Below are 66,531 nucleotides of genomic sequence, written 5' to 3'. Positions count from 1 at the left end.
GAAGCAGCAATATTTGCAATGTGCTGAACCATGATTTAAACCCTATCAGTATTTTAAAACTATGTATGATTCTTCATAAAACCATGATAAACAATTTTTGCTAAAGAGGGTAATTTTACTTTTTGATATGCCATTGATGACTTCAAAGGGTTCCTGATTTCATCAGAATTTATAATTGCACTATTTAGAGAGAATCGGGCAGTGGACATTGTTCTTTATTATCCCTGAATGGTTGCAACTACTTTGATTTTAACAACATTTTATTCCAAGATAGGTAACGGGCTGATCTAATGGAGAACAGTGAAAAGCAAGAATAGCTCAAACAAGCTTTATTTAATTACAAAACAGGCCAAGCCCACTTCCTCTCCAGAGCTTTTATTACTTCTCCAAAAATGGCAAGTTTATTTTCTGCCTTAGACACAGAAAACACTATATATGATTACCCACCAAGCAGATTCCTGAAGCCTTAGTTACATCTCCTAGATGTGAAGGGCTCAACAGCTTTAGCAAGCATACTGAGATGCGTACATGTGCCATCTACACTACAGTCACATTCATTCCTCTTTGGGAGGTCTTTCCTTGTCCCTCTGGCGACTGCCAGTACTGATTATTTTTGGCAATGCAAAGAAAGATTTCAGTGATAAGTAACAAAGTAGATTGAAACATCCTTCCCAAAACCACTACCGGGGGAAGCCTTCATCTGGAGGAAACGCAGCAACCAAAGGAGTTCATGTCTACCTTGTGTGACAGCCAGAGGAGGTGCCAGCAGTGATGTGTTTTCAGTCTTATAAGCACAGGGCTTTTCTGATATCTAAAAAATATATCCCCTTTCTGGTCCTTTTTGCTTTTTATCTTGTAAAAACTATATCCAAGGGTGTATTTTATGCTATACCACAATCTAGTGGCAGGAGAAGAATAAGATGCTCCTGTCATTAACAGTTGCTATAATTTCCTCTGGAGAAGAAAATCTTTAAAACAAGAACCATATGACTGAAGGATTTTGGGGATCCCAAACTTTTAGAACCCTTACTGTAGCTTGATGTAGTGTGCCAAATTTCAAATCTTCAGAATTGGAGAGATCCTTCCTGAAATTGCCAGATCAGTTGTGTTTGAAATCTCTCAAAATCTACACAGCTCTTGCTTATGAACTTGTCTGCACAGAAGCAGAACCAGTTTCATAAACTCTTGGTCAATTAACAAGGTGTGCTGCACTGGTGATAGTAGTGAAAGGGAAATGGTAACAACTCTACTCAGAATGGAGTGAGGAGCATCAGGTCAGGCTATGGAAAGGACAGCACAAAATTTAATGAGATAGAGAAGCAAAAGGAAATAGATGAATGTAGTAGAAAATTATTTGAGAAAAATGAAAAGTCACGGATGCTGCTGCCTATGTCCATCAGGCCAGGACAGTCTGGAAAAGATGACAGCCTGATGGTTAAAGGGCAGAGTAATTAATAGCTGAATTCCATTCTATTCTTTCTTAAAAGTCTTTTCCAGCCTAAACAATTCTGTGATTCTATAATAAATGCAAACTTTGGTTTTTCAGACGTTAGTGTTTGAGAGCTTTGGAAAGAACTTTGACTGTATGAAGCATTAGTCTAAGTTGGTTTGAAAACATCATAGAAGAAGTAGGAGAGGGAAGAACTAAATGCTCTCCCCAGTTTGCAGATGAAAGCACTATGTCAATGCTGCTCCCACCACCACCAGAAAAAAAAAAAAAAAGAAGGCTCCTAAGTGAAGATGTATTTTACACCTCATAAAGCCAAGGGGACCAGCATGGTGGCTTGCATGTGAACACCAGTATAGCTCTGCTAGTGCCCACCTCTGGTTAAGTACTGGTATTCCCAGTAACAAGTGATAGAGCTGTGTCTCTGTACGGCATTAGTCATTTGCATGCTCATTTCAGGAGGGATAAGATCAGCCTGCATGCTTCTCAGCAGTATAGGTATCACAGCACTGACACAAACTCATTTTGAAAGAGCACAAGCATTAAGATAGCACTCAACCTGTTGTGCTTTCTCAGTCAAGATGACTTGTCTTCACAGGGTGGCTTCTAATGCATCAAAGCAAAAGGCAAGTGTCAAATAGCGGTGTTTGGCATGCTGAAACATTCCTTTCATCCCTGAGCTTCAGGGCTTCAGATCACCGATCTGCAAACTCCTGCTCAAAGGAGCAGAAGCCCAGCCTATGAAAGCAATCTTTTTCCTGAGACCACCATTAGTCAATGGCCATATAAAGCCATAGAAGTTTTCCTGGTTAAGTAAGCAGACAGGAGAAGAATAATTCCAGAGAAACAAGTCTACTCTTTTTAGTTTAGTTTTGTTAAATTTGATCAAATGACATAAAATGTTGGTTAGACTCAGAGCAGCAGAATGTGAACTCTCTTAGCTCCAGCTCATAGCCCTATCACTCCATCTTTCCTGCATTTCTGTGCTTGCGTGTGTCATGAACCCTGTGCTGCAGAAATCTTTCTCTTTCACCACAGGCCTTTCCAGACAAGCAGTCTCTTGAGTCTCCCAGCACCCTTCAGCAGAGTCTATTTCACAGATTTCACTCATCTAGCCAGTAAAAATAGAAAAAACAATAAAATAGTTTGTTTCATCTTCGGTAGTTTAATCTAATCTGCAAATCTGTTCCTGATAGAGGCAGGAAGACAGACATACTAATCAAGTGCAGATATCTAAACCATCAGTTTGAAAGCAGAAACTGTCATGTTTGAGGACACACACATTTATGTACTGGTGACCATAACTGGAAAATAGGAGAAGATGTTCTTTTTTATGCCAGGAAAGGGAACAAACACACAGGTGAGGGTGTGTGGGGAATCCTTGTGTTCAACAAGATGAGAAGCGAGGATTAAGTTGCAACACAAACCTATAGTACTTGGATTGCTTCTTCCTTGATGCTCATGGAGCCAAGTTAACTGACAAAATCCATAATCCCACTATCAAATCTTATAATTTTAGTGCTGACGAACAGTTGGATTTGATCAACACGTCCTATTTCTAGTGCATTTTGGAGTGCAGCCCAGAACCTGCTGAGAGATCAGCTCTGGATACTACATGCATGTGCAACAGCCCAGTGTTAGGCAGTACTTGCCTCTGTCTAGAAGCGGGATTTTTGTATTCATATATGAAGGCCCAACATAATATGGCTTTTTGATTCTGGAAGTAATAATCATTACAGTCTAAATGTTTTTTGTATTATCTTTTGCTAAATGGTCTGACAAACACTGAAAATGTTGTAAGCCATAGGCAAGTGTAAATAAAGCATCAATTTAAGAAAGGGCATCAATGTGGACAGCTCAGAAAAGACTTTTTTTTGTCACATAGTCAAACCCAGACCATAGATGTATTGTGAGATTCACAGTACTAGAGAAGGACATTAAGAATGCTTTCACATAAATCAATAGCATACCTCACCCGGTTTCAGTGAGCAGAACTGATTGCCCCATTTTTATAATGAGATTACACTTTTCAGCAACTTGCACAGTGGTTCCCACAGCTCAATATACTGCAGAAGGAGGTACACCAGGAGCACATAGGCAACACAGCTTTTTGACTCCTGATACTAGTTTCTTCTTTATACACCATATATGGAACTCAAAAACTAGTGATTCCTCCCATCACCTTCCCTTACTTTCATGCTCCAAAATCAGCACTGCTGCTACCAACAAACGAAGGGGTTTTATCTACTAGAGGTAAGAATGAAGTTACTTAATCTGCATTCCGTGGGAGGGAGAAGATAGGATGTGTTCTTCTTAGGGTGGGAAACATCAGACCAACTCTGAACAAACAAACGCAGATAGCAATGTTTCTGGGGCTACATAGCCCAGTGACATGGAGGTCACCTGCCAATCCGAATTGTGTACATGAGCTGAGGAAAAGCCTAGGGTTTGTTTATAATATGCCTGTCTCAGGTCTTCTGACATCACTTATAGTCACAGTTTTCCCACTGGTGCAGCACAGTTCCTTACATTTGCAAACGGTGTATTAATAATCAGTTCAGCTCTCAAGGTCTAATACCCAGAGAGCTACAGGTGATTTTGCAGCTATAGGGCCAGTTACAGAGATGCTTTCCTCAGCCTTGGAATTCAGACTTCGGTAAGGACACAGCTGGCACATGTCTGGGTGAAGAGCACTGCCCTGTCTGTTCTGTGTCATGGCCACAACTGGCTTGACCATCTCACCTGGGACTCCCACCCACGTCTTCTGCCCAAGGTCTGAGAGCTCCATTTAACCTCCATTTAGGCCTGAGTGATGTGTTTTGTCCTCTGCCTCTGTCATTTCATGGGTGGCCCCTGGACACAGCTTTAAGTTGTATTTTGGATGAACTCCTTGGGTGGATGTTGCAGCTGTCTCCAGTTTTCTCGCTGTCCCTGACTCCTGGACAGATCATGGATTCGGTTCATCACCTCACCGTGTCCGGAGCGTCGGTGACGCCCGTTATTAGCACCAGTCTCGGTCCCCTTTCTTCAGTCTGCGGTGCTGTGCCCGGGGAAGTGGAGCCCCAGCCGCGGGGCCCGGCTGCCCTCGGAGCTGCAGCCCGCCATTGCCCCCTGCTGGAGGAGGCTTCTCAGCACCTGCCTCCTGCCCAGGACAGCACGTCCAGGTCCCGCCAGCGGCACTATAATCATAGAATTGTTTCAGTTGGAGAATTATTTCAGTTGGAGATGACCTCTAAGATCATCGAGTCCAACCATCGACCCAACACCACCATGGCCACTAAAACTCTGTCTTCAAGTGCCATGTCCACAAGTTTCTTGAACACCTCCAGGGACGGGGACTCCACCACCTCCGGGGGCAGCCTGTTCCAATCTCTGACCACTCTTGCAACAAAGAAATTTTTCCTCATCTCCAACCTAAACCTCCCCTGGTGCAATTTCAGGCCACTTCCTCTGGTTCTATCTCTAGGGAGAAGAGACCAAGCCCTGCCTCACTCCAACCTCCTTCCAGGGAGTTGTGCAGAGCAATGATGTCTCCCCTCAGCCTCCTCTTCTCCACACTGAACACCTCCAGTTCTCTCCGCTGCTCCTCACCAGATCTCTTCTCCAGACCCTTTGTACCCTTCTCTGGACCCTCTCCAGCACCTCAGTCTCTCTCTTATGCTGGGGTGCCCAAAACTGAACCCAAGTACTCAAGGTGTAGCCTCACCAGTGCTGAGTCCAGGGGCACCATCACTGCCCTGGTCATGCTGGCCACAGCATTGCTGATCCAAGCCAGGATGCCATCAGTGTTCTTGGCCACTTGACCATGCTGCTGGCTCACCTTCAGCTGCTGTCAACCAGCACCCCCAGGTCTTTTTCTGCTGGACAGCTTTCAGCCACTCTGCCCCAAGCCCGGAGCACTCATGGGGTTTTTGTGACCCAAGTGCAGGACTCAGAACTTGGCCTTGTTGAACCTCATGCAACTGACCTCAGGCCCACTGACCCAGTCTGGCCAGATCCCTCTGCGGAGCCTCCCTGCCTTTGAGGAGATCAGCACTTCTACCCAATTTCAGCTTTTGTTGGTTCACTCTAATCTACTAAATTGCTTCTATGTTTTCCTTCAGCTTGGTAATAAAGCAACTGTCACCAGATGCATAGAAAAACATCTACAGTTCCTAAATCACTGCTACAATTTACTCAGCATGGCAGGGGAGGGGCAGTTCACCTCTCTGAATAGTTCTGGAACTGTCTTACCTTAGATAACAAGTTCTTTTCTCCAGGAAAGGCATTCTTCCTTGTATCTGTACTTTCCTGCAAAAAACTCTGGCCAGCCAGGATGAGAACGTTCACTGGGGCTGCAACAGGTACTGCATGAGGTGTGACTGCCTTTACACATTAATAAGAAATGCAAAACGGTAGAGCTGGTTGGAAGCTGCATGCTTGATTCTGATGCAATTCAGTGACTAGATGGGCCTTTCCTGCATCATCCTGGTGAGTAATCCCTCACAGTTCAATAATCCGTCGATAAATTCAAAGTGTGTCATTCCTCCCAGCACGCGTTCGATCCCGGTGCTGGCTGACACAGGGTGACTCCTGTGAGGAATCGCACCACCATTCGACGTGCACACGGGTGGGCAGGGCTGTGCTCTCCACACACACACACACACTTGCAAGAATGCTCACTGCAATGGATAAAACCAGTCCCAAGCGGCAAAGAGAAGCCTTGTGTGAAACCTGCCTGTCAGAACCGCGAGCCTCACACTCAAGGGGCGCAGGGAATGTGCTTTTTCCCCAGAGAAGGCAGATTTTAGGAGCGGACATCTGTACTGAAATCGCATGTATGACGCACTTGGGTTCCCGGCTGTAAGGAGGGCTCGGTGCTCTCTACAGAGGCACCGGCAGCTACCGACAGCGGAGAGGCCGAGCACCCGGCGCCCCCTCCTGACGTCACCACCTCGTCGCTCCCGCGGCACTCTCGCGTCGTGGCACGAACCCGGATGTGAGCGCGAACCGGGGGTGGGGGAAGCCACGCCACGGGGCCGCGCCGGCTTCCGCCCCCAGCCTGCTCCCGCCCTCGGCCCGCTCTGCCTCCCGGCGGGAACTACATCAGGCAGCGTCACCTCCGCGGCTACGCATGCTCAACCTGGCTGAGGGCGCTGGGGCTGAGGAGGGCAGGCGTCCGGACTCACACGTGAGTAGCAGGCCACGCCACCAGTGAGCGATCAGGCCGCGCGGAAGTCCCGCCCGCGGCGGAGGGGGGCTGGGGGGTGGTATTGTTGTGGGTAACGTCACGGGCAGAGGATGCGGGTGTCCCATTGGCTCGGGCTCGACGGTCGTGCTCTCGGATCTTAAAGGGCGACAGGAGCGCGGGCCGCGCCGGCCGGGCGGGGCCCATGGCCAGCGCCAGCAGCCACTTGGTGAGTCCGGGGGCTCGGGGTCAGCGCTTTGGCGTTCCGAGACTGCTGGCGGCTGTAGCCTGCCGTGTGCTGGGGGAAGAAGTAGGCCTGGGCGCTGGGACCGGCCCGTGAGGGGGTGGCCACCGTGCCCTACGCTCTGCCGGGTGGCGGGGTCGTGGTAGGGCTTCGCAAGCGGCCCCGCAGCCTGCCACCTGCCCGGACAGTGAGGGCGGCCGGACGGGCTCTGCCCTCCGTGGGGGCGGTTTCAATGCTGCTGCTCCCGCTCCTCATTTCTCCTCCCGGGTCACCGCGGGCCTCGCGGGAGGGCCTCGGTCCCGCCCCAGGTGCCAGCGGGGCTTTGAGGTGCGAGGCGAGAGCGGCGATGGGCGCTCTGAGCTCGGCCCCGCGGCGGGAGGAAATGAGGCTGGTGCCGAGGCTGAAGCAGCCGCCCCGTGGCCTCTCGCGGAGCTTCGTTCTCGGTTCCGGGTACGGGGCGTTGGCGTGGCTGTGCCAGGCCCTATCCCACCGGGAGAGGCGGCGTTGTGGCCGTGGGGGAATTGCCTCTTGTTCTGTAATCCGTTTGTTTTGTAGGGCAAACAAACGCGTGACGAAGATCGTGAGGGTCGTACCAACACGCCTTTTCAAATAGTTGTTTACCTTAGTCTCAGTGTAAAACTCTTAACGTTTTTGGAGCGTTGATTGATGGAAGATGGAGTTGTAGCTGATACATAGAAGTGCCAATAGTAAATCTTAGTTTAAGTTGTAGATTATGCACTTTAATTAGTGTAGAAACTCAGTTTTGAAGAGAGTGCTTTTAATAAAAATAACTGCCATTTCATTGCTGTTGGTGTAACTAATGGGCAATGATCTATTCCTTGTGCTTGTATGCATGCCGCTGTGCTTTTGGGTTTCGTGTTCAAGTCTATTGGTTGCAAGCTGACAAAATCCACTCTGCATCACTTAAAACTTTTTTTCATGAGTTGGAGTTGGTTCGGGGGGGTCTTCTGTGTGGAAACTGACATAGCTGTGTGGATTCTTGAAGTCTTGCTTCGGTGTGCTCTCCTTCATTCTCAGTGCTTTTTTCATCGGCATGTTACCTGTAATCCTCTGTGTTGACTATGTGGAGTAGCCCCAGCGGGGAGGACGTGAAATATTGCATTGAGGGTCATGGAATAAAGCAATGCTTGATTATTAAAGGAATTAGTTTTGCTTTCCTGCCACTTGATAGAGTTCCATATTTCTCAGCATCAGAGATGGCTTCTGTTTACTTATATTCTCAAATGGGGAGCATGCTTCCCTTTGTGCTTCTTGTCCTTGCTGGTTGCCTCTCCAGGCTTTTCTCTCCAAAATATTTTCATTTCTATTCCTTTTCTATACATGTTTTAAGTCCCTGCTTGTAAAAGAAAAATACAGAAAGAGAATGAATGAAGAACAAGGTTGACAACCATCTTTTTAAAAACTAGAATAATTTTTCAGGGTACCTTATTTTTAATTCTTTCTGTTATGCTTAATATTTCTCTGGTCAGATGAGTGCATTGATTGGGAGTAGCAGTTAGAGGTCCCTTTTTGTAATTCAGATGAAGTAAAAAATGGGAAATCCAGTATTTCTGAGACTGAGCAAGTAAATGTTTGTGTGATGGAATTAATGAGTCCTGTGATTATTTTACTATAAACGCAAAAAAACTGGTGGGGCAGTAGAGCATTCCTCTGCCAAAACAGTTAATTTTTGTATTGATTTATGGAGGGACAATCCCTAAAACAGTCTACTAGCTTCTGAAGACATGATAGCATTGTACTTTTTAGAAGGAAATAATGTCAGTGCTACTTTAGTTGGCGCTGTCAGCGTGGTCTTAGTTATATGCTGGCAATGCCTTCGTTATAAGCGTATTTGGTCTCATGTTAAGGAGTGCAGGTCCTCTCAAAATAAAGCTTCTAGAATGATAGTTATTTACATCTTAATTTTCAGCACCCTCTTCACTGGAAGATGCAGCTGCTCTAGTGATTATTAGATTCTAGCAGTGTTTCTGACCTGCTATAGCCTGTGGTATAGTCACAGGTATGTCTGAACAAACCTGCTCAGGTTTGGGTTTTTTTCAGCTTGTGGAACCAATATAAACTATACTTTCCAAAGAATAGAGTGTGTTCTGCATCTGTGCTAGGAATTTGTCTAGACTAGGGTAAGAGTTCTGTTTGTAGTCATTTGTAGGTATAAAACTAGCAGACAGGCTCAAGAGATTTTTCTTACATACTTATCTACTTAGTATTCTCTTTTCCTGTGTTTTCAGCCTAGGGCTATGTCTGGTCACTATCACTTGTGCATAGGCTTTTAACCGGGGTAAGTTTTATGTAGGTCTCTTACTAAGGCAGGCTGCAGGTACAGATGTTGAGAAGGTACTCAAAACAAAAAAAACCAAAACAAAACAAAAAAAAAAAAAAAAACAGAGGAAGAAGCTTAAGAGGAGCAATTTTCTATGTGTTCATATTCCTAACATATGAAGTGCTGGTAGCTAGTGCAAAGGAGACAGACCAGAGAATACTCTGGAGATAAATGTTCAGCTAAACAGTGACTGCACTGTGGGTAGGATTTTTTCAAGCAAATTGTTCTTTGGGTTATTGGTCTGCTACTTACAGTGCTAGAAGTCATGTCTCTTTCATGCAGCTCTACAAGTAGATTGCTGTAGCTGGACATTGTAAGACACCCTGCCGACTCTGGCTCTAGTCACTTCCTTGAGGCAGATCAGTTGCAACGCAGCAGTGCAGGACAAGCTTGGAAAGAGAAGCTGGCTACTGAAGTACTTGCAGGAGTTTTGGTACAGAAAGCAGGGCTGCAGTCACTTTGTTAGGTTGAAAAAAGTAATAACTGGGCAAAGTAATAAAAATAGATTTAGTCTATGAAGATGTGAAATATATTAGTAATCTTTTTTTTAACAGTAAACTTGTATTTTATCTGATTATTTTTTTCTAGAACAGCCATATAGATTGCTGTGGAACTAGCACATTTATGTAATCAGAAAATACGCAACTGAGAAATTTGTTTTTAATATGAAACGATGAAAATTTAATTCAGAAAACAGTGACTGAAAATTTTTTCTCCAAGTTTCTTGTGTTGGAGCTTCCTGAAGAATTTGTACGAAGCCAAGTAATTAATGATTCTGTTACTTCACATGGGAAAACTTTTTTGCAGGTGGCCAAGTTAGATTATGTGTATGTAATAAAGAAGCAAAAAAGGGGAAGGAGCTGATTTTTCTCCCTCCCCACTTCCCTTTCTGACATCTTATTTGCAGGTAAGCTTGTGGAAAGTTCCTAACTGAAATGTACAGAATGCCTGAAAACAAGCACAAAGTTAGCTATTTGTTGTAGAATCTTGTTTTTCACACCTTTTGAATTCTACTCAACAATGCTGTGGAAAATGACTGGTTTGTTGTGTGACTAAATATTGAAGTTGAGACTTGCTTTCTACTTTGAAAGTCAAGCTGTAAATACTTCACCTGGCAAATATTCTATAGCTCTTTATAGTGAATAATTGCAAGGATTAACTTGCTTAGCACATTCTTCTGAAAAATATTAAAGTTGATGTTCAGCTCTTTACCAGTCCTGCAGGAGTTTAATTTATGGTTCTTTGATTGATTCTCCGTCCAACTCTGTCTATGTATCACCACCTCTGTGCAGCTGCTTCTCTGCTCTTCACCCAAAGAGGTGAAGAGGTGTCTCCTCAACTCCTAGAACTGCTAGCAAAGAGCCTAGCAGAGGAGGTCGTTTTTTGTTTGCTAGAATGACCCCCCCCCAAGCTGTGCTCCGCAGCATCTCCTAATATTGGTGTGCTTATGGGCTAGCTGATGGTGTAGGATGCGATCTCGACCATGGTGATTACAGATGGCTTTTGTTTTCTTCTTAGCTGGCTTGAATTCTCAATGGCTTGTTTACATATATAGCTATTTAGGCCATAGGCAGACTTCAGGTTCTTGGAGATTTTTGTGGTTTCCTGTTTCTGATCTGTTTTGAGGCTTGGGGTTGGGGGCGGGTGTGGGGGAGCGAATGTGGTGGAAGGAGGCCTTGAACAGTCTGCCTCTGAAGGTGCTTGGAACTTAAGTGCTTTGCTAAGCAGCAGAGGCTGCTGAGATGCAGGTCCTTACAAATCCCTTTATTAGCTTTAATTCACACCTGAATTTAGAATTGGAATCCTGGAAATCAGTGGCAGGAAATACCACCATATCTGTAAGGGTGTCAAATTTAGAAAAAGGCATTTGCATTAAAATATTTGAGTCAGCACTGCTCTGTATGTGAGAAACTAATTTCTGTAGAAACGAATTAGTCTTGTGGATAAAATCCCTGTATTTTCTAAATAAGAGTCAAAGCAATCTAACAATGTTGAGGTGCTTCCAAGTCCTCAAGCCTATTGGTTGTGTTGTTGCTGATCTAACAGGAATCTGATTTCCTCATGGCTCACTTACGGATCAACTGTGTTATGAATTTGCTGTAGGTGATCAGCTATGAAGGAGGCAGAGAGTCAGAGATGAGCTTTGTTTCTGGTGTGTTGAGATTATTTTACACAAACAACACAGTGTGTCTTCTAAAACACTACTTTATATATCACATGGACTTTATGAGGGTGTACATCCAGAAAGCTTGAGAAGAAAAGTCAATTAATTTTGATTCTTCTTCAAAATTCCTATTCTTTATTGTTTTGAAGATGGGACTTGTGTCTTCCAAAATTGACTTTGAACATGAGGCAAACAGCTGGTAACTAGAGGCTTGAGTTGTCTTTTAATTGCCTGTTTGTACCTTACAGTAAGCAAAGAAAAACTGTGAAGAAAAAAAATATCTTTTACTAATCTCAGGTCCCAGCCAGTGTTTTTGAAGAGTTATCTGCTCTGAGCTTTCCTCTCCCATTGACAGTTGCAGCCTTTAATCTTGATGTGTATTACCAGAACATTTTGAAATAAATATTTTAAATGGTAGTCATTTCTATCAACATACTTTAAGAGATTTTTTTTAAAGAGTTTTATGCAGTGTTTCAATGAATACTCACCTTCCAGCATTTGAGAGGTTTCAGGTGACACTGCCTATCAAGGTGAGCGCAGTTGTTCTGGTGGGTCAGAGCCTAGGCTTCTTCCATTAGTTAGCATGTCAGTCTGTTTAAACAACTGTCTTGTATACACCTGGGATTTTTGAAATTTGCATAGTTTATTCACAAATCCTCTGTTAAATATCTGATGTTTCATGTGACAGCTTCTGAGATGAAAAAATTTCACTCTAGAGGGCTATATGACTTCAGGTTCTTTTGCAGAACAAAGTCATGTTATTGTTTGGCTTCAAACTTTTGCTGACTAATGATCAAATTCTTGGAGCTGATGGACAGTTTTTTTGGGTTATTAGCTGGATCTTACATTCTCTGTAGTGATTTTTGCATACCGTGGAAGTGTGCTGATGCAGCCACTGTGCTATGGAAGATTAACGTTTGATGTTAACATTTTAAAATATCTGCAAATAACTAAGATTTGAAGTCTGGTTAGTCTACCGCAGTTTTAAGAAAATGGCTTACCATGATCTGCAGAGAACTGTTCTATAGAAAAAAGCCATCTTCTTGTCCCAGGAAAATACCTTCAGCATCTTGGAAACCTAGTACAGTTTTGACTAAGTACATTGTTTGGTTTTTTTTGAGAGGAGTGTTAGTTCTTAGAAATGTCTGTTGGTTTTATTTGGTAACGATTTTGTGTTAGACAATTGAATTGTGTGTCTTAAAGGTTGAACAAGATCTGTCATTTGAATATAAATGTCACTTCTTGTGATATGTTGAAGATTAACCAGCTTGCTTAATTAACTGCTTTAATACCCAAAGCTGGGAGAATTTTTGCAAAATGCCTTTTTCAGATTTTTAAACTACCTTTCTTAATGCTACATCTTGCACTCTGCTGCTCAGAAGTAAGTTAAGTATGACAGTGTTCTCGTCCTGGAGAAGGCCAGGTCTTTGCCAATAGAGTACTCAGTAACTTTTTTTTTTTTTAACACATTCCTTCTTTTCAGTGAATGAATGTTGACTGTGGTTCTTTAAAGCCTTTGGCAATGTTTTCCTTAGATTTCAGAATCTGAAAGTGTAATTCTAAAATTGGTTTTCTTATTTGTTACAGTCTAGGGGTATTCCTTCCTGACAGGGGAGATCTGTAATCTTGTATCCAGCTGAAAGTGTGAGCAATGTGACTGCCTGTGTTTGAGTGCCCAAGTTAAGTGAGTGAATGGTTTGCTACTTGTGTGGTCATTTCAGAAGTACTGTTCAGGCTTAATTTGAATTTTGTCCTGTCTGGTACATGCTTGATGCAGTCTGACAGCATCTAGTGACACTTCTTGAGGCATATGAATACTTTTCCCCTCCTTTTTTTGCAAAATATTTTATTTCCTTAATGGTAATAATAATGTTGGCAGATAGCTGTATTACTAAATTCTTTAAATTATCTGGCAAACTTCTAAGAATCTATAAATGGAAACTAGCATGCAATGGAGTTTGATAAATTATTCAGTGTATTGTTTCTCTATTCTTTATACACACACATGTAAAATTGGTTTATAGAAAGAGGATGCTGTAGGTCACTTAGCAGAAAGTCTGACAGTCTGTTTTTTAGGCATGAGTCCAGAGCATAAACAGCCATGAGCATATAAGGTATGAACATTTATAGGTACTGCAGTTCATGGAAGCACACCATCTCTTATTTTCCTGGGTTGCCTTCACTTATGGCAGTCATGCTGGGATAGCAGCAAGCAGTTTATGGAAGGAAAACTGACATTGGATATTGATGGGAATTGCATGATAATCCTTGTGCTTGTTTTGTGCGCTCTGCACTAGAAGAGAGCACAAATAGGTACTGGAGAACCTGAAAAAGGTGAACATTTTCATTGTTGGACATGATGGGAGAGGAGGCTAATGGGAAAGCTGTGCATAATATCTGTTAATTGCCCTCTCAATGCTCTTTTTCAGGTAGGTGATGTGTGTCAGATGCAGAGGCTGCATCTTTGACAACTCTCTACACCACCACTGTGCCATGAGAACATATTAACCATAACTGCCTAGCTGTTCACTTTTTCCTTTGCATTTTGCAGATAAATCCTCAGGAGATCCCAGGTTGTCAGTATATAAATTATAAGCAGTACAAAATAGATTTCAATGTCAGAATTTGTGGCTTGTATTTTGGTATGATAAAATAATTTAAAAAGCCTCTCAAAACAAGCCTATCTCACTTAAACTCAGTATTGATAAATAGTAGCAAGCCAGCTTCATCTCACCTTACCAGTGAAAGCAATTACCTTCCTGCTGTGAAATAAAGGCCTTTATTCCTCCTTGATTGCACAGATAAGTAGGTGGACTTCACATATTTTTTTCTGGAAGACAAGTGTATTCATTTAGAATTAATTGACTCGTAGATTCAAAAGTTTTGGAAGATCTTCCTGTTTCTGTGTGAAAGGATGATTTGGCAGAGCTGTGATTGGATGCTGTGACAGCTGAAGAGGATGTCTTACACTGTATCATGTAGTGCCTGCTTTGAAAGCCTCTCAAATTCCATTTGTAAGAGAAAAGATTAATTCACAGGTATCCTAGAGTGCTACTCTGTTGCTTTCTGAATCCTAACATATCTTAAGCAGCCTTTGCTGATGTAGGGCATACATGTTTGTATTATTTTATCTTCATCATAACCTGTGAACTTCTTACCACAACTTAGTCTAACACGGCATACGCACCACTCAGTAATTCTTAGGTAAGACTTGCATTGAATTGCAGGTGGTGCTGATTTTGGGAGTTCAGTGTCTGATACCACAAGGCTAGTGGTATCACAGAACAGGCAGATTCAGATGATCAGGGTTTTTTTCTAGGAGTGCATGTCATGATTTTCCTCCTGAAACTGGTTTACTTTGGTTTTCTTTTACAACTGGTTTGCACACTTGTAGTGGCCACAAGACCTTGTTTCTTCTAGTCAGTGCTTTCTAGTGCTGTACTTTTAGGCATGGACTAGGTTAAGTTCTTTGTTTCCCACTGTTATGTCTAAGTTTTTGGACAATATTTTAATTTGTAGTGATGTTTTGGTAGAAAGAGAAGTAAGGTCTTGCTGTTTCTCTGATTTGGCAAAAGCTGTAGCTTGCTTTAAATAAGAGAAACATCACTTTGCCAAAGCATATGTGCTTTTTCCTCAGTCTTTAAATTTATGCAGTTGTTCTTTTTTCTTGCAACCTTGAAGGTCAGTCCAGGTGTCAACTGGAAGAAAACTTTGTATGAGGATGACTGTTAATTACAAGTTGCTTAAGGATTTAGCCAGTTTCACTTAGAATGTGTCCTATATTAATTCTTGTCAGCAGTAGTCTGTATTTGAGATGTTACATAATGCTGGTCAAGTGTTTTATGGCTGTCTACCACCATTCTTTTCTTCAGAAGACCTGTACTACGCTTTACCATAAAAAGCATTCATGAGAGGATTGTGCTGATGTTCTGGCTTACACAATCTCATCAGTGTTGTTTGTAATCAAAACAAAGGCACCAGTGGAGGTGCAGAGCTCATGTTGCTTTGTGTAAATAATCCTTACTGTTAGCAAGGTCTGCTTCCAAAATAATTGATTTTACAGGTAAGTGGATGGAAGAGATTTTCTGATCATGTCAGTACTGTGTCTTAGTGCAGGTAGAGATTCAGTAATACAGCCAGCAGTTAGGCTCTGTGAGAAGAGAAGTGATGGGTTAGGATCCTATTCACACTGACTTTGTGACAGAAATGAGTCTTGCTAGTAGAGGTTCAGTGGTAGCAAAGATATCTTCAGTGATCATGCCAGGCTAGAAATAAAAGGTACTGGAAGCTTCAGGAGGCCCAGTCTTTACAAGTATTTTCTGCTGCTTTTAATGTTGATACAACTGAACCAGCAGAGCAGTGTGGCAGATTTTGCAGTGGGAAAAAGCCAGCTGATGACAGTTGTTGCTTTAGAACAGACTGATATTTGTTCACTGCATACTGTGTGCTTACATATATTAAGTTACAGTGGTAGTACCATTGTCAGAATGCTCAATTGCAGAGCATTCTAAAAGATCCAGGTCCTTTTAGGTAACTGGGAGTTTTCCCTATGACTGGCTCCTAGAAAGGGAAGTGAGGAAAGTATACAAAGAAAATGTAATGATATCTAGTGGGATTTTTGCATTGATTTGGGTTTTCTTAAAGTTTATTTCTCCTGTTTGCATGTGAGAGGGGAGATGATCAATTTTAAGTACTCTATTCACATGCCAGGTAAATAAGAAAGGCTGTCTCTAGTGATTTAGTGAAAAATAATCAATGAAGATTTTGATATGTCTGATCTGTAATTCCACTTGATCTTCATCGGGTTTGTTGCTTTCTTACTAACATCGTGTTGCACTAAGAAGGAAACAATTTCTATATAGAAGAAAGCAATAGCATCCTTAAGAGCTTGGGAACTAGGTAGTGCTAGGGACTAGCCTTTAAAAGCAGAGATAAAATTATTAGATCAGTGGTTACCCGTGTGGCTGATCCATGGTGATCCATGACATGCACGTGTAAGTGTTGTCACAGTGTGGAGTTCTGCTTTCACTGTCTTGCCAGCTGAGAATATTAATAATTGTTGGAAGGAGAGCATCTGAAGCTTCTGAGAACTGCAGGTGCAGTTCAGAATGTTTTAAAATTCTTCAGTGATCATATCTAGAAGTATAGTATTAAATCTGATTTTTGCTTAAAAAAGTGTCTGTACAAGGTTAGTCTGGATGAGCTAGCCTGTATTCTGTCTCTGGCAGATGTGAAGACATGTAGAAACATGCATAGTCTCTGCAGACATGTTTTTTGGGGTCTTTCAAAGCAAAACTGAGAAGATAAAAAAATACTGGACAGAGGAATATGTGGAATGTGGAAAGACAAGTGTAGAGGTGACCTTTCCTCGAAATGTTTGGGTGCAACATACCTAGCTTCATAGTTGTCATTTCTTAGGTAACTGATACTTTAAATTCATTGCATCTTCCTCTGTCCTTGTTCTTAATCTTGACTTGCCTTTGAGAAAGTCAGAGCACTAATCAACATTATACTTTGACTGGAAATAACCTCCTCCTCCTACAAAGTGCTTTACTCCTCTTTCTTCCCTTGGGACTTTTCTGTACTTGATATTCATTGTGACTTAGTTTCAGAAACTGTGTGAGGAAAGATACTGCATCCAACACCTTCCCCCTGTCCTTTCTCTCAGTGTTTTCTGGGTTGTTTTTGTGTTGGTGTCTTGTCTTGGTTGTTTTTTTCAAGGTGATCTTGCTAGCTGCAGAATCTAGTTGGATCACCTACAGTGCTGCTGCTTTATTTACCTGTAGACCCTCAGCTAGTATAGAATAGCCTGATGGGAACCAGTTTATCATTTAAATCCTAGTATTTAGTAGATTTCAATTAATGGGATATTTTTTCTGTTGGCATCACTTCAGTTCTTGAGCAGTCATGCATATGTCAAGCTTGCTGCACTCCTGATAAAAAGGAATACAATCTGGGTTTAATTCTAGTGCTGTGTATCTTTACCCAGGCTGCTGCTTGAGTAGCTGTCTGAAGGAAGGGTGGTTCAACTGGGCCATTGGAATATCATGGAAAAGAACTAGGCCAGGGGAGGTGTCATCTAAAATATCTGCAGAGAAGGTCTAGAAGGAACTGTGATATAGAGCACACCTGTTTTAATGTGTGTACTGTTTTCATAACATTACCATCAGCAGAACTTCCTTCAAAGAGCAGAATGCTGCAGAAGTGATTCTGAGGAGAGGCTGTTCTGCTGGGGGGGTGGTTAGTGAACTTGAAATTCAAAATCCTCCCGTTTGTCTCCAAGTCTTCCCACAGCCTCACCCCTCTTTGTCTTCACAAAAGCTGTACAAAATACAGGAAATAGCTGTCATTATAGGCAGATTCCTCCTCAGACTCTACTGTGTGCTGAGGTTCAGACAAAGATCTAATAAAAGCAGCCATTACCTGCTCTTGATCTGCTGCCCTACCAGTGGGAGTCACACTTGGAAATAGCCCTAAGAAGCAATAGAGATCTGGAGCAGAGAGTGGGAAGTCTTCTCTGATGCTTCTTGGAAGATACTGTTTAGAATAGTTGCTTGATAATAGTTTATTTTCAGTCTTGTGGAAATATTGATAGTTTGATATATTTGGCATATATATAAATGGATACATCAGTTACGGAGAGTGGAGAAAATAGGGTTTAGGTGTACTCTTTTTGAGCTTGTCACCTTCATCTCTATTTACACATCTCAAAGTACGCATTTGCATTATTAGAAATGTCCATCTTGTTCTGTAATTGCACTAAAAGTTTAAGTAGAGCATATTTCTGAATTGTATCTTAGTTTTTGAAAGAAATTTAGCAGTAGAGGCTGCTTTTTCATACTGCATAGAGCACAGAGTAATTGCTAGTTTGGGAGGTAGGTGCTTTAAACCCATATGCATTATTAAATGCATATCCCATTCCTTACTCAGGTGCTTTTTGATAGAAATGCAGAAAATTGAAATTCAAATTGAAATTAATGAGATAAACATTAGTTCTGACAAATTTTGAGTATCAACATGGGATGTGTTACAGACTAGGTCAGGGTTGTGTAATACATCTGTTTTGACGTTAGAAAATGTTCAAGTCAGTTTTGTTCTGCGAGATGTGTGTTAGAATACTAAGGTTTGAAAATAAATTTCAGACGTAGTGTTAATTTCCTTAAATACTCCTCTCTTTCCATACCATTTCAGTATTTTAAGGAACATTTTTTTTGTTTTGGAATACAGCATTCCTGCATTAGTGTTCAGACTTGAGTTACGGCTCTATATGTGTGCAGCATGACCCAGACAGAGTTGTTTAACAAATTAAGAGCTGCTATTTCCAAAATAAATACTGACATTCCCTGCTAAAGACATTTTAGTGATAACCCTTTCAGATAGGACTTTATAAATTGCTCATATGGAAATGAAGTGTAGATGTGTGTGGTAATTTGAAGGTATGGGCATAAGTTTCCCTTCCCTTTTCAGTATGATGCTGTTCCAATCCAGTCTAGTGTGGTGTTATGCTCCTGTTCGTCCCCATCAATGGTGAGGAACCAAGCAGATACCAGCACTCCATCTGTCATTTCCACCTGTGGCAGCAGACAGGGATCCAACATGGAGAGCACTGCAGCTGAATCAAGATCTAGTTCAAACTCCTTGCAGCAGCATACAGGACAGCAGCCTCCACAGCCTCGAAAGAAACGACCTGATGACTTCAAATTTGGGAAAATTCTGGGTGAAGGATCTTTTTCAACGGTAAATTTACCATTTATGGGAAGTGCCAAATATCTTAGATAAACTTCAGAATTTGAGAATGTGTTGTGCAAGTAATGTTGCTGAGAGATCTGGAGAGAGCAGATTGAAGAGCAGATGAGCAGGACACAGGGATTTTAACTGCAGGTGTTGCACTAGACACGCATGCTCATTTGTCAAGTCCCTTTTAAAACCATCCATTGTATCCCTGTTCCATTGTATCCCTGATGAATCAATGCTTGGATTTTAGGCGACTTTGAGCTTGTTTTGGACAATTAATATGTTAAATACCAAGTTAGTGTATGTCTTCAATGAATGGTTACAAGACATTTTTTCTCCTCTGGTGACAGGTGGTCCTGGCTCGAGAATTGGCAAGTTCTAGAGAATATGCCAGTAAGTATTCACTCCTTTGAAAGTCCAATGTGTCAGTGTATTCCTGTTGCAAAACAGCTGGTCGAGAGACGGAATTAGGGATTTTGTGATCATTTTATCTAACAAAAAAGGCAAGCAAATCACTTAGATGGGCTTAATTTGGTTGTACCTCCTGCATTTTCACTTTGTCCTTTGTTCATTAAGTTAAAATCCTAGAAAAACGTCATATCATAAAAGAAAACAAGGTGCCCTATGTGACACGAGAGAGAGATGTCATGTCCCGCCTGGATCACCCTTTCTTTGTGAAACTGTACTTCACCTTTCAGGATGATGAGAAACTCTGTATCCTTTGCTTTATGGACCTATTACAGCAGGTTTAAAAAAGTTTCTTTTGGTTTCTTTGAAACATTGTCTGACAGGAATGATGGAAATCACTGGAGAGAGGCACAATACCTCAATGTTTGCAATGCAGTTTTTGCAGTCATGCTTCTAATAGAAATTAAGCAAAGAGAATGGGAGTGCCCCTCCAGGAGAAGAGTGGGTGACTTGCAGGGCAGGGAAGATGAATAAAGCACCAACTTAGATTGTTCATGTGTAGATGCTGAAGGGTGACTTACAACAATCTAAGGTTAAAATAATTTTAAAATTAAAAATTGGGGAGTATATGAGAAATGTTTAGAAAAGTTTTATTTCTGATATATAAATCAGAAAACATGACAATTCCTTTAACACAGAGCTAGTCAGCTATGTTCACTACTATTTATTTGAAGTATTAGATCTGTTAAACTTTTTTCGTATGTTAAAGTGCTGATAGATTAACTGTTTCCCAAGATCTGTCTCTAGCAGTGATTTCAAAGTGTAGTTCCAGCTTGAAAGACCATTGGTTTGCAGTTGGCTTTTTTTTTTTTTTGTGTTATTGTGGAAAAAACGTTAATCATGTCCTAAACTTCTGCTTTGAATTGGCTGTGCCAATGGTAAAATGATAGGTCTGTCTCTTCCTGGGGTCAGTGAGTAGTTGTCTTTCACAGAGGCTGCTACCAGTCCTCCCAGGCACTCTGTGGTGTGTATCCATACATTCACACAAGCACCAACAGAGGCTCACTTCTGTAATGTAAACATTTGCTCCTTGATCACTGGGCTGACTTTGGGGCTTTCCAGGTGATGGGGCAGTTTTAACCTTGGATTAAATGCTAGCTATGACTGTAAATAGTTCTCTTTGAGGGCAATTATGTAAACAGTTTAAATGAATTATTCAGGTGAGTGTCTGGAAAAACTACAAATGTGTAACCCTTTATAGTCTATATATACTAAGAAATTTGATACTGTGTCCTGAGTTGTTAATGTATTTAAGAAATTGTTTTGTGTTGCTACTATGTAAAGTATCAAATTCACCAGCTTCACTTCTTCCTCATTGCTGGCATGTTTTTAGTAGTACTCTTCTCTTTGGAATGAGATGTGGGGGCTTTTGGTTTAGAATGATTTAGTGATAGCCCTTAACTATACTTACATTCAGATTTTGGGCTTAGCTACGCCAAAAATGGAGAACTGCTAAAGTATATACGCAAAATTGGCTCATTTGACGAGACCTGTACCAGGTTTTATACTGCTGAAATTGTATCAGCCCTGGAGTATTTGCATGGAAAAGGAATAATTCACAGGTAATACCAAGTTGAGACCAAGATGCATTTGATGATGCAAAAGGTGTTTTTAGAAATACTCTTTGTGAAGTCTGAAGTTGATGAGTGCATAACAGCTTTTCATTAGCATGTTGTTATCATAGGGAGCTAAATAAAGAAAACTTTAGGAGAGCCAGCCTAGGTTCTTAGACCAACTGTTCCAGCAGGAAAAAGGGACAAGGCTTTTTGGCCTGCAGTTAACATTACCAAAAGCTTGCCTTTTCCAAGCTTGATCAGTTGATCCAAAACCACAAGCTGACTTTTTAACTACTTTTTTTTTTTTTTCTTTCCCCTGTGGTATTATGTACCAAAAGAAGAATTCTGCTGGTGTGCAAATTAATGTGCAGCATGCCATGAAAACCAAGAAAATGAATATATGTCAGTTTTCCCAAAGCTAAAGAACAACTAGGTAAATGGTGAAATTTAGCTAAGTTTTGATTGGATCCTCACAGGTGTTCTTGATGTAGTTGTACTGTCTGGATAAGCACATTTTGTTGTTCATGTTTATTGTCTGTGATTTCCCAAGCAGTTGTTCATGGAACAGTCGATGCTAGTTGGGAAAAAGCTGGCTGATTTTAATTCTAATAGCATTATTACTTCTTTCAGTTATTTTAAAGGGCAAAGTAGTTTAAGAATACTTTTCTGTGAAATAATTTGGAATATAGAACCTAAGGGGGCTGCATGTGGAGCGTACTAAAAGTATGTAATTCTATACAGGAGGGGAAAGTACCAGTTCCACTTTGATTATAAAAATGACTGTCAGTGGTACTAAGCCTATACTGGGAAGAGCTGCTTAACAGTTGTCTTCATATGAAGGCCACTGTGAGCAGCTGCTTAAAGAAATAGAACTTGAGAACCACTTTAAGATGCCAGGCTCCTCTGGAGGAGAAGATACTGCACAATAGCTTAGTTCTGAGATTGTTCATTACTGTAGATCTTGTTTGAAAAAATGTTAATGTGCTTTTCAAAGTCTGTTAGCTGTCTGCATGTTGACCGCTACAAGCTAGAGGAAAGTTGACAGCAGGTTTGTAGAATGTCTGCATCATTTCTGGTAGCATTATATACAGCAGTCCCTAAACAGTCTTGCAACTTTAACTCATGTACTGTTTAAATAATACAAATCTGCCTTTTCCAGGGATCTTAAGCCAGAGAACATCTTGCTAAATGAAGATATGCACATTCAAATAACAGACTTTGGAACAGCAAAAGTATTATCTGCAGACAGCAGACAAGGTATGCTACGTATTTACTTCGTGTGACACAGGTAACTGTAGCAGGTCCTAGGAAAATGCACCTGTATTGTATTTAAAAAATTGTAGATTTCAGAAGTTGTTATCTCTTAAGGAACAAAACCACTGAGAGGGCTTGAAACAGCTGTGGCTGTCACTGCTTAGTTTGTCAGAAGAGGTAATGCTTGCTGCAGTACTGTAGTGAGCTAGGTCACCAAGTATAGTGGGAAGTTCAGCTATTTCAGATTGCTTTTCATTTGCAAGACACAAATACAGATTGTTACTGTGGCTCAGATGAAACAGTCGGTTTTTATTCTGCTACCCAGTGACTGTCAGAAATCCTCAGGTAGGAACGTTTTAGAATTCTTTTGTCACAAGTTGCTTATTATTAACCAAAGATGCTGCAAACAATGCCTGAAAAAAAAGCCCTAGGCTGAACTGAATTTGGCAAACTTAATTTTTTACTTGAATATAGTAAACTTCTCTTGGTAGATTTTATTTCTAGAAGCATGTAAATGCCTAGAGAACCAAATAGGTGTCACTGAGATGAATTGATTTGTCTTGTCAAAGCAGGTTTTATGGATGGATAGAGAAATGAAATTCCCCTGGCTGCTTGGTAGCATTGCATAACATGTTTTGGTTATTTTTTTTGGTGTGTTGGGGTTTGTTGGGTTTTGTTGTTGTTTTTATAATCAAGTGGGGGCAGAAGGGAAGGGGGAGATTGCCTTCTCCATAGTAGTTATTTATTCCTTTCCCTTTTCTTATCAGCGCGGGCAAACTCGTTTGTAGGGACAGCGCAGTACGTTTCTCCAGAACTGCTGACAGAGAAATCTGCCTGCAAAAGGTGAGCACTCCATTTTACTTCAGAACTTTGCTGACTCTCTCAGGATGCTGTCTTAAGAAAAGATTCAAGTGAAAGAGTTGTGTTGTGACCTTTTTTTTTTGCCTAAAATACTTAGAGGAAGGATTTTAATTCTGAAGGACCACGTATTGCAGTAAGTTGGATGCATCTTTGTGTTGTGGTAGTGGATAATAAGTATTCTTTTTAGTCTCATTACATACCCACTAGTTATTTTGGCTGAGAATTCAGCTTTCTTGCACATGTGCTTGTAGTCAGTTGTGGGATGGTTACTCTATACTTAGGATTTTTTGAAAGTTGTGTGCAAGGCTACAGTTCTGTCGAGGAATAAAATGAAAATAGTGTGGAAATTACACTAGTCAAGTTTGGTGTTTGTGCTGGTTTAAGGAGCAAAAACTTAAGAGTTGTCTTTCTTCAAATTACAATTTAAAGACTTACAAGGAAACATGTTTTTTCCTTTTTCTTTTGAAGCTCTGACCTCTGGGCTCTGGGATGTATAATATATCAACTTGTGGCTGGATTGCCTCCATTTAGAGCTGGGTAAGAGATTGAAGCTAATGTTTTACATGTGGATCATAAATGCACTGACTGGGTTTTGGCTTTTACCTTACTACCATCTCTGAAGTACAACTTCATGCTTGCTTTTGTTTGTCCTTTCTGGTGACATGAAGCTGCTTAGACATCTACAACTAGAGTTTCTGAGAGAGATTCCCTAATTTATCGTAGGATTTTACATGTGATTTATCCCACAAATGTAACTATACCTGCATGAGGAGGGTATAAGGTACCTCTGTATCGAGCCTTTTGAACTTTCCAGGTTAGTTTTCAGGTACCTGATGCTTACATAGATACTAGGAAGGCTGCGTCCCTTTACCCTAGGAAGATTTATGTGAAAGAGTCTTAAGTTACACATCTTATGTTCAGTGTTTGTCTAGGTTATGCACTGTTAAGGTGAATGAACCATGGAAAAATGGTAAGGCGCTGATAACGTTCTCTTTTGCAGAAATGAGTATCTTATATTCCAGAAGATAATAAAGTTGGAGTATGACTTTCCAGAAAAATTTTTTCCCAAGGCAAAAGACCTTGTTGAAAAGCTTTTGGTAAGTGTTTGCTGCTGTTAAATGACTTGATGACATTGGAAACATTCAGCTTATGCAGGTCTTTTTTCCTGAAGTTTCTCTATTGCTAGACAAGCTCTGAGCATTGCTGACTGCGCAGGGCAGCGTCTCAATAATCCACATCCAACAGCACTTCACTTACTCTCTCTTAAAGTTTGAGTTCAGAAGTGTGGACAGGGAATGTCTCAGTAAAGTTGGAAGCAAGTGATTTTAAATACTAGCCGTTGCACAGAAGTGAAGATTCAAATTCTTAGGTTTACATAGCGCTCAGATAAAGTCTTTTGGGTCATACAGTGACTCATTAGGTTGCCATCAATGATCTGTACATCACAGGGAGAGAAATTCCATGTAAATCATTTTAATGTACACTTACCTTTCACTTAAAGCATGTCTCAATAATATCAGCCAAAGAATTACTCTGCGTGTGAATTTTTGACGAGAAGAAAATAGTTCCTTCTCAAATCAGTGAGGTGAAGCCATGACCCTAATGAACATTCAGAAGAGGTTTTTGGATGATACAAGCTTTTTGAAGTTCAGTAATCTATCTTATTAGCATGGGGCAAGGAGTGAGGAGGAAACACTCTTATGTTGGTGGATGATGCTGAGTGCAACCATTGTTAAAGGGCCTTGCAGTATGTTTTCTGTATCGAGGCCAGCTCTATGGTGAAGCCAGTGTCTGCTGAATGGTAGGTTCCAGGTTGAATCAACACTGATAACAGTGTGGTTTTTGGATGCTTGGGAGGTTGATGTTTGACACCAACTGCAGCTTCTGCAGCTTCTTGAATCAATGGAATGTGATGCTGGGCTATACTTAAATTTCCATTAGATTTCCACTGTATGTTTACTTGGTTTTGCTTCTCTCTTTATGAAGAAAGGGGCTGAGGAGGGGATTGCTCAGAAGGGCCTGTAGTGGTAGGACAAGGGGCAATGGTTTGAAACTGGAGCAGGATGGATGTAGGTTGGACATCAAGAGAAAGCTCTACACAATGAGGGTGGTGAGACAGTAGAACAGGTTGACCAGGGATGTAGATGAGGTCCCGTCTCTGGAGACATTCACAGTCAAACTTGATGAGGCCCTGAGCAACCTGATCTGGTTGGAGATGTCCCTGCTGACTGTGGGTCCCTTCCAATCTGATGCAATCTGTGGATTTGCAAAACAAAGACAAAAAATTGTGTGGGCTCAAAGGAGGGCTCCTTTCTCTGGGTCTGTGAGCTGGTCTAATACCAATTGTGGCTGACAAGAGGTACTGACAGAGAACATCTTGTGCTGTAAACAGTCTCCATATGTTCCAGATGTGGGTACTTAGGGCAGGGAAGCAGCTAGGGTTAATGCTTCATGTGCTGCTGTGCAAATGGAAATTATGCTTGCCCCTTCCTTGTAGTTATTGTATGCATGCTAACTCTAATTTGTTAAGGTTCTAGATGCTACCAACAGATTAGGTTGTGAAGAAATGGGAGGATATGGACCTCTTAAGGCTCACCCCTTCTTCGAATCCATTGTGTGGGAGAACCTACATCTTCAAACACCCCCAAAACTTACAGCCTATTTACCTGCTATGTCAGAGGATGATGAAGACTGTTACGGAAATGTATGTTTGTCTGTTGCTATATTCAGCTCTGGTGCTGCGTAAGACTTTCCTTAAAGCATAGTGCTGCATGTTAAGTGTGTTTATTAAGTATAACTGATCAGTTAGATTTTGATGAAGATGCAGTTAATAAGGATATAAAACTCCTGGCTAGAATGTGAACTAGTCAGCAGTTTACTGTTTTTTGGTTTGGTTTTGTTTTTCTGATAAAGTGAGTGTTTGGAAAACAATGCTAGTTAGGTAGCTTCTGACCAGGCATGCTGTTTTGGATAAGTGCCTGTTAATCTGTAGAAAGCAGGCAATCTTTTGTCCTAAAACTAATTTTAAAAGGTATGCTTAAATTGAAAGCTGCAGGTTAGTGCAAAATCTTCATAATCAAAGAAGTTTCTTTACTTAACTCTGTTTCCTCCTTTAGTATGACAATCTCCTGAGTCAGTTTGGTTGCATGCAAGTTTCTGGTTCTGCCTCTTCCCATTCACTGTCTGCCCCAGAGACAAGTACACCACAGACATCAGGAGGAAATATTGAACAGTATATCCATGATCTTGACAACAATTCCTTTGAGCTGGACTTACAGTTTTCTGAAGATGAAAAGAGGTTACTTCTGGCAAAACAAGCTGGTGGAAATCCTTGGTAAGGTCGTTGAATTTAGCTTGTCTGTTACTTGCACAGCAGTAAGGATTCAATCATTCAAGTATTTGTCAATTTCTTCAAGTAAACAATCAGCAACTAGATTTTGCTTGGCTTCTGCTTTTAAAGCAATAACAACGAAAGCCTAATACCATGCTTCTAAAATTTACAAGGCCTCGGTGTTATGGAGTATGTTTATAAATAAGCAGAGATGACACTGTACCAGTGCTAAGAATTCTTCCCTCTGCATAATCTGCATAATTCTAGAACTCAAAAAAGGTTCATTCTTGCTGCTGCCATAAGTTGTTTTTATTTGAATTACAACATTCCATTATCTAACCAAAATACTTCAGGACAATGTATTTAGTAGTTTTCACTCTTGAGAGGAGTTTCTCAATTGTGACTTTTTTTCCCCTCAATCTGTTAGATATTAGAAAAAATCTCTTTGGCTTGGAATGAAGAAGAGTCCAAAACTCATCTAGTAAAGTTCTTCAGAGCTCTTGGGTGGAAAAGGAGATATTAGGGAGAGACATGGAAAATTGCTTGATAATAATGATAATGACTTATAAAAGCTCTTTCTGTGGCAGAATTGCTTCTGGAGTAATAGTTACCTTTCTTTTTTAAGGCATCAGTTTGTAGAGAATAACTTAATCCTGAAAATGGGTCCAGTGGACAAAAGAAAGGTAAGGGTTTTTCTTAATTCCATGTTTTTGCACAGTTGTAGCATGTAGAAGGAACCTGGTTTAGGAGTTCCCCATTTAACTTATTTGTAAATGTCAGATTGTGGTTGGGTTCTGTTTGGTTTTTTGTTTGGTTGGTTGTTTTAATATAGCATTTTCTTGTGAATGGATTTTCTTTAAATTGCTTTGTCTTGATGCATATCTGCATGTGGATCCAGCCACAAATATCAGAAAATAAAATGCAAACCCATATTGTCCTCAGTTGTGGTGTTTTTCTTGCATCTGGTTAGTGCCTATGTCTCGAGAGAGGCAGAGGTGACACTAGAAGAGCTTTAAATACTAACATGGTACAGGTGAGCAGTGACAGTCTTTGTCAGCTTTGCAGGAATGTGGCTTCTCTCTCATTTAAGTTACTACTTAGTGTTTCTGATTTCTCCCACGAAATCATGAGTATTTATTTCTGTGCTGGAATCTTTGACAAACAGATTTTGCTTAATTCTGTAGAGCTAGTTGTTCTGTGTTTTGCCAGAATATAAGTTCTGGTTTAAGGAAGCCATGTATTACTACCATGTAGTAGGAGTACACTGCTACCCTCTTAAAAAAAAAAAAAAAAAAAAAAGAGTGAAGTCAAATAGGTAAAGCAAAAGGGAAAAGTAAGTCTCCCAAACTCTAATATCCAAATACCCTGTCCTGACACTGAGCTGTGCTAATTCAGAGATCTCAGCAGTTAGTTCTTTTTTTGTATGCTTTTTTTTTGCATTGCTGTTTCTACTTCTCTTGTTAGGGATTGTTTGCACGCCGGCGACAGTTGCTGCTCACAGAAGGGCCCCACCTGTATTATGTGGATCCTGTCAACAAAGTTCTAAAAGGAGAGATTCCCTGGTCTTTGGAGCTGCGGCCGGAAGCCAAGAATTTTAAGACATTTTTTGTTCACACAGTAAGTGGCTTTCTTCAGTTTCTTTGCAAGTTGCACTAAGGTCCATGGACAGTTACTGTAAGCTTTTAACAAATGTTTCTGGCGAACATATAATTCCTTAAATATAAATGTTAATTAAAAACAAACAAAGAAAACAACATGGAAAAAAGGCCAAAACACAAACCCTGAAACCCAGAACCTCCCCCAAAATAACAGAAAACCCCAACCCTGCCTCCTGCCCCCTACCCCAGAACTAAACCAACAGACATACTGTTTCCTATAAATACCTAAGTGTGGCTTTTGTTATTTGTGTGTAGAATAACCTCTGAGTGTACTTGGGGATTTGTCAGTTGACTGTACCATTGCTGAGGTGCTAGCTGTGTGGTTTTTCAGTAATACATGATGTCATAGAGCTGCGACTGGGTTGAACTTTTTGAATTTAGGAAATGATTCTGAATAACTAGCTTTTTGTTCAGTGCAGGATAATGACTGCTTTTTGGTTACACTGCTTGGAGTACTCACTCAAATGTTGTTCACTTGTAGCCAAACAGGACATATTACCTGATGGACCCGAGTGGGAACGCTCATAAATGGTGCAAAAAGATACAGGAAGTTTGGCGGCACAGATACCACCAGAATGCTGCTAAATAGCAGAGCGCAGCCAAAATGTCCCAGTTTCCCTACTTGCTGCTAGAACTCCGTGTGCAGCCGATCAGAGGAATCTTTTCAACCCACCTATTACCATCTCAAGGGGAAGCATATGTCTGAAATGTTCTGTTGTTTGTTGTTTGTTTTTTGTCTTTTATTTCTCTTTTTTTTTGTTGTTATTTTGGTTTTGTTTTTTTTTTCTTTAAAAAAAAAGAAAGAAAAAAAAGAAAAGCAAAAACCTAATGGAATTCAGGGTCGCTTTGCTTGCTCTTTGTGCTTCTGTTGAGGCTTTCACGGGCATATCATTGCAGTGAAGATCTTGCTTTTGTGCACTTCAGCTCAATTTCTGCTGCAGACTAGTGGATAGACCTTGCATTACCAGCTTCACTTCAGATGAGTTAAAATCAATCCACACGCACACAAGCTGAATCATGAACCAGCCTGACACTGTATGAGGCTGGAGTTTTCTGTGACTTTCAGATTATCATTAAACTGTAATTCATCAGGGAGCTTTTATATTCCTCTCCTAAGCATCACTTCTTTGTTTGCTCTTCCTCTTTTCACAGTCCTCCAGCTTATTGGTATATGGCATTTGTAGCCAGGTCAGTTGCACCCTTGTGTAATTCCTGATATAATTCTGGTTGCAGGATTTATGTGGTACTTCAGTAATTATGTGAATGAATCAGATGTGTGTCTGGCAGACAGGCTCCAATGATACAGGATTTGAGAGAGTAAAATGCTGAACACAGCACTGAAAGTTTTCTAGAATTGAAATGGCTTCTGAAGGCAGTTAAGATTTTAAACATTCGATTTTCAATTTTGATAAGAATCATTTGTGTGTAATCAAGGGACAATAAACTCACTGGCATGCTTTTAACTAATGCTAACTAAAAAATTAACTAGTTAGTATGGGGGTGGGGGAAAAAAACACGTTACTATTGAAGTAGTAAATAGTTTTTCACCTTTTCAGGAGATGAGGGTTAGAAGCTTTTTCCAAGTTGTGCATGTATTGTGCATTTAGGGGCCAACCTATATACCTGGGTAGAGAAGAAAGTGTGAAAGCTTTGTACAGTAGATTACTTGACTTTATTTTTTTTTTTTTTTGTCTTCTGGTATAATGAAATGCACAAATAATCCTATTTTTGGTCCCTGGCCAAATACTTAGCAACTCTAAAAATTGTAAGCAATCAAAATACTAGATCCATAAAGTAATCTGGTTCAAAATTCTAAGGAAAATACTGGTAATACCAAGGGGAAAGTACATGGTACTGAAGGCATATCTATGACATGAAAATATTTCTCATATCAATCTCCTTTATCCTCCTCAAATTAAGGATTTTTTGTGGTCAAACATTTCTTGTAATGTTGCAAGGACATAACTTTCTATGTGCTAAAAACAACTTTCCTAATGGTATTTTCAGCATGCCTGTGTTCCTGAACCTTGCAGAGAACAACGACCTAGGTCTGGTCCTTATTTTGAACACAGTATAAACATCACACCTATTTACTCACTTTTTCCATATACCAACTCTTTGCATTTTGAGGTCTCATACTATGATGTGCATTTCCTTCCACCAAAGAAATGCTCCTTTGCAATGTTGGAAAAGCTCCTAGGCTAGCAGTGGTGTCTCAGGATTTCTCAGAAAATGCATGCATGTTGGGTATTCTGTGGTTGTGCAGGGTGAAGGAGATTTATTACTGATCTCTTAAACTGTGCTGTGTAGTTGATGGCAGTTCAGATGCTCTTTAAAGGAGAGAGGCAGTTGCCTTTTCTTTTTAGAGGAGCTACATTGTCATAGTCTCCTCTTACCCCACCATGTACACACGCTTGACAAAAGTAAATCCCTGCCTTGCAGTGCCTGGTGTTTTAGAAGCCAAAGTGTCCTGTGAATGGCTGAGGTGAGAAAGACAGAACACCATTCCCTTTGCATCGTGAGGAGTTTCATCATGCACAAGGTGCATGCCTTGTCATTACAATCTGAATAGCACAGGCCACCTTCTGCCTGTGCCTGGATGCATTCTCTGTTTACCATTCTAACCAAGGTGACATGTATTTGAAGTCTGCAGTGCTATCCATTTGCTCCGTGGCTGACAAATTCCAGCTGCATGTTGGGTCTGCTGGATATAGCTCTACCACTTTTGGGTTTAGTCCCTGGTATGGTGCTGTAGATGCATTCCCAACTTTACACTGGGGAGCTTGGCAGTGGTGGAGGTCTGTGATGCCACTGGTGTTCAGTATGACAAAACTTGGCCTCACATAAAATGCCTGGCAAAGCTATTCTGCTCATAGTGAATACCTTGGCTTACTAGGAGACAGAGGGATCTCCATTGGCTTCTTCACTAGGTGGAAATGTAGGAATGCTTCAGCATCTTTTCTGTAATATTGAGAATTGTAGTCATTTTGCAATAACAAAATAATTACTCTTTTTCACACCTTGAAAATCCTTTCTGAGTAGACTTCTGGCCCTGCCTACCAAAAGCTTTAAGGCAAAAATTCTTATAGCAGTAACCTATCAAGAAAGTGTCTGGAAGGCTGATATCTGCATTCTAGCGTTCCTTTATGCTTCTGGCAATGCTGTCGTTAGAAAACTGTGAGCATCTCTTACAGGCCTCCCTCCCTGTAGAACATCAGTGTTCCAAATTAAGTCTTCCTTAGCTGCTGCTTTTTTGGGACTGGACTAGAACTTTTCTGGGAGAGGTATTTGTCCTTCTTGGACTCGATAAGTGAAACGTGGTTTTGAAAGATGGCAGAAGAATAGAGTGAGGCAAGACAAAGCAACCCCGTGGATTTAAGTATATTTCACAAACTTGTCCACTTAAATTGGCAGGTGCTGCGTACTGTGAAGGGCTGGCTCCTCTTTTAAATGCTTATCCCCGAAGTGGGGTAGCTTCAGATCTTTGTCCTGAAGATCACTCCTGTGGTTCATGGGAGTTCCTGGAATGAAATGTATAAGGGAGATTCTTCACAGTTGCAGATGAACTAGTTATCTGTTCTTTGTCCAAGAGGCCTTTCAAAGCAAAAAAGGGGTTGTTAGGCACTTGAAGACTCTTCTTCAGACTCCTCACTGCAAGCCTACTGAAAACCCAGTCTGTTGATGGATTCATTCCATCTTTTGCATTTTGAACAGCTGCCAGTCATTTATGGAGATTCAGCTCAGTAATGGAACTTATTTTGTTTGGGAACTGAACTTCAGGAAGGTGTCTTGCATCTGTCTTCTGTGGGGTGGGTGAAATGCTAGTGCTAGGGATGGGTTTTGAATCACACTTCAATTGGGTGTGTGGCCCAGTCACAGGAAGTTTAAAACTGCTTTGATGAGCTAGAGATGAGTTTATTGCCATTACCCTTAAAGTCTGGTTTTGAAAGGGTTTATTTTAAGGAAGTCTTCCTTCAGATGTGATGTTGAGGCATTGTGAGCAGATTAATACTACCTATTAAGATCTCATTTGCTAAGCACTTAGGTGTTGAAGATCTCAAACAGGGCTGTGCTCCACTTCTCCTGATGTACTTTAGTTGTGAAGTATCTGCTATTTATAAGCCCAGAAAAAACTCTAGGTTAAACAAAAAATGTGATATTGTAGTTCATGCTTGAGGTAATGTGCTCGATATCATTACATTTTGTGCTGGGAGCTTTGAAGGGTCCTGAGGACTTCCCACATGCACATTTAAAACTGTCTTTTGAATGCTTTAAGTGAAGTCAGCGCAATTACTTCCTTTGGCCTGTGGACAAAACATCAGATTTCAACACCTTGCTGAGGAGAGAATTTGTGTTAGTAATTGCCTAAAGAGCATTCTTTCTTCTAGCAAATTACACAAATAGGTGTGGTATTTATACCTAAATTTTGCTGAATGCCTGTAATATTTTATGCAAATATTTTATCAATTAAATGGAAGTGCTCCTGCAAAGCTTCATGACAGACATTGTCCATGAGTTGATCAAGTGAGCTTACAGACAAGCAATTCTCTGACCCAAACCAGCATGCTTTCAGTGAAGAATGGTAAGAGTTTCCTCTTTTTCAGAAGAACTATGATTTTTTTTTTTTATACAGTAAACAGTTGGAGAGGTTCTTAAGCACCCAGTAATCTGGTCTGTCAGCACAGTATTGAATGTAAGATGACAAAGCTTCCTATGGCCATGTACTAACTCGGGATGTGGCAAATGTTCTAAATGGTAGCAGAACTTAAATTACTATATCTGACAAGTGAAAAAACAGGAACCAGGAACCATACTCAGTTTTGGTAGTTGTATGCTAGCTGTTTGCTGGTTGGTGGCAGTCAGTTATGTGTGTAATATTCTCTACCTGGTTTGTAGCTGTAACTGTGATGTACAGAAAAAGAAAAAAAAACCTAACAAAGAAATCCCCAAACCTCCTCAAAAACTACCACAAAACAATCTCCCTCCCCTCTAAGAACTTGTGAAAGCAGAAGCAAATAATGCAATGATATGATACACACTTTTGTATTTTTATTCTTATAAGGTTATTTGCTGACTCTCGTTGGCCTCTAGTTCAGTCTGTGTTATTTAAATTCTAATATATGAGTTATTTGGATTGAATTCATGTTCGGGGCCATGGTGTTGTATGTATTGATGTACAGCCTTGAATGTGAATAATTATTGTAAACTATATTTTACACCTTTTTTCTGGCTTTATTATATAAATTTTCTATTGGTCGATGATTTAATCATATCTCATAATTTAATGACCGTTTATTCTCCTCTCGACAGATCTCTGTGCTGTAGATGTGTAGCTAGTGACTGGATGATGGATTTCACTTATGCTTGGTAGTCTGTAATAAAGGCATGTAGGGTCCTGGCCCGGCCTCCGCCTCGTCCTTCGGGCGGGGGTGGGGGGGAGGGGACAGGCGGGCGACACTTCCGGGCCGGCGGCGGCAGTGCGAGAGGCGTGTGTGAGGGCCGGGGCCGCGGCCTTGGCGCGGCGGGTGGGCAGTCCCTACTAGCGCGTCTACGGACGACCGGTTCGTCCCTCGGGCACGGCTGCCCCTTCTTGGATCGCCACTGCTCCCGGCGGATGAAGCTGCTCCAGCGCAGGCGCCGGGTGAGGAGGCGGAAGGGAGCAGTTCCTAGCGGGACGCTTCCGGTGGGAGCTACGCCCCGGGACCTGTAGCTGGGGCGGACTCTTCCGGCGGCGGCGAGGATGGCGACAGAGAACCACTGCGATTTCCCGGTATCCCCGATCGGCGGCGTCAGCCTGGGAGGGCCGGGTGGGCTCTGCCGCCGGTGCAGCTCAGCGCCGCCTCCCGGCGCGGTGCCCGGCAAGTGGGTGCGGCTGAACGTGGGGGGCACCTGCTTCCTGACCACTCGGCAGACGCTCTGCAGGGACCCCAAGTCCTTCCTCTTCCGCCTGTGCCAGGCCGACCCCGACCTGGACTCCGACAAGGTGAGCGCGGTCCCGCCGTGCCACTCCCCCTCCCCCTGCCGGCCCACGGCGAGGGCGGGTTGCGGCGGGTGCCTCGGTCCCGCGTAGGAGACGGTGCTGCCGGGGCTCGGTGCGCGGCGTGGCCTTCCCGTGGGGCGGGCCGCGGCGTGCCCACGGGCGGTACGGCAGAGGAGAGGGAGCGCAGAGCTGCCCTGCGCGGCTGCCGAGGCGGCAGTGCAGGCTCTGCCGTGATCGGGGCGGTTTCTAGAGTGTCGTGCACTGCAGGGGAGCCCAGCCTGGGGGGCAGCGTGGGCTGAGTCCGTGCGAAGCGGCTGGGTTGCTGAAAAACACAACTGCTTCTAAAACCAGCAGAGAGCACAGGATCGTTCTTATGTTTGCTTAATTTTTTCTGTTGTTTGGCCGGGGTTAGTTTTAGAGCTCTAATAGAGTGTCTGCCAGCACCGATCTGGTGTTAATTCTGCACTGTCATCACCCTCTTGTTTAGTCTCATGAACCAGATCAAACTGCTTCTGACAATAGCTTCTCTCTTAGCCACAGCTTTCTGGGTTCCAGCAATGCTTTGAGTAAAATGTTACTCATTCTGCATGGATTGCAGATGGATACTGAATATTCGTGTATTCATCCTGACTCATTTTTAGTAGGGAAAGAAGTGTTACTGATTAAAAATTTGTTTATGGAGTGGTGTGTAGTAATCAATATAAAGTATTGGTATGCAGTGCTCACTGAAACTTATTTTGGACCATAATGGACAAAAGAAACAAAAAACTTCCAATATGGTACGTGTAGGGAAGATAAGGGAACAGCTTATAACCCTTGGATATATAACCAACAGGTTGAAAATAAAGAGTTGATTTTTATATAAAAATGTTTAATATTTTTTTTTTGTGAGGATAGTAGCCAATGTCTTCATTTTCTCACATGTAACTGTCAGAAAGGTTGTTTAAATGTTTAAGAAGATGGCGAACAGAACCTGAATACTTGTTTCAGAGTTAGAGAAAAAAATACCTTAAAGTGTGCTGGTTTTTTGGAGAGGATTAGTTTAATAAAAATAAGATTTGAAATGCAGATGGCTTGTTGATAGGTGAGAAACTGCCTTTACTTGCGATGGAGTTGGAAAGCTTTCTTCTCAGGTTTCTTAAATAAAAGATAAGGCACACTTAATTATTAAGACAGCTGTTTCAGGTGTACCACTGCAAAAAAGGCGCTTATTTGCTATTTCTTAATGCCATCAGCAAGAGAGAAGGCCTATTTTAAAAAGTTCTGATTAAGGCATTTGACTGCCTTGCTAAAATCAGTTGTCTTTCACAAGCACAGTGACTGTGCTGCTATCTTGCAACAATGTAAGAGGCTACTAATCTAAACATGCTTTTTTTACTGTGCCCGCATTTTTTTTGTTGTAGCAGCAAATCATAAAGTTATCTTAAGATTATGTAGCTATTTGGTAGGATGTGGAGGAACTTGACTCTTTTTGAGATTTCTGGACTTAGGTAACTGTAGTAGTTCATAGCATATACAAGTTAAAGGTAGCTGCAGTCAGAGCTATAGCCATAGCCTTTGCTTACAAGGAATGTGCTTATGTATTGTTTGAGGTGCTTAGATATCACTGTCATCCTTTTTTTGCCAGTGTAGAAGCCTAATGGAAACCACTTTAACGAGATACAAACAAACTGAATCTTTCTGTCATTTGGAGAAGCTTTTTTAATAAAATTGTAGCTGGTGTAGCTCAGTAACATCAGGAAAGGAGCAGGTGTAGAGACAACTACAGATTGTTGGGTAAAAGCTGGATTTGAAGAAAATACTGTTATCCGTAGTAGTCTAGGCTTTCAAACCTGGATGCCTTCAATTTGGTGTACAAAAAGCAAAGCCTTTCTTGGTTAAATACCAACTGTGGTCTTCTTTGCTGAACCACAGTTGTCAGAAGTTTATGTCCTGTGTCTCAACCATCTGTAGCCATTGATTTCCACTTCAACCATTCAGAAGTGGTTTCTGCAGTCACCTGTTATCTTGGGTTTTGCAGAAGTGCCCCACCTCTTAGGTTCCCCATCATAGTGCATTAATTACAGTACCTAAGATTGCTTAAACACATAGAATCTTTCTTCCAAAGATTTGATTCAGAATCTTCAGACTCTTCATCTCCTGTAAAGAGCAAAACATAATCCATGCAGTTCCTTTTTTTCATTCTGAACAGTAAAAGGTACCACAGATGCCCTTTCAAGAGTAAAAAAGTCCTTCTTCCCTGACATCCCACCAGTTTATGAATGCACTGCCTTGATACAGTAGCACATCAGCATATAGTCTGTATGGTTTAATTTTGAGATACCCGATGCCATTAAATGATGAGCACAGATACTGCAAGGGAGTAGTTGGTGAGATTTCTGTTAGCCTCCTGAATACTGGTTCTTCTTATTTGCCACATATATATAAATCAAAATCTAATAGTAGTTTATTTGGTTTTTTTACCTCATGGTTTTACTTTTTGGAGTGCCATTACGAGCTGTCACCTCATAGTAAGTTGACATGTTTTTCTTAATCATACATTACAGATTATTTATAATGGCTGCTGTGTAGCACAGTTTTGTGCAGCTAATAGATAAAGCTTGGAGTATTAGAACTGGTTTTTGACCTAGAACTCCCTGGTTGATTGCATTCTGTTTTCTTCCTAAAAATTACATAGGTTTGAAACACTTGGTTTTAAAGTGATAGAGAATGTGTCATTGAGCTTATATGTAGGCTGATGGCTGTTACACCCATCTCAGCTATAATTGTCTCTACCTCTAGATGAGGATATGGGGGACATGGAATGAGGAAAATCCCGTCAGATGAGCCAGCAGATGAGATTACCAGAACCGATAGCTACAGCCCTCTGTCTGAAAGAACCATGAAAATTATAGCCTTAACAAAGCATGAACTTTGTCTGGGATGTGCTTCAGTATCTCGCTTTGGGAAGTTTTAGATGTGTTTTCAACAGATTAATACTAAATTGTGCTCATAGTAGAAAACATTTGATAGTTTCTAGGGACATTTCACATTCCTCTGATCATGTTTCATCTGATAAGTATGCAACTCAGCAAAAATCAGGTGGAGGTGTGTTTTTCACAATGTTGGAGATTTAAACCAGCTTGTATGTTTCAATTACCAGAAAGGAGGAGGATAGACTGAACATCTAGAAGCATGATTAAGTAGAAGACTCAGTAATTAAATCAGCTTGTGTACCAGTGTTTGAAGGAAGAAGTTTAGTTCATGTTCTTTGCAAGACTGCCAAATCAGAATCTTTAGAAACTGAAGCCATAAGAAATGCTTATCTCAGATGAGAACAGACCTACAAGCAAAACTAAAAATTTATAGCAGAGCTGTTTCTGCCTAAACTCACCTGCTGAGGCTTGTGAAAATCAAGTTCTTGAAAGAGTTTAACTGGACAAGTTTATTAGAAGTGAGAATAAGAACCTGAAATAGTTCAGAGGTTGTACTTCACAAATGGCAGTTGCATACACAGCAGCTTTCCTCGACTGTAATTTCTACACCAACATGATTTTTTGTTATTTAACTAATGCTTGCTGTTAAAAAGAATGAAAGCCTTCAGAAAAGGCAGCATGTTTGCTTTCACCTGATTTCCAGGTGCTGATGTTGCATGAGGCCGTGCAGCCTGTCTTGGCATCAGAGATGTTCCCAGCTGCAACAAAGGGAAGATTGCCCTTGGCATGGCCAGTGGCAAACCCAGTCGAATGGAATGAGATTGTGGGGCTTATTTTCTGAATTTAGTATGTTTGGCAGTGTTGTAGCCATCTTTGTATTTAAGATTCTTCTTTGTATTTAAACCTAATGCTCAGATTTTATATTTTACTGCCAGGTATTTCCTGCTTTCAGCACCTTCCCTATTTTATCTCTATAGCAGGTTTTCTTTTATAAACTGTTCTATCATTCTTTAAACTTCCCCCTGAGATTATCAGCCTTTCTTGATAAGGTTTTTGGCAACAGTGCTCGAATTTTTGTATGTCTTACTCAAGTTAAGCATAGTTGTCCTGAGTCAGATTCTGTTATGGAAGGAAGGAAGAACGGAATGTTTTAGAAAAATCAAAATCTTCCTGATAGCACATCCTTACCTGTCAGTGCTAAAAAGTATCTTAATTGTAGTCATTATTGTAAGATAAAACTGAGGTAAAGTTTATTGAGATTTCTGACTGGTTAAGTGAGCTGTGCTGTTAGTGTGGTTTTGATCAGTACTGGGAGTCCATTGATGCTCAAAGTTTTTAGGTCACACAGTTTGAGAAAAATGTGTTCTGAGCATCTAGATCAAGATTTTAAAAATGCAGGGACCTAGGGGAGACAATTAACTTCTAAATCCAGATTTAGTGCCAAATATCACTTTGTGCATATTGCTGCCTTCAGCAGAATTGCCACTCACTCAGCACGTGTAAATGGTGTCAGGTGCTCAGATAGTTGCAGCACACACCTTTGGGCCAAGAGCTTGGCAGAGTGAATTCTGAGTGTGTCCATTCTGAAAAAGTATTTGATGAGAAATCTTTGGAGTAGTTTTGACTTCAGTAAAGAAAATTAACTGGAAATACATTTCTGACATTTGAACTAGTACAGTGCTTGAAGAGAACACGAAGTGGAATTATGGAGCTGGATGCATTTGGTCCTACCTTTGAGTCTTACTGGAGTCTTGTAGCCGACTCTGGTATCCAAAATTCAAATTTGGAGATTCTCGCACTTGATGTGGGAGAGTAGTAAAAAAAACAGTCTTCGCTGCAACTCAGTAGTCTTGTTTTTCAAATGGTAAAATGGACAACTGGAGCATTTGGTTTGAGTGTCCTTACAAAGAGTGGCAGAGTTTGTATGGAACACCTCAGGGGTCCAAATGTGGGGTTATGTGTCTGCTGAATAGAGAGGAAACCTGAGTTTCATCAGCTGTGCTGATAAATGTTAATACCTGCTTGTCTAAAATATATCTGCAGCAGAGAGAACTGAGAGTTTATTAGAATACAGACTTGTCAGGCATTTGTGGTGTTCACCTGAGACTAGGGAAGGGGCCAAAATACCCACACAAGTTGCGTGGGTGAAGATTCAAGCTTGCTCAAAGCTAGTAGAAAATTAATTAACTAGTTGGCAGAGGAAGTAGAGTAGTTGGAACAACACAGGCTATTAATAGTCAAGCTAGCCAGCCTGAAGCTTCTTCAGTTATATCTGCGCAAACTGCAGCTACACCATTAAACTCTCTACATCACATCTGAAGTGCAGTTTATTATTCTTGTCTTACAACAAAGCAAAAATGTTTCTTTTAGAAAATACTCAAAACCCTAATTGCAGGTGAGGACATAATGCGTTTGCTCGTACACATGGATGGAGCCAATCCTGACAATATTCTGACTGTGGAAAGACTTACAGCCTGTATTTGGAGAGTTCTAGGTGGAGCTGGTGACTGTGTTAGTGGTTTTATGGTTGAATAAACATTCTTAAAGATCCAGTGTAATCTGCTTTTCTTAGTGATTTCAAAATGAAGTGCTTAGTGAACACTGAAGGGCAATCGGGCAGCTGAAGGCATTCTCTGTAGGAAGATGCCTGGGAAGTGCCTCTTTTGCCTGTGCATTCTTTGCTTGTTGTGACTGAATGATTTACATTTTCAGTCTTGACTCTCTGACACTAGTGTGTAGTATACCTGAGCTGTAAAGTCTTAGTCCGAGACACTTCTCTTTGGAAGAAGATGTGGAATTAATGCAAGTTTTCCATACCTGTGATCTGGGTGAGCAAGTGGCCAGTTACTCTGAATTATTCAGGCTATTCATAATTTTGCATGGAATTAGTGTATTGAAGTGAATCTTAGTGACAGAATTTGGATTGCTCAATGTTGAAAATGAGCCAGAGTTCTTAGACTTTAACTATCGGTTTTGTATTAATGTGAAAAAGAAAAAAAAAAAAAAGCTACTATCACACCATAAATTGTAAGACTTTTGTGTTTCTTTTTTCTTCTTTTCTGTTATGTTTTGAAGGCACATTGTTGCCTGAATGGCTTCTTCTAGTCCCACAGTGTGTCTGACTGTGTGAGCATTTAGCTTGTAATTATAGAAAGATGCTTAGTTCTGGCTGTGATCTTTCGACATTCTACCAGCTCAGCTCAGACAAGAGCACTCCTTCAGAAACTAAATCCATCTATCTGGAAACACACTCACTCTCCTACTTCCAGTGTAACGTTCTGTGAACTTTACATACTGGTAAGAGAATTTTCAGATGTCACAGTTCAGTGCTCAATCCTTTATGTGTGACTGTTAATGTCCAGATGCAGAGCACTGGGGCAGTGGAATTGTTTTCATGTGGAACAAGTATTGCTCTCACACACAGTTTTGGGGGAGAATGATTCAAATGTATCTCAAATTTTTGGTAGTGATTTTTTTTTTTTTAGTATCCCCTGTAAACTAATAGAATATTAAAGATTAAAAAGGTGTTTAGGGTGCTGCCAACTCTCTTCAATATATATCTGTAGATACGTATTCGAGAATAAATGTAGATGCTAAAGGGTTAATGTGGATCCACCTGATAGCAGAAAGGAGCAGTGGGTCTGTTGGACATCTCTCTTGCCCATCTTCCTTAGACCTCTGGCCAGCCAGAGGATGTCAGTGCTGCCCTGATTGCAGCTGTTCATACATGGACTCTGCAGTACTTAGCAAGTGCCAGGTTTGCTCTTTCTCTCCGTCAAGAACACCAACTCTGAAGGTGGATCCCTTGAACTGTGCTTTGCATTCCTTGGAGGCTGTGCTGTCTTCAGTAAGCTGAGCGTCAGTTAGGATGGCTTGTCCTTTCTGTGTCCACATGGGGCAGGAAGGAGGGACATCTTCAGCATACTTTGGTTTGTTCAGAACATGCACCTTGAGCCATTGCTTGGCACGCAGCTGTTCTCAGGTCACTGCCAGTATTTCTACATGTCAGCTAAGACAAACCCAAAGGGTTTACAACAGAGGGGTGAGGTTAAAGAGAAGGTAGCTTTGTTTGCCTTTGGTTTTAAAAGGGAAGAACGAACTGGGGATTAAACGCCACTGGAATGTATCCTTTGTTTGGATTCCTCAGGTTTCCAAACAAAATGATAGTTTCCTGGTTTAAAAGTGTGATCTTCAACCTTAATTTTCAGTGTTGTCATTTTCTTCTTACATCTTTCACACTAACATTGTTGATAATCTTTCGGTAAGGGGCCAAGGGGGATTGATCAGCTAAGAGAAGTTATGTATTACACAGCTGAGTGATCAGTCTGATACCATTACAGCTGTGCTGCTGGTTTCCTTTTAATGTCTTTAATAAACTCGGCTTGAAGGGGTGTGGTTTTGTCTAAGTATCTGCTTGCTGTTCAGATGCCAAGCTGAGTACTAGCTTGCAGTTACTGTTCAAATCATTGTGGTTTTTTGGGCTTCTTTGTTTGGTTGGTTTTTTTTTTTTGGTGGTGTTTTGGGGTTGTGAGTTTCTTTTTTGTTGTTGTTTTTTTTCTTTTCCTCTTTTTTTTTTTTTTGTTCTGTTTTGTTTTGGTTTGGTTTCTGTTCCTAATCTAGGATGAAACAGGTGCCTATTTAATAGACAGAGACCCGACCTACTTTGGGCCAGTGTTGAACTATCTCAGACATGGGAAACTGGTTATTAACAAGGACCTAGCTGAGGAAGGTAAGATGTTACGAAATCTCTTGCTTTCTTTTCACTTACTCATTATTTCCACTGCTCTTGAGTCAGGAAAGGTAATTTGCAAGTTGATGGTAAATCTTAATCAGTGAAGTACTTTGATCTGTTTCAAGCAAAGTTGGTCAGTTTTGTGCATTTCTGGTATATGCTGTTATTTAAATGTTTTGAATATGATTCCTGATCTCACAGCCCTCCTCTCTGGTCTAAAATAAAATTTTTTCAAACATGAGGGGAGATGCCTTTTAGCATATAATCTAGTGTGAAATATTTGGGTTTAGTTCTCTTCAAGGAAAAGAATACTAACTGTCAAGCAAGCTTTAGAAGGTGTAGTTTGAGTGAAGTTCTGGGATGTTCAGATGTGTGGAATATACTCTAGAAGAGTGAATGCTGTCCCCAGCTTCTCCCTCCCTGTTGCAAATTCATACAGTTTTTACTGTAATGGAGGACTGATTTAAACCATATAGCACTGATACTGCATTGATAAGGTATTGAAGAGATCAATGAAAGAGAAATGCAACATGAAATAAATGTCCACATGCACTGTCAACCACAGGCTATATGTGGAGAACAGCTGTGTCCTGAACATGTGGCTGAGCTCAGTCTATGTACTGTGTCTTTAAGCCTTTGTTTCAGAGTGTAAGAGCTCAAATGACAGGAAGAGAAGTTTTCTACACAGTAGCAGCTGCAGAACTTTTCAGGGCTGTATGAATTTCTTTTTAATATTCCACCTTGGGGCAAGGTCTGAGCCATGGTGGTCTAACAGTCTCCTGTGGAATGGCATTCGTGCTCTTTTTTGTGTGTGTTTCCTGCCTCTCATTCTGTATGTGAAATGCCATTAGTTTTATGTGGGGCTTTTTAGGATAGTTTGTCAGAATGAGATAAATTTTGACCTGCATGTGCCTCGAGGAAGCCAGAAGCATTAGTTTGGTAAATGAACTTTTCCTATAGCAGGAGAAATCATTTTCTAGCTGTAGAGAAGATAATCTTAGGGACTGATGGGTGGCTTTATCTTCGAGTCTTTGGTTTATGCTGTTTTTCCAAAAAATGTTCTCATACTAGGTGTACTGGAAGAGGCTGAATTCTACAATATCACATCACTAATAAAACTGGTAAAGGACAAAATAAGAGAAAGAGACAGCAAAATTTCCCAGGTGAGTGTAATTTTGATTATTTGTTTTATGGCAATTAATAGGTGGGTTCCTTTAATTGCTTGTTTCCTCAGTAAGATACTTAAGGGCTTCCTCCATCACTGGTTGAGCTAAGAAGGCCACAGAGCTGTTGGGGTGAATCCAGAGGAAGCCACAAAGATGGTCTGAGGGCTGGAGCACCTCTGCTGTGTGGATAGGCTGAGGGATCTGGGGTTGTTCAGCCTGAAAAAGAGTCCAGGGGAACCTTAGAACTGCCTTCCATTACCTGAAGGGATCCTACGGGAAGGCTGCAGAGGACTTTTCCTGAGGGTGTCTAGAGAAAGGACAAGGGGGAGAGGTTCGAAGCTGAGGGAGAGCAGGGTTAGACTGGATCTTAGGAAGATGTTCTTCAGTAGGAGGGTGGTGAAACTCTGGAATAGGCTGCCCAGGGAGGTTGTGGATGCCTCTTCCCTGGAAGTGTTTAAGGCCAGGTTGGATGAGGCCTTGAGCAGCCAAGTCTAGTTGAGAGGTGTCCCTCCCCATGGTGGGGAGGTTGGAGTGGATAATCTCTGAGACCCTTTCCAAGGTGAGCCATTCTATGATTCATTGATCTGGGTGGGAAACTTTGACAGGGAAATACAGTGTTTAATATGGTCAGGCATTCCTTAGAGCTTGGCAGGCCCCTGCAGAACCTCAGCCTGATTTTGAATGGTGTGGTTTGCTTCCACATGGAATGGTAGGTAAGAATTGTTTTGTTATCACTGTTAAGCAGCGCTTCTAGGTTCTAAAGGCGAAGCATTGAGTCTTCTGCAAAGTGATTCTGAACTAATGAGATTTCTTTTAAATAAGGCAAAAAAAAAAGAAAAAAGGGCAAGTTGTTCAAGGTGGTGTTATCATTTCTGAAGAAGGGGGACTTCAGACAACTAACAAACAGTGAATTCCATGATGTATTGAGCATCTTCTCTTTCTTCCTGAAGGTGCCAGTCAAACATGTGTACAGGGTGTTGCAGTGCCAGGAAGAGGAGCTCACTCAAATGGTTTCCACAATGTCTGATGGCTGGAAATTTGAGCAGGTAAGAAAAAACCACTTGGGATATCATTACAGAACCTTCTAGAAATTCAGTTGTGTGAGAGAGGAATATAAACTCCGTTCTGTACATATTTTTAAATTCACTAATTTTCAGAAACCAGATAGGTGAAGATACACAGTTAAATTAAAATGTGATATTTGTATCCTTATTTATTGAAGAACAAAAACCCCATAGCTTCCCAGGAGGTAAACTGTGCTGACCTTCTGCAAAAATATCTACATCATGTTTGAAATGTTCTTCATTTAAAGGATGAATAAACCAACATTAACTAATATAAGTTTATACAAATGGTATGGCAAATATAAAAACTTCTGGGTGAAAGAAATGAGCTTGGGAGAGAAATGTTCTCAGATCCAAACAATGGTTCTGATACAAAGGACTGATGCACATAGGAGGGTGACTGTAACCAGCATGGATGTGAAGCTGGATAGGTGTGAACTACACAGATCTTTTTGTTCTTTGTACTGCATACAAATAGCTTTGTGTCTATGTTCAAGAATACAATGTAAAGTTACAAGATCTTTCTGTTACCTTTGCTAATCTCTGTAAATAAGAAACTGACTACTTGGCCTCTTCGTCCTTCGCATTCCTACCTGCCAGAATATTTAAACTGCATTGGAGCAATGACTCTTATTAACTCTGGAGTGAGGCACAAGTGCTTAGCTGCCAGCACTGTTCTCAGTGTCTGGTGCCAGCCGTAGGAGAGATTGGAACATGCACAAACCTCTCACCCTCTGCACTCTCATTCAAATAGCACAACAAAGCAACACATTTCGAAAGTGTGGCACACAGAGGTAAAAGAGGAACATTTTGATTATATTTCATGAAATGCTTAAGGTGCTGGTGACATGGAGACAGTCAGGATCGGATGAACTAACCAGCACAGAGAAAGCTTCCCATGCTTCATTCTGTGGTACAAGCATTACCAGGTCTGTTTGGTGTGCCAGCAGCTGCATGCTGCTTAATTCCCTGACAGAAACTCTCTCTTAATGCACAGCAGTGTTGATTGACCAGTGCATTGTCAAAGTTTCTTTGACATAATTGTCATGAGAAACCAGCTTTCATTACAAGGGGAAGTTCTTTAGTTTTTAAAAGATTAAATGACACTGGCTTTTATCTGTCCTAGTGCCTTGTGTTCCTTGGGGATATCACATTTGAGAGTGATGGTGCTTTGACAGTGCAGTTGCTGAGAAAATATTGTCATCTCTTTTAGAACTGGAAAATTCCAGGGATTTTTTTTTTTTAACATTATGTTCTTGTTTCATCCAGCTTTCTCCCTACTCCTCCCTCCCCCATGTTGCTTTCTCTTGGACACATAATGTGAAGTAGATGAAACACAACAGCTGTATGGTTTCGTAATATTCAGCTTCTCATTACCTCAGACTACTCCATTCTCTCCTTTGGTTGTATTGTAGACCTGCTTTTAGCAGAAACTCACTTGAAAGGTGATTGGAATATACTGTATAATATGAGCAGTTTGATTGTTAAGATTTGAGATCACTATGGCATTTCTGTAATGTTTTATCTTTTCTAGACTTACATTGCTCAGCAGCACGCTTCCTTCAGAAGCAGTCTTTGGAGTGGCACCTAACACACTTTTACATATCCCTGGTGGGATAGAAAATAGCTTCTTCAGAGCAGTAATATTCCTGTGGGTTGAGAGTTTTTGTGCTCTCTGCTCCATAACATATTTAAATGGTTGGTTTTGATCAGAAATATTTCTTTCCCCTCAACATTTCAAAATTTTCTTGTAAAATAATTTGGTGTGGTGATTAAGTGGGAGTGGACGGTGTTGAACTTGTGGGGCACTTGTGCAGATGTGCTGATGCTCTTTTCCAAGGAATAGGAGTGAATGCACTTCTAGAATACTACGGTTCTGTTCCAGTCCAAACACTGCTGCCAAGAATTGTGCTGCCCCACTTCTGTGATTGTAGTTGATTGTTAGCTTCAATTGTTACCACTTCACAGTCAGAAAGAAAACCCAATATTTTGTCAGTACTACATAATGAGGAACTATGGGTTATACAAAATTGCCACAGAGGAAAGCTTTAGGCAGCAGTGGTGTTTTGGTCATGTAAGTTTTAACGATTAAAGTAACCTGTGTCTGTCACCATGATGCTATATTAACTTATGTTCACTGTATGAGGAGGATGGTATTTAGCTGCTGCCTTCAATTTTTCACATAATAGCAGGATAAAATTAAATTTAGTTTTCACGAACCTTCTTAGCAGCAGTAATAGCCAGTTTACCCAGGACAGGCAATTGTTGTCTAGTTACTCATACTTGATTTAAAGCTCTAATCTTAAGTGCACTGACAGGCTATGCTTTAATTTAAATGACCTAGGAGCTGCCATGTATTATTATGACAAAATATTTTTTTGTAATATGAAGTTGAGAAATTTAGCTGAGGTTGTTCTGAAACTCCTGAATTATTAGATGTTTGGCAAGAGTGAGCAGAATTCTTGGTGCTGATTTTTTATGAGAACAAGACAATTTTTTTCCATTCCAGTTATATTCGTAGATCTTTGGTAAATTACCCCTTCAAAACCAATTTACAGTACTTAACCTTTTCTTCCTTTAGTTAACTCCCCATGTTTCCTTAGCTGTATTTTTGTTTATCAGTATCTGGAACAAGATGAAGTTCTTTCATACCCAGGCTTGGTATAATGCTTTACATAACACCTTCCAGTCTTCTGTCCGTGTTGCCTTCTGCACTTGGCAAGTATCACAGGAAAGCAATGCTCACTTTCATAATGCACCAAACGTTCTGCTTTTCAGAGCAGGTGGCTACATCACAGTGATATGAGGAGTTCTCTGACTTTCTATCAGTAGCTCTTCACTTCTGTTGAAACTACAAAAGGCTTTGCAGCTGCCTCCATAAATTTTATGTTGAAATGAAAGTTGTAGCTTGATGGCAGCCTGTCCTAGTGGCAGGTGAATGTTACCTGTGTGATTTGTACATTTGGATAACAGTATGTGCTTGAGCTTTACAAAGGTTTCTTTTTTTTTCTTTTTTTTTTTTTTTTGCTCTGATTGGTTATTTCAGCTTGTCAGCTTAGGTTCCCAGTACAGCTGTGGCCGGGCCCAGCAGTCAGAGTATCTGCTGATAGTGTCACGGGAAGTGAAAGGGGAAGAGAGATGCTTCCAGAAATGCTGCAGTGAGGTGTGTCACACCATTCTTCTTGCCCTCACACTGATATGCTTGGCCTCCTTGCGTTTCTGCTGCTTTCAAATCATTCCACTTTACTCCTGGATGTACGGCGCATAGTAATTTGTGTGTATTTGTGACTGGCTTTTATTTATATTCGCAGTATTTCATGATACATTATGAATGTTCATGTTGAAAAGATCATAAGAAAGCAACCAAACAAGCCCCTCTAGTTATTAAGTTAAAGGGTTTCCTTAAGAAGGGTTCTTACCTGCTCAATAGGTGACTTCTTTTCCTGAAATCTCTCTCCAAAGTTAGCAGTCTTTGATCGATATTTGCTAAGTGGTATAATTTAAGCATTAGGAGCCCTGTAAATAAAGCTTTGAGTTCACTGAGTTTAAAAAGGGACATTCTGTATTAATTGTTGTTCAGTTCAAGTGTGTTGCATCGACTTAATAGTCAAGTTCTGAGTTCAAACCCTTTCCTTCTGGAACTCAGAACTTAACTGGGTTTTTTTTGGGTGGATGAAATATATTCAAACTGAAAAACGAATAACAGAATTTTTCAGGAATAAAGTATGGAGATGTGAGGGAAGAACAAATCCAGCAGTTTTAAATCTTGTCTCAAGTGGAACAAACATCCTGGGTTTTTTTGTCTTTATATATATTTGTTTGTTTGTTTGTTTTTTCCCCTTTGGGAGCTTCTCTTGAAACCAAATTGAAGAACCATAGCTTCAGTCATTGACTTTTGAGGCTGTCTCATCCTTCCTGCTCCCCTTGCCCTCAGGCCACTGCTTTTTTAATTGCTGTGTTACTTGCCAGTGTTCAAGAATTTGGGAGGGATTTTTTGCATTGGAGGCAGCTTCCGGTTCTTTATGTAGCCGTGCTCCGTTTTTAACTGTTTCACATGAATTGGATGGGAGTCTGGGGTTCTGTAGTAGTTTTCATCCATAAAATACTGGGGGTACTTGTTCTTTCCCTTGCTGTGTAGGTTGCTGTTCCATCTGAAAGATCAGAACAATATCATGAGGCTAGTAAAGTGACTTGCCATGCACAGGACCTTGCATTTGAGTTTCCATGGGCACTTAGCCATGCAGTTCTAGATGTTAACCCTGGACTGCTGCCTAGCTGTGTTCCAGAATCTGCTTTCAGTGTGCCAAGCATTATCTGTTCCCTGCAGTTATATAGGGGTAACATTTGGATGTGGAATTAATGCACTGGATTTGCAAACTTTCTGGATCTCAGTAGGAAATGTGGCCTGCAGTTAGGGATGTGTAGGGTACAGGCAGCGTGATGTTATCCATATGGTCGTGTTCTAGAGAGCTCAAGTGAAATTCAACATAATGTAATGGGAGATGGGGGAGAGCAGTGAAGAAAAGGAAAAAAAATCTGCAAGGGAATGAATTATCCTTCCTCCTAGATCTGAAGTCTAACAGAGGCTTAAGAGCATTGAGAGACCTGAAATAAATACACTTGGGGTCCCCGGGTATCAGTTGTCAGTGCTGAGGCTAATGGCTCATACGTGTGTGTCTATCTAGTAGCCTTCTGCAAACCTTCTGAGAAGGCAGCAGTAAATGCATTGTAACATTCTGACTCTGAAAGGGAAAGAGGCCATTCCTAAATTCACATTCGACTGAGGGCAGGGCCTTCTTATTCTATCAGCTGTTGGTTTGTGTAATTTATTAAATAAAATAATAATTTAAAAGAGACAGGCTTTCCAAGATGAGCTTTCTCATGTATGAGGAGTTCACCGCATCTGAAAGAGAAGGAGTAATATTCAAAGTCTAAGAATATTTCAAATACAATTTGAGAATAATTGTTAGGAAATTTATTCAGTTTTGAGAATCTTTCATCATGGAAAGAGAAGGAAATTGGTAGTCATGAAGAGTTAGTTAATATGAGTAACTCCAGTGGGAAAGCGAGAAGCAGAGAAAGCCAGGGTTGCTGTTTGTGCAGGCTGGAGTGGTTACCTGTGATGGCAATGCCATTGCTGGTTTGTCCTGTAAATGTGCTGTGCAGGTTCTGAAACAGTGATGTTAAACCAGGTCATCAGCAATGTGTGGGCAAGTTACTGAAATGTCTGGTTTTGAGACCTGTCTCAGTTCAGTCAGGCAGGAGATTTGTACACTTAAAAAATGAGATTCCTAAAGGTGATGCAACAACCATTTTGCCTGTTCGTTAGGATATTTTTAGGTGTACAGTCATTGATTTAAAACAGGAAAAAGTTTAGGTATTTTGCTGCTGTTGAGTAACTTGATGCAGGACTTATTTGATCTCTTCTCTCAGCTGTACCATTCTGTCATCTATTTTTGTTAAATGTTCTTTTTTGAAAAGCACAAAGCTGCAGGTGTAGGAAAAGTTCTTTGGGAATTTAATTCATTATTACCCCTGAAATAAATGCTTAAATTTTTGAAAACAGTCCTGACCATAGCTTTGCATCAGGTAGTCTCCACCCACCCTTATTCACATGAAACTGTTGGATTTTTAAACTTTGCCCTTTCTGATTGTTTTTATCTTACTTAAAAGTCTAAACTTTAGGAGACAGAGTCATAGAAGGGTAGGGGTTGGAAGGTACCTCTGGAGATCATCCAGTCCAGTGCAGGTATACCTAGATCAGGTTGCCCAGGATCACAATGTCCAGGTGGGTTTGGAATATCTCCAGAGAAGGAGATTCCACAGCCTTTCTGTGCAGTCTGCTCCAGGGCACCAGCACCCTCACAGCAAAGAAATTTCTCCTTAAGTTCAAGTGAAACCCCTGGGTTCTAGTGTGTACCCACTGCCCCTTGTGCTGTCAGTGGCCACCACTGAAAAGAGCTCAGCACCATCCTCATGACCTCCACCCGTTAAATATTTATATGCATTGATAAGATGCCCTCTCAGTCTGTTTCTTTCATGGATAAAGAGCCACAAGTCTCTCAGCCTCTCCTTGTAAGAGAGATGCTTCAGTCCTCTGATCATCCTTGTGGCTCTCTGATGGACTCTCTCCGGTATTTCCCTGTCCCTCTTGAACTGGGGAGCCCACAACTGGGCAAATATTCCAGATGTGGCCTCACCGGGGCAGAGCAGAGGGGGAGAACAACCTCCCTTGACCTGCTGGCCACACTCTTCCTCATGTACTCTAGAATACTGTTAGGTTTCTTGGCCATGAGGGCACATTGCTGTCTCAGGGCCAACTTGTTATCCACCAGCACTCCCAGATCCTTCTCTGCAGAGCTGCTTCCCAGGAGAAAACTTCCCTATTGTTATTTCTCTGATCTTTTCTTTTTCCCCCCCAGGAAAATCGTGACCTGTACTGGCCAATCAAGCAATAGAATGCAAATACTTAAATTTCTGTTGATTTAATAATAACCATGCTGCCCGTTCCTACCTTCTTTAGTTACAGATGACAGCCTGCTAGTGTCAGCACCCTCATTCCATGCAAACAGGGAATGGATCATGATCTAATTAGTGTTCTGTAATGAGCAATGTTGGCATTTCCCTATGCTGAGTTATGACACTGTTGAGATTTCAGGGGGATGCTCAGGCAAGATCTCACTACTTTAGTACAGAGTATAATGAAACAAGTTACAGAAGGAAAAAAACAATAAGGAAAAATACACCTCTGCATGGATATATGTAGATATAGCCATACAAAGCTACAAAACTTGGAATTTCAAAATGTAATTTTTTGCCTTCCTTAAGTTCTTGGTCATTAAAACTCCCTCTACTAGTTAAGCCCCATGAAGTAAAAAGAGTTTGTCCTTTCAGAAAGCCTGAGAAGCAGTAGGCTGGATAATCTTGGGAAATCCTTTTCCCAAGCATTGCAGCACATGTGTCTAGCAGACCTCAGATTACACTGATGCGTGGTGTGTTCTTTTTAGTACTTTTTTTCAGGGGTGGAGGGCGGGGACAGATGGACACAGGGTAGGGGAATTTAACAATTCCTTCTGGTTTATCAGCATCCTTCTTAAGGTGTTGTCACCAACACTGGGAACAATGGAGTGACTTTTGGAATACAGGTGCTAAAATACTGCTTTGTTACTGTCACAATGGTTTCTGTTATCTGCAGTCATTTCCCATTGTTTCTTTCTCTACTATCACCCTTGTTGCTGCTGCTGCATCTCAAAAAGTGAAGTTTCTAGCATGCAGTTGATAGTATGCAAATAATACATTCTTAGTTGCACGCATGTGGAACTGCTTCTGAAAGTATCATGTGTTGGAGATTTGAAGAACTTGTGTTGCCAAAGTGATTTATCTTGAAATGCACCAGCTGATTAATAATGGTCCAAAGTTATCCAGATGCTTTATAATCAATTAAATTAATAGTCCTATCCAACTAGCTATGAAGTCTGCTATGCCACCTGAAAAGAATTATGTGCAAGAGGTCAGTTAATTTGGATTATGAACCATTAGTAGGACGAATAAGTAGTTATCAACTGAGAACCCATCAGCCTTCTTGAACCGGGATTGATGGTTTGGCTGATGTTTGGATCTTGTACCATATCTGCTTGCAGAGAGGAAATTTATTTCTTTGGAGTGTCAATCAGTAAAAAACCATTTTTGCTTCTGGTAGTTGTTATCACAGCTTATCTGCTATCAGGTTCTTGCCATTTTGCAAGAAGAAAAGTTGACTGTCTACTAAACCAAATCATACACTTGAGTTCTGTTCTTCAAATGCTGCCTCAGAGAAGATGAATTATGCATGGCTGTATTTAAACATGTGTCCCGCTTTTGGCCTTTAAGAGGGAGTTAAAAATACTGTTTAAAATAGTTAAAAATACTGTTTAAAATAGTCCCACAGTTTACCTCAGCAATTGAAGCAGTATTGTATCATATGGTTTGTAATTGCTGTGAAATGTATAGGATAAACTTTATACCACTTCAGCAGGTGTATAGCCATCTTAACTGGATGTTTTTTTCCCCTGAAAATCTGTGTATAATATGTTTTTGCTGAAAGGCAAGAGAATCAATAAATCATCTCTATATATGAAGTAAATCTGGGTTGATTTTCCAGTTTTTCAGTGGACTTAGTCCACTTTGTGCAGCTAAGTAACTAGTTACTTTATCGATTTTCATAGAATCACAGAATGGGTTAGGTTGGAAGGGGCCTTAAAGATCATCCAGTTCCAACGCTCCTGCCATGGACAGGGTCACCTCCCACTAGACCAGCTTGCTCAAAGTCCTGTCTATCCTGGCCTTCTGTGCTTCCAGGGAGTGGAAATCTACACCACCTCGGAGCAACCTCTTCAGTTGCTCACCAACCTGACAGTAAATAATTTCTTCATGATACCTAATATGAATCTCCTCTCAGTTTGAAACCATTACCCCTCATCATATCACTGCACTCCCTGATGAGGAGTTGCTCCTTACCTTTCCTGTAGGCCCTCTTTAAGTGCTGGAAATGACTGTACATCACACAAACAGGTTGTGATGCAGGCTGTGGAAGATTAGCTGCCTTAACCTCTCACAATGAATGGTGCTTTTGTATTGCAGTCAGGTCATGTTGGTACTTCTGCAAAACCTTGGGGCCTTGTAGCTTTGTTACGTGGTTTTGGTGGAAGAAATGTCTTTATCACGTTCCCTTTTGATCAGACTGTTACTCTGTTTACATTTTGCAAAGCTGGAGTGGTGTTAGGAGTGGAGGAAAGAGGAAAAAGTTTCTGGTCATCAAATCTAGATGGTGTAGTTAAAGTGGATAGTTTGAGTGTTGGGTTTTGATTGCCAGCAGGAGGCTGAGCCTTAGATGCTGTAATACAGTCAGGGTCCAAAAACTCTGACATAGCCTAGGCCTGGCATCGAGTTGGCATCACTATGCAGACACATTGTCTGTTCCTCTTTATAGACCTGTCTGTGGAGGTGCCGTCCTGGCTGTCTTACCACAGTGCTGGAACATCTGAGCGTCTCTCCTCTCCCTCCTTAAAAATACAAGGAGGCTTTATGTTCTTCTGACAGTGCTATATGCAAGCTGCTTTTAACCTTGATCTACTATCTGCTTTTGTTAGGGGAATAATCTTGCCCCTCAAGTACAGATTTTTGACCCAAGAATAATTCTTGGCTGCATCTTCTCTTCCTGAACAAGGCTTTTACTCTCTTTGGTGCTGTCCTAGACTAATTGCAGTATGAGGTTTGTTTTCAGATGGTGTTTCAAGTAGTGTTGTCCAAGAAAACAAGTCAAGGGCACTTTAATGATAGAGATGGAGGAATAGGACAGTGTTGTCAGATGCGTGGTGATTTGGTAGGTAGATTTAATATAGTTTTGCCAATGACATTTCAATACAGTGTATCTGCAACAGGCTGATTTTTGGGACTTGGTGTCAGTAGTAAGAGCACCATACATTATCCTGTCATGCTTTTGAAATAAACTATTAAAATAAATGAACCAGCTACATTTGAACTGATTCTGGCTTGGAAAGGCAGGCTATGTAAAGCTTCTAGCATTAGGTAAGTGTGCTATGTGTAAGGTAAGACAACTTACATGAAGTTTCTGCCGTTTTATTAACATGCTGCATACAAGGTAGTGGTGGTGTTGAGAATATCCTTCTTTGGCAGTAACTTCATTTATCACTTGCTATGGAGACCTGCAGAAGCTTGTAAATGCACCACCTTTCATTATACATGGCTTCTGCTTGTAGTGCTTCCTTAATTAACTTCCTTGTAGTAGTCCATATGAACTTTAGATGTTAATCTTTGTGTCCCACCGTGCTGTGTCTTGCTGTTTTCCAATCAAATGCAAAATTTGTCTTTGTCCACTCAACATATGTTTTAATAGAAGTACCTTTATTCTGTAAGTCAAGTGGTGGGTATCTCTTAAGGCTAAAGTGCTTCCTGCATGCAGCCATTTACATGTAAATCATGCTACATTAAGATACCATGTGCAAGCTTTTTAAAAATTAACTGTGGAGGATGGGAAGGTTTCTAGTAAATAATAGAAATAGGCAACAGGCTGCTTCTCCACTCGCCTGCCTCTGTAGCCTCTTCTTTCACAATATAATCGTAACTGCAAGTGGTTAATTCTGTATTTAAAAATAAATCTGTGTTTATCTTATCAGAGTGTCAGTGTATTTGTTAACATCAAAACATTTGCACTGAAGTGGAGAATCATGCTTCAGGTACAGTCAACAGCCTGAAGTGTGAGGACTGTTTGCACTAATGACGAGTATTTATGGAATTTCTTTTATGTGGAAATACGATTGATTTTTTTCCCCCCCCTCATCTTTCAGCTGGTCAGTATTGGTTCTTCCTATAACTATGGCAATGAAGATCAGGCGGAATTTCTGTGTGTTGTCTCAAAGGAATTGCATAACACTCCTTATGGCACAACCAGTGAACCCAGTGAAAAAGCAAAGGTAAGTTATGAGACATTGGACTGAAGAAAATTATGCCAAATTTGGTGGGCTTCATTGAGCCATACTAGGCCTACCTCTCTTCTGGACCATTAAGTAATTGCCTTTTTTCCCCTCACTCATGACTAATAATGGCTTCCTGTCCATTGTAAGTGGTGCAGTCAGCACCCATTTGTTATACCAGATGGGTTCTTTAAATGCACTACTCTCTGCTGTTCCTGATACCTGTTCTCTTTTTTTCAGCTATTGGCAGATACTTGCTTTTCACAGTTGAGAATCTGAAGTTTGTTTCTCACACATATGAATGCTTCCTTATTTTGCCACTGGTTCAGTTGAAAACTGAATTAATGCTAAGAATTGATCTGGGTCTTGACACTGAGGCCTCAAGTAGATAAAGCTTCACTCCGTTCTGTGCCTTGTAACTTGGTTATGCAGCTGCACATATGGAGAGATTTGTATAAATCGTTCTGTAAAAATACTCCAAACTTTATGCTGGAATCTTAGTGAAATGCTTTTTGCCCATCATTGAGATAAAAATTCCAGAGAGTTGTAAGGGAATAATATAGTCAAGGGTAAAGCAATGAACCTGGATAAGCCATGGCTCACTCTTTCCAAAACCTTAGTCAAGGTCTGCTTTTGCCAGGATGTTTCAGGAAAACTTGAGATGTTGACAAGTGAAAGAATTGTGTGGTAATAATTGAGTGCTGAGATATATACCCAAAATAAAATGTGGCATTCTAAAACCTGATAGATGTCATCATAAGGAACAGTATTGTCTTCATAGAACTTGAAAAGTTGCCAGAGTTACATTCTGTGATTGCATTCTTGATGTAAAAGAAAATACAAACCAAATGAAACTATTAAGCTCTAAATACATAAACTAGTTCAGAGTGCATTACAAATCTGTAAATTCAGTAGCTCTGAGAGCAGCTTAATCTTAGCTCTGTCCGTTGAAGTGTTTCTTGGTTGTTGTTTCAGAGAAGAGGAGAGCATAATTTGACCAAGGGGGTGAATAAGAATTACTGAGGTAGAAACTTTTATGTTCACTCCTTTTGTCCTGGAAGAATCGAGCTGTCAATTTAAGGCAATACTTAAAGAATTCTTTTTATATATATATATATATATATATAATGTTTCTAATAGATAAATTATTTTTCAATAGGTTGTGCTTATGAAGAAAAAAATTTTCTTTTTTGTTGGGAGGTCTCTGACAGCTGTGTTCAGGAATCTTGACTGGAGCTTGGGAGCTGTCGTTTTAATAGTTCCCTCTAAGACAGTGTTAATCCTCCAGTCTGCAATCTATTCATTAGTATTTGACTTGGTCTTCATGAAGTTTGTATGATGGAAATTCTGGTATCCAGTGATATATACAGAATAATGTGTTTATGTACTGGGACTGACTTTTGGAAGCCATGAGAGAATCTTCTGACTACTTTTACAGCAGGTGGGATTGGAGGACACAAAAAGTTGCCACTATGTAATTTTTATTGACAAGCACTTCAGTTTTAATTAATAGCACTGGACTTGCAGAACAAGACAAAGCATTTTCTGATAGCCCATCCAATCAAGCTGCATCTTCATTGCTTATAGGAATCCTTTTCTGGTGTTTTCTTTTTTTTGAATACAGCTCACATAGTAAGTTAGCAGCTGACTTCTTCCAGTACACCTCAGGGAAGGACATCAATGGCATTTGAGACTCTGACTTAAATGGTTCTGATGGCTGTCACTGGCAGCTATGGCACTCTCTGAAAGATAACCTGTATTTGCATGAGCATTATTCCCTTTCATACCACTTTATTGGGCTGTCATCCTTGGGACAAATGATCAAAGCTTGTTCATAATGTTTGCATTCAAAGTGAGGTTCTCAAGTGCTATCCTTTCCCATTCATGGCAAAGAGTACACTGAAGTTAAGGTAGCTGCTGTTCAGTTTGGTTTCGGTTTCCTCTGTGCTTATGGTCCCTGCTGTGATGTTGCATGGCCCTATTGGCTTCTTTCTGCTGACTTTAGGACATATAAAAAAGGAGATTTTAATAAAATCTGTAATGTTCCTCCTTGAAATTGCCTGCTGCCATACTTCCTTGCAAAGAGTGAGGGTCCCAGTTAAAAGTAAATAAATGTCATTCCCAGATTCTTCAAGTGTAAGTGGACTGTACTTTGTTGCAGCTCTAACTCACTTGCAATCTGTTTTTTTCCCTTCCTTTTTCTGCACTTGCTGCATGCTGCATGGCACTCAGAGTGAGGATGAAGAGACGGATTACGATATGAATGACTCAGATTAAGTGTAAATGCCATGGTGAGCACTGGCTGCCTAGGGTTTTACCCAGCTGCTTTTCTGCCCCATCCAATTCCTAAACCCACTGGTGCTGTCGCTTGGCTAGTCCTGGTGCTGTGCATGTTTGTGATTAGAGTTGTGGCATGGTTAGCAAAGGTAGAATTCCTGTTCTGGGTATTGCTTCTTTGACAGAATAATTAGTGCTGCTGTTATTAGCTGTATTGTGATTGGTTCCTTTAAAGTTTTGCTGAGACGAAAAGTTTTTTGTAAGGATTCTAGCGTCAGAATTGCTTTTGATTTTTATTTTCCATGCACCAGCTTTTCCATCAAATGGGTTTTTTATGTGTACAGGCATCTGATACAAACTTACAGTACACGTTTTCAGTAAATTTAGTCTATTAGCAATAATTGGCAAGAGATTAGCAAACTTGACTGAAGAGCAATATAGTCCAATGATGATCTTACCTGATAATTTCAAAACTAGTAATTTTCAAATCAAGACCTGGCAAATATAAGTTAATAATTTGATCTTGGGGCTGTGGTTTTACTTACCTTGGGAAATAACTCTCTCTAGGGAGGGATTGGGTCCTTTCCACTGCAGTTTGACATCTTATTGAAGATCAAGGTACTTCCAAAGTCACAAGTGGAAGAACACAAAAGCTGAATTGGAAAGAACAACTTCTGCAGCCTTTTCCTAACATGTCCTCAAGCACTGCCCTTATTTATTCTGCTGTCCAATTGCCCAAAGATAACTTATCTTTGAAAGTTCAGTGACACAATGTGTGGGTGGTCACTTGAGCCTGTAGAAACTGAAGATATTTACCATTGCATGAGACTGAACTCCAACTTCTTACCTATACACTTAAATTTTTTAGTGGTAAAGCAACCTTATACTTATCTCTGAAGTGTTGCTTCCACATGGCTGAAGAAGAACCTACGTTGTTTTCTTAACTGATGCTAACAGAAACTACAGAGTAGGTAGAATAAGATTTTTCTTTTTGCCAAGTCTGCAGGAATGGCTGCAAGGAATGGGTCAAATCTAAAGTTCTATTGAAAACATTAAATTGGTACTGTGCTATCTTGTGAATGCAGGATTCTTAAGCTGAGAGGCGAACAGTCCTTAAAACGCTATTCTTTCTGCAGAGGATTTATTTTGAGTGGGAGGAGATAGTTCTCATGTTCTGCTTCCCTAACAAGCAATCACACTCAGACCCCTAGGACATGAGAGTTCTTTCAGCGTTGTTTGGAGTTTGTAAGTCAGCTTTGGCTCTGATGCACCTGGAGGGAAAAAAGAACAGAAACCTGAAGAGAAAGAAAATTCTGAACTCTGCAGATCTGTAGCAGGATCAACCACAGACTGGGTGATGAATGGACTGAGAGCAGTGCTGCAGAGAAGGACCTGGGGATCCTGGCAAGTGGGAAGTTGGACATGAGCCAGCAATGTGCACTGGCAGCCCAGAAAGCCAAGCATCTGGAGCTGCATCAGGAGCAGCATGGCCAGCAGGTCGAGGAAAGTGATTCTCCCTCTCTACTGCACTCTCATGAGACCTCACCTGGACTACTGTGTCTTCTGGGAAGACAACACAGAAAAGATGTGGACCTCTTCAAGTGGATCCAGAGGAGGGATACAGAAGTGGTCTGTGGGCTGAAACACCTCTGTGATGAAGAAAGGCAGAGAGAGTTGGGGTTGTTTGACCTGGAGAAGAGAAGGCTCTGGGGAGGTGTTACGGTGGCCTTCCAGTACTTAAAAGTGGCTTATGAGAAAGATAGAAAAAGACTTTTTACCAGGACCCATAGTGACAGGACAAGGGGCAGCATTTTTAAACTGAAAGAGGATAGATCTAGATTGGATATAATCACAAAATTCTTTGCTATGAAGGTGGTGAGGTGCTGGAACAGGTTGCCCAGAGAAGCTGTGGATGCTTCATCCCTGGAAGTGTTAAAGGTCAGTTTGGGTGGGGCTCTGAGCATCATTTCAAGCACCTCATCTAGTGGAAGGTATTCCTGTGCATGGCTGGATGGTTGGACTAGAGGATTAACCCAGACTATTCAGTGATTGTTGTGGTCCAAGTTGTGTGGACAGAGGGGCATTATCAGTGAGTCACCTGTTTAGCTAGCAGAGCATGTTCTCAAATAGAAACTCCTTCCATGTCTGGTTCTGCTTCAGACGCACTCCTCAGTCCCACCTATTAACAGCTTGGGACAAGGACAGCCTTTACTGTTCTCAAATCTTACTGACCTCTGTTAGTGCTGAGACATCTGCTCTTGGTGTTTTTGTTCAGGAGGCCACTGAAATTTTTAGGAACAATCTTATTAAGGGATTTTTTTCAGGAAAGACAAAAAGGAGAAATTTCAAATGGCAGAACAGAGTTAGTCACCCTTTAGTGTTTAGTTAGTAGGTACCATTTTGTTAGACTTCCTGATAACTGAAATTCAGTTTTTTCTTTGGACAAACTGACTGCCTGTGACTACAAAAAGTCCTTTCACACAGCTCTGAACAAAGGTGGATGGAACACCTCTCACAAAAGCCTGTTGATCCACTTCCTCTTTAGTAAAGGTAGGGGTTACAGAAGTACCAAGCAAAGGGCATTCAGATATTGCCTGGCCTGATAGAATTTTGTGCTTTACATTGGGTTTATTGGCTCAGTGCAGCGTGCAAAGTTCAGCATTCAAATCTGTCTTAGCTTTATCTTATTGTAGGTGTTTCTGAAGCTACAGAAAATAGTTCTGTTAATCTTAGAAGTATTTTTTTATCTTCTAGGAAAGAATAAACTCAAATATTTAATTTTAAATTGGAAAGATTCACAAAATGAGTAGATCAATATTATTTTGTTGCTGCACAAGAGCTTGCTTCAGCCATATTTTTGTCTCTGTTGGAGATCATTTCACTTGCTGACAATATTTGCTGGGTCAGACTGTTGCCTGCTATTGTGAACATCTGCTCTAGCCTTTGTTCTCATCTGTGACCAACAGCAAATACTCTAGGAAAGAGTTTTAAGCAGGAGGCATTTTTAAAAGTAACTCCTGATACATTTCTCCACATTCCAATAAGCCTCAGTTTAGAAAATTTGGATTCAAGCCTGCATCCAGACCATTGTATGAAAGCTGCAATGATACCATGATACCCTGTGTAGGTATCAATGGCACTGTCTTATGTGAGTTTGTCTAGTCCCTTTTGAATATTCTGCTAGAAGTTGTTGACCAGTTTTCAGGGCCTGACTTTTCCTCACAGAATTCACTTTTATCTCTCCTATTGTTTCCTGTGAAATGATCTTTGCTTAGTACATGTAGTAAATTACCTTCATGAAATAAGCAATGTTTGCATCTAAAGCATGCCATGGCCCATGGGAAACATCTTTCTGTACTTTGGCAATTTATGCAAGTAGCTGCAATGACATCTGCCTCCACAACTTCAAAATAATGATACTGAATTTGAGATTAAAAAGAACTGTGTATGCACAAAGTTAGACCCAGGTACTGGAGCAAGTGCAGTGTGCAAGTGATAAAGTGGATTTTTAGATGACTTTTTTAAGCTAATATGGAAATGTCCCTGAGGCACACAAATGCTGATGGGTTCTTTATGAACTCCAGTCCTTAAAATATCCCATGGAGTTGTGCAAAGCAGGGGACACCCTCCTTGAATAGAGTAATTATGAAAGACATATTAGGGTTGTCACCTTATAGAGCCTAATAGGTTAAATTTGCAACACTTAATATTAAAATGAAAGCAAATACTTAGACTTTTATTTAAAACTGTACATGAAACTCCTGTCCTAGGTGGCTGCCAGACTCTACTTTCCAAACACAAAGATAGAAGTGTTTGTGTGGGCCCTCTGGGATGGAATGTGCTTCTGGGCAGTGGTTCATTTACCACACAGGACACCAGTGTCTTCAGAACTAGGATGGGACTTGCTCTGTGCATCTTACCAAGCCTTAGGCTTTGGCTGTATTAATCACCATTCATAGCAGTGATTTGCATCTGCTTCCATTATGTTGAACAGTAGACAATGTATGTATCAACCTGTCCTTTTTTCAGCCTCAAAAGCACAGACTTCAGGAATATCCTCGAAATCAGTTCCTTGATGCTTTATCAGTTGTTTGTAACAGTCAATTATGTTTTTCTCTGACCCTCAGGCTTTAGGAATTACACTGAATGAATTTTCACTTACAGAATTTTTATTGGTCTCTCTTTCAGATTTTGCAAGAACGAGGTTCCAGGATGTGAAGACAGTATTGAGCGGTGACAATTTTTTCTCTTTTATTCCAAGACACAGTGAATTGTCACACTGAAGACACTTGGCTGGAAAAAAAAAGAAAAAAATCTGATCTGACAATTTTCTGTTGATTGGGGTTCAACCGTTTTTGCCTATAAGCTGGTGTCAGCTGGCTGAAAGCATTGCAAGATTACATACTGGGAATAGATGGTGTGAGAGTGTTTAAGTTTTGGTTTGTAGTGCATGGTTCTACTCTCTTGTGGGCTGACTGGCAGTGGTCATTTGAAAAGAAATGACCATGCACTCTTATTTTCCTCTGAGACATGTAGCACTTAATGTCTGGTGCTGGATGACCCAATGTTGATCAGTTTGGAGACATTTTCCTACTAATCATTGTAAACATTTAAAGGACAATGTAATTGGTGCTACACACACACACAAACACACACACTCACTCATTACAGCCCACAAATGCAAATATTTGGGCCTACATTGTTTCAGAGTCAGTGGCAGCCCCAGCTGACTCTGTTATACTGCACATTCCTTATGGCTCTGTGACATAATCTATTGTGTAATGACAGCCTAGGAGATCAACTGAAACTAGCATGTAAAAAGTTACACAACAGGCAAAGGGTTTCTCTCAAGGAGGGGTGTATATATTGACTGGATTTATAGTGTATTTTAATACCCAAAGGGAAGACTAAACTCAGAGAAAATGGCCCCCTGAGAAAATGGCCTCCTGAGTTACTCTTGATGTTCTTTTTGGTAAACCAGTTTCCTGCAAAAGTTATGCTCCAGTCTTAGCCAGGTGTTTGAAAGGGGAATCAAAATTGACATGAAATGAACAACTGAACATTCTGTTTCTTCTGAGATGTTTGTACACACATGTTTGTGCTTTTATAGAATGCCTTTGAGCATTGAACTCTTTGGATTATGGTAGAGATTTTCCAAGAGCTGTGGAGGCTGTACAGAAATACAGCTGGTATGTCTTAGGTTACTGTCTCTATGGCTGGGATTAAAATCAACCTTGAGTGTGAGCACAAGTTTGTCCAGTTGAAAAACTTCATTACTTCAGACATTCAGGATACCTGTAATCAGTCTCTTTCTGTACCATTTCAACTGTGCTGTTAAAGAATACTGGTTGAAAACTTCTGGTGCAGCTTTATTTGTCCTTGATGAAGGCTAATACACAAGACTGGAGCTTTTTAGTACACTATGTTTTGAGCAAAATCTTTAGCACATCTTTAAAACACTTAATGAAATTGACAGTATAAGCCCGGGCTTAATTGTCTTAGAAAAACAGTGGAAGAGAGTTTCAAAAAGGTTATTTTGACTTCTAAAAATATCAGTTTTCATTCTCAGTAATTTCAGAATTTACCCATATACTCTTGGTAAGGTCTACTTGTTTTGGGGGGTTTTTGGTTAGTTGGTTTTGGTTTTTAAAGGACTTGTTATACATTGATAAAAGTTTGGCAGAAGCAATTTGTAAAAAACATTTCTATTAAGCAGGTTAAGCAATGGGCTCATTGTTTTGTCCATGTATCTTATGCTTGAAGGGTTTGTAATGCATTTTGCAACTTGGTCGTGGTCTGTGTGGGAAGCTGCTGGCCCCTCCACAGCAACACAAAATGTTTGACTTTTTTTAAGATGATAAAACTGAATTGAATTTATTAAAAATGTAATTGTGTAGGGGAAAAATGTTTATACTTTTGTACTTTTTTAGACACCCATATTTTTCAGCTTAAATTTAGCACCCAAATTGCCCCTAAATAGTAACAGACTATCTTGTGTATCTGAAAATAAGCATAACAGTTGTCTGTGTTAACCGCATGTTAAAACATTTCCTCTGCTGCAGTCACTGGGTTTTCAAACAGTACAACTCCACCAAATTCTCTGAGCTCCCTCGTTTATGGAATTGCAGCCAACCATGATGGTTTTCTTGATGTGCTCTACTGAGTGATTCTGCATTGGCCTCTGTAGATTTTAATGCCTGAAATACCTGTTTCACAACGGTCATTCTGAATGAGCACTTCTGTTCTCTCATATCTACACCAAAAAAGAATATTTTATTTCATAAAGTGAAATTTTCAAGAATGTCAGCAGCAAAGCATGAGTAACAAAGTGAGCAAACTGAACAAATTTGGAGTATGCAAGAGTGGGTTTTCTAAGTGTGTTTTTTTCACTTGAGAATTTTCCATGTAAAGGGATGCTTTTTGGTGAGATACCAGCAATCCGGTTTACTTTGTACTCCTGTTGTAGCAAAGTTTGGGGAAATGAGTGGTTAATGATTTTGCACTTTGTCTCCAGTATCTCACAAAGATTTTAAGTAAGGAGAGGAAAAAGGTAACTTTAATAGGGAGGTACCCTGTAAATTATTTTAAAGATGCTGTTGTTTGAGACCACCTGAACCAACTGCTTTCCTGTTCTTTCTAATGTCATCATTGCTTTAATTTTTGTGGACTTGTGAGGCTTTCACATAGATGGAAGTGCTACTCTATGCCTTTTTGAAGGCATTAAGACTAGATCCCTAAATAAGTTTGGGTGTTTGGGGGTTTTTTTATTTGACTCTTGTAATATCAAATAAAAACAAGGCAATTGCATTAGAGTCCAATCACCAGGTTTTGCAAACATTGCTTCCATCCTGCAGGATGAGGTAATGTATTGATACAGTTTAAAGTCCTTTGTTCCTTTTCTGTCATTTGTAGAGTATTTGATCGAGAGCACTGCCTGTGACTATGTAAAGCCTAATGGTTCACTAGGTGGCTGTAGCTGAAAAGCTATACTGCAAAGGTCTTTGATATGAACTCTGGATTTACACAGTTCTTCTGTTCTTAAATCAGTATTCCAAGTTAGAATTTAAGATCCTGAGCATGAAGAATTCCTGGCAGAAGAAAAAAAAGCAGGAAGGGTGAAATACCAAAACATGACAGTTAATCAATTTGCATGAAAATGCAAATTCCATGAACAATTTAACTTTCTACTGTTTTGCTGGAGGAATATCCTGTGAAGTTTAGCCTGTTGTCCACAGAAGAAGAGGTTACTTCAGTGGATTTTCCCTTACGTTCTTTAAAGGCCTTTGCATGACAAACAATGCAAAACTTGTTTAAAAACTGAGAAGCTGAAATTTAAAAGTTTCTTGCTTTGAGTTAGGAGACAGCATATTGTTGACCATAAGTTTTGTCAGAGGCTAATTCTCTGTGTTGGATAAGATATTTTTATATTAAACGCTTTTGGCATCTTCAAGCAGCAATTAAATCAGAGTTTATCTGCAATGAACAAGTTATTCTAAAGCCTCTAAAATGTGTCACCTGGTCCATAATAACTGTCTAGAAGTATAAACTGACTCATCAGCTCCCACGGTAAATGTGAAATAGATACTTTTTTTTTTTTTAACAAAAGACAAAAGGTTACCTGAAATTTTCTCTGACTTACTGTGGGGTTTCTATGGATTATGGCTAATTGCAGTTTGTTATCCCATGGTAACTTAATTATGTGTCAAAGACCTGGTTGTATTTAGAAGCCGATATTGATTCTTAACTAAAATTTGAGTTCTCGGAATCCTATACTCGGGAAGTTTGGCCAATGTACTGTTTTCTCTTCCAATGCAGCTAGGTTTCTTGTAATGATGAAAGTTCCTTTTGCCTTTCCTTCCTTGTAGTATTATTAAAAGGTATTTTTTTAAGAAATTGATATATCCATCCAGCTTCTGTCTTCAGACTTTCTTTAGACAACAGCTGTGTAGCTCCATTTCTAGCAATGTGAATGCATGGTTAGGGTTGTTTAGAAACAAGACTGTTTCCTGAGGTAACAAAATTCAATCAATCTCTTTCTCTTGAGAGGGGGGGGTGTGTTTTTTGGAAGAAAAAAAAACCCCAAAGTTTTAGCAGATTAAACAAAAGCAAACTTGATTGCAGGCATGCTTAGGGAAGAGGTCTGCCAAGTAAGATGATGGTGTTTCCAGCAAACTGCTTCTCAAAACAGGAGACTATTCTGTGAATGTCTGTTGAGGTTGTTGAGAGCTGTCAGTCTCTGTTTGAGAGACACGCTAATTACAAAACACTGGGGTTTAATATTACAAGAATGAACTTTTGAATGCAAAAATGCAATAGCATCTGACTGAACGAAATGACATAAGAACTGAAGTATAGTGCGTATGGTCCAATCATTCAGGTATACTGGAATACATTCCTTGGGAGTTACTGAGAGAAAAGTCAAGTACTGGGATTGTTGTGGGGATAGGTCAAGTGAAAAAGAATCTGGAGATGAAGTCTGGGATTTTGTTCACTAGAGATAAAATCAGAGTGTTGTTCTCCTAATTTATTCTCACTGCATCAAAAGCATCTTTCAAGTTTTTCAGATTAACTTCTTCAGTCATCCCTGAAAGGTGGGGCCCTTGAAAAGGTAAAAGATTTGTTATGCCTTTAACAGTTCCTGTTAGCTCAGGACAGTAGGTTTAAAACCTTCAGTGGTCATTGGAGAATGGCTTTTCTAACAACTGTTTGGAAACACATGGTCTGAGAATGCTGCCTGTTACTTGGTTATAGTTTAGGCTGCAGTTACTCTAGCTTTGATGACAATCTCAGGATCTTGCCTGGGTTTGTGTGTAGAATTTTACTGAGTCTTAAAATAGTTTAAATATTCAATTAACAAACAAAACAAGAGTGGAAGGCTTTCTGAACTCAGTGTCATAACTTTTATTTTGGGTTCATGACAATCAGGAGCTGTCTTCAAAGGCTTCTTGCTGAACCGAGGCTTTAAAGGGCTAAATAGATCTTATTGTTCAGTTTACCTAGTGAGCATCAGACAGAAGGAGCTCCTTCCATTTTCAGTGCAGAAATGCTAAGGGCTAAAATCCTTTCCAGGGCTCACCTGACATTCTAGGGACACAAGATGTTTAAAAAGCAGCTTGTCTGATTTTCCTTCAGCTCACAGACTCTGCAATAATGTTTACAAATGGCTGAAACAGTTGCAGGTATGAATGAGTGTTTGTATGTGGCGCTTGGACTTTTCAGTGTCCAGCATGGTAAGGAACACACCAGAGAGGACAGTATGCTTGCCACCACTTCATCATTGTCTGTGCTGAAACCCAACACCTTTTATGCACTGGCAATAGAGAGACTGTGGGGAAGATTATACCCCAGAAACTGTCTCTTACTATTTCATTGTAACTTTGCTGTCCTACCAAGGCATAAACTTCTCACTAGATACTGCTGCAAACATAGCTTTCTGGGCCTACCAAAGGGTTCTCTAGGATGTTGTGTGTTAGTAACTACTATGATGAAAGAAACTTTTAAGAAAGTTATTTTTGCTACTTTGGGGGTGGGTGGAAAGGAAGTTTTGTGACTGTGCTGTCCTTGCCTTGGAAAGCTGAGCCAAAATTTTGACCTGATTTAACAGACGTTCAGATTTCGAGGCCTGGGCATCTGAAATGTAAGAGTTAATATATTTATGTACACAATTCTTGCTTCATTTAAGATTTCCAAAAGCTCATGC

At 40.6% G+C, this 66,531-nt stretch overlaps 2 protein-coding genes across 2 annotated transcripts; both read left to right on the top strand.

Annotated features, from left to right (window-relative positions):
• Nucleotides 1-18,844: 18,844 nt before the first annotated feature.
• On the top strand, nt 18,845-28,925 carry PDPK1 (3-phosphoinositide dependent protein kinase 1). The gene is made up of 13 exons (XM_054391072.1): nt 18,845-19,100; nt 19,448-19,490; nt 19,674-19,811; nt 20,983-21,127; nt 22,281-22,378; nt 23,143-23,218; nt 23,705-23,773; nt 24,237-24,333; nt 25,767-25,940; nt 26,353-26,570; nt 27,193-27,250; nt 28,032-28,184; nt 28,707-28,925. Exons 1-13 carry the CDS (start codon nt 18,888-18,890, stop codon nt 28,812-28,814), a joined length of 1,590 nt encoding a protein of 529 aa, XP_054247047.1. The 5' UTR covers nt 18,845-18,887; the 3' UTR covers nt 28,815-28,925.
• Nucleotides 28,926-33,965: 5,040 nt separating this feature from the next.
• On the top strand, nt 33,966-56,831 carry LOC128974470 (BTB/POZ domain-containing protein KCTD5-like). Its single transcript, XM_054391119.1, has 7 exons — nt 33,966-34,208; nt 41,741-41,849; nt 42,924-43,015; nt 43,969-44,064; nt 47,129-47,245; nt 54,429-54,554; nt 56,787-56,831. Exons 1-7 carry the CDS (start codon nt 33,966-33,968, stop codon nt 56,829-56,831), a joined length of 828 nt encoding a protein of 275 aa, XP_054247094.1.
• Nucleotides 56,832-66,531: the final 9,700 nt, after the last annotated feature.

This window comes from Indicator indicator, chromosome 22 (genome assembly GCF_027791375.1).
Source record: "Indicator indicator isolate 239-I01 chromosome 22, UM_Iind_1.1, whole genome shotgun sequence".
Classification (NCBI taxonomy): Eukaryota; Metazoa; Chordata; class Aves; order Piciformes; family Indicatoridae; genus Indicator; species Indicator indicator.
Note: the sequence above shows the minus strand (reverse complement) of the source record. Positions and strands in the feature narration are given on the sequence as shown.

Excerpts from the sequence above, each read along its gene's own strand:
- PDPK1 (XM_054391072.1), top strand. The coding sequence starts at position 18,888 with ATGGTGAGGAACCAAGCAGATACCAGCACTCCATCTGTCATTTCCACC. Across the intron at positions 19,491-19,673 it reads AAGTTCTAGAGAATATGCCA|TTAAAATCCTAGAAAAACGT; the intron begins GTAAGTATTCAC and ends TTGTTCATTAAG. Across the intron at positions 27,251-28,031 it reads GTCCAGTGGACAAAAGAAAG|GGATTGTTTGCACGCCGGCG; the intron begins GTAAGGGTTTTT and ends TTCTCTTGTTAG.
- LOC128974470 (XM_054391119.1), top strand. The coding sequence starts at position 33,966 with ATGGCGACAGAGAACCACTGCGATTTCCCGGTATCCCCGATCGGCGGC. Across the intron at positions 34,209-41,740 it reads CCGACCTGGACTCCGACAAG|GATGAAACAGGTGCCTATTT; the intron begins GTGAGCGCGGTC and ends TTCCTAATCTAG. Across the intron at positions 41,850-42,923 it reads CAAGGACCTAGCTGAGGAAG|GTGTACTGGAAGAGGCTGAA; the intron begins GTAAGATGTTAC and ends TTCTCATACTAG.